Source organism: Columba livia, chromosome Z (assembly GCF_036013475.1).
Source record: "Columba livia isolate bColLiv1 breed racing homer chromosome Z, bColLiv1.pat.W.v2, whole genome shotgun sequence".
Taxonomy (NCBI): Eukaryota; Metazoa; Chordata; class Aves; order Columbiformes; family Columbidae; genus Columba; species Columba livia.
In genome coordinates, this window is record NC_088642.1 from 47150509 (window position 1) to 47222597 (window position 72089).

The 72089-nt window shown below is 37.5% G+C and overlaps 2 protein-coding genes across 2 annotated transcripts in view; both read left to right on the forward strand.

The window, feature by feature from the left end:
* Nucleotides 1-15088: 15088 nt before the first annotated feature.
* Nucleotides 15089-54234, forward strand: SLC27A6 (solute carrier family 27 member 6). Its single transcript, XM_065045712.1, has 10 exons — nt 15089-16452; nt 25357-25563; nt 27032-27190; nt 27840-27964; nt 38743-38937; nt 47437-47527; nt 49269-49467; nt 50043-50140; nt 50966-51096; nt 53134-54234. Exons 1-10 carry the CDS (start codon nt 15939-15941, stop codon nt 53308-53310), a joined length of 1896 nt encoding a protein of 631 aa, XP_064901784.1. The 5' UTR covers nt 15089-15938; the 3' UTR covers nt 53311-54234.
* A 16670-nt stretch (nt 54235-70904) lies between these two features.
* The window catches only part of ISOC1 (isochorismatase domain containing 1), a 14692-nt gene continuing 13507 nt past the window's right edge, over nt 70905-72089 (forward strand). The window contains exon 1 of the mRNA XM_065045713.1: nt 70905-71301. Coding sequence (XP_064901785.1) covers nt 71002-71301 — 300 coding nt within the window. The 5' untranslated portion in view covers nt 70905-71001. The remainder of the gene's footprint in view (nt 71302-72089) is intronic.

Here is a 72089-nt window from a genome sequence, read left to right on the forward strand (position 1 = left end):
CCTCTGGGAAGAAGCTAAAAAAATGTGTTTATATATCAATAAATGTGCTACAGCTGCATTTATACAGAAGTGTACATACATACTACAAATTATTACATTTGTATAGCGTTGATGCTGCCTATTAAGCTTATGTATCTGTAAAATGGACAGGAAGAGATATCTACTATTTGTATGCAAGCAAACTATTTGGCAAAGACATGCCTTTTGTCATTTTTATTAAAAAACTTCTGAGGTTTGTACTTTTGAAACTTAAAGCTTGTCATTGTCACTGATCATTTCTTCCAATGTAACATGTGAGTGCCGATCAGATTCTGCAGTCTGTTCAACACAGCAGCTAAATACGTTTTGTGCCATCAAGGCTTGACCATGTCAGGTTCATGCATATAACAACCCCGGAGCCTCCAGAAAATGCTTCTGTCAGGGCTGATGTGCATCATCACAGATTCATCACTCTGCTGTTCCTGTACATGATTTAACTTGTGCAAGACCCATCCTTACGTATGAATAAATGGGTTTTTTTTTAGTTGAAAAGCAAGTTAAATATTCAAAGTACTCCCCAGGAGACCAACATGGTGAGAATACATAAGAGGGAAGGCATTAAAAAGAAAAATCAACTCTCCCACTGCTTCTTTTGGAAGAAATAAAACCAGAAGTTTATTAATACCTAGCCATAAATTTTTGGAGTCTTGACAGCTAAGAACAGACACCTGGAAATCTCATACATCCAGACACCTGGAAAGTTTTTAACCCTGTGTAGATATTAGGCAGTGCAGGAGCTCCAAGCCTCAGGCAGGCAGGACAACAAACTACCAGAAAGCAGGCTAACACTATCAAAAGTTCAGGGCCAACTGAAATGTTGCATGACATTTTAATTCATGTTCTACACGCTGATTTTAAAATATCCCAATGGTTTTATGTAGCAGTGCAAATTTTATCTGACATTGCTAGTATTCTTCTAGTTTTAAAAGCACTTGTTTCTCTATTTTCTTTGATAGGACCAGATTAAAAATATTGATATGTCAAACAAGTTTGACATCTTCCAACATTTTCTATAAACAGGGGTTTTAATTAAAGGAACACTTACAGAAATCAAATGAGAGAACGCTGTAACTGTTGGTATGTTACACAAAATAGAAGTTACTAAATTCTTTCAAAATGACTAAGTTAATCTCAGTTTTTGTCTTGTCCATTATAATAACAATTGCTGTATGAAGTTATGGGCCCCTTTAATAACAGATGCTGGTACTGTCTTTTATATTGCCTGCATCTTGGAGATCATTCATTCCTGCATATGGTAATGTCTGTAGCTCTTGAAGTAAAAGCACTGAAGAAATCTAGATTATGTTCTAAAATAATCTCCAATGTAGTCTGCTTCTTGCTCTAAGACATGTAATATGCTATGGTCTACAAATGAACTTCAAATAAGAAATGGAATCACAAGAATTAGCAGTCCAAAATTCCCTACATTTTAAACAAAATAAATTATTTACTTGTACAAAGTAGGTGATATAAAATTTTCACTTATTCTCCTTCTGTATGTATGCTTATTATTTTTACACTCACTTTTCTTTCTGTTAAGTGAACATCTACACTGACACATCACTACTAACAATACACATGTATTTTATGTGAACTACAATATAGAGAATCCTTATACAAAATTCTTTGTACTTTTACTTCAGGACCTAAAGAGAAAGCTAAAACCATAGGATTCATGTACATACCTCAATAAGAAAATCAGGAAAATAAAATAATAATGCAGGAAAAATGTCAATATCAATAAATTAGGATTCTCAGTCACCTCTCCCAAAAGTGAAAAATATATGGTATTGACAAGGACACAGTAAAAATAGAGTTAGATAATATTAACACAAGTACCACTTCCTTTGTAAAAAACCCTCAACAGTCTATAGTATTCCTTCAGGTGCGAGCCTTTTCTCCAGCAGAAAAAAAAAAAAACAAAAAAAACAAAAACAAAAACAAAAACAAAAACAAACAAACAAACAAACAAACAAAAAAACACAAAACCAAAAAAAACAATAATATGCAAACGCATTAAGGACTTTCAGAGACAGAGATACTTATGCAGCCTTACAGCGGGGTTTGTGAGAGAACCAAAAGAGAAGATATGTGGGATATTGTGCTTCTGAATGTTACAGACAGCAAATGAACATTTGGAGTCTGCTTATTGAGAGGAGGAATAGAAAAAGGTGTTGTGTAGTAACAGGTCTTTATATTAATTATTTCCTGCCAGCTCTGTCAGATGGGTTTTCTATACGTACAGTAGCAGTATTTAGCAATTTTGACTGACAACACTTTAAAAAATGTTCTGTGTTGAAAAACAGTTTAAAAGTAACAGAATTCCTGATTGTGGAACCCTTAATAAAGAAGTCTACTAAATGCTTGTTCTTTTACCTAGATTATATTTAGCAATACCTTTCATATAACTTTTCTGATCTGTTTTTGAAACTGCAAGGTGATGATTCTTTAATTTTTACTCAAAATCAACTATGGCAGCCTTTCTCAAAGTAGTTCACTAACCAGTAATTTCTGAATATGGCATTTGCAAGACATGCAAATTCAGTAATTTTTTAATTAAATAAACACAAATAAGTAAGGACTAACCAGATCATAAGTACACTGAGCACCCATTCAGAAAAGGATTTTTAGCAAGTTCCAGTTTGTCCCCTTATCACTTTCCAAGACAAAAGCCCCAAATGAGTAATAAGGCTCTAAAATCCCCCAGAAAAAACTGATATGAACATAGATTGTATTTCTGAAATATATAGGCACAGCAAAGAATTCTGAACTTTAACTTCAGAAAAACAAATAATCAGTACTAAAAGTCAGAGTAACTATTGGTTCTTATGACAGATAACTGTGACATTTTGCTTTTCTCCTTACCACCACTGTGCTTTCTTGATCTCTGATGATGCAAAGAGCATCATATAACCAAACTTTGGAAGGCAAGGTAGTGTGATGGGCATGTGACAGGAAGGGGACAGGACAAGGTGCAGCATGTTATTATCCTACCTTTACTTCCTTCTGCCCCTTCCCCCATGTCTGTCTTCATCCTTTCTTGCCCCCATTTTCAGAAGAAGTCTAAGCCAAACAAACCGTAACCCTTGCTATTTTACTGGGGTGAGAGACCTTGACTAAGCTACTTGAAGAGTGTGCATGAAGAGAAATGCCACACCTGAGCCTGTGCTGTCTAGGTACTCTGTTTCCCCAAAAATAAGACAGGGTCTTACATTAATTTTTGCTCCAAAACTTGTTACTTTTTTACATGTACAGCTGCCTGGACACTATTTAAATTGACTTTTTTAAAATAAACTGTAACTAGGGCTTATTTTTGGAGTAGGGCTTATATTTTGAACATCCTCAAAAACCCTGAAAAATCATGCTAGGGCTTATTTTTGGGATAGGTCTTGTTTTTGGGGAAACAGGGTAGGCTGCTGCAGTCACTGCTATTACAGATGTGAAACTTTCCTCCAGTCTATATTTTTTATTCCTCCAGCTAGGCAGTTCTCCGTTTTGCATATTCCACAGGCAAATCAGGCACAAACTTTCCTGCTTTGGCATTCTGTAGCAACTGCAAAAGCAACTCTTAAGCTCATTTCCCCAAGCTGTTATTTTTCAGCTATCGTGATGTAAAGACAGACAGAAATGCAGGAGGACATACTGACCACAAATTACTCCAGTCAGATCATGTTGGCTGGTCATCTTTGTATATCTTTGCATGGTCAGCTGAACTTTTGAAAGATTCCAGAATTCCTCTTGTTTTCAGTCGTAAGTGGAGCTGACTACCTCATGTTAAAGCAAGACTCAGTGCTGTCAACACAGTGGCACCTGAGCAGACAGTATACCAGCTGAGAAAATACAAAAAGGGATTAGTGTAGCATGCATTAGTACTTCACTGACCACTAACACTCATGCTGTTAACACTGTTGAGACAGGACTATGAAGCTGTGATTAACCAACAGGCCACTCATTAAATAGTTAATAGACTAGTGTACAATATAGGTTACTAATGTTCATTACAGTAAGGTCTTTAAAAAAAAAATTGGCCACTGCACACAGACACATCCTTGAAAATCACTTTTTCAGCACCCTGGCATGATGGTTACATTTTGCAACAAGATCATTCATGTAGATATAAAAAAGTTATTAAACTGCATCCAGCTGAATTTTTTGGCAAGAAAATCCTTTTCAGAAACAAAAGTATAGTTATTTGCTCACATAATGCTGTTTTTTTTGTAAGTGTCTATACTTGCCTTGTTGTTACCGCTTTTTTTTTTCTTTTATTACTAGGCTGCCATTTGAAGGTAGCTACATATTTACCTCCTCATTTTTAAGATAACCACTTAGTGACATAGACACACCCCAGGCAGTCAGAAACTAAGAAAATGGCCAATTTGTCTGAAATGTTCATGGCTTACAGCTTTGAAACACCATAAAATGACACATACAAAAAATATTTTCTGTGCAATTGTTAATAGTACTGACTAGATGAAATAAATGCAAAGTTAATGACATCAAAATACCTGATTAAATCACTTTATTTGTTCCTCATTAACTTCATGAGGTTTATCAATCAAGTTGTTTGAATATGACAGATCTCATCTACATTTGATATGACAAGTTACCTGAATGAAGATGAATTATTTTTTCTTTCAGACATATTTTTCAGAAACCTGCTAAAGACATGAGGCTTCAGCTGGAACCAGAGGGCATTGCAGTTTCTTAGAACATGTGAGAATCAAGCCCCAGGCATCGTCTGCATGGGCAAGTGGCACTATTGGCATTAATGGTCCTAACTAACAGTCACCTTCAATCTCGTCCCCTCCACCGCAAGAGCTCTCTATGAGCTCAGGCCTGGGCAGCCATGCCTACCTTAACGACATTGTCCTCTCTGGAGGATGGAACTTGCTGTATCCTTGTCTCTAGTCCTCCCTCTGGCCTCATCTCCTGTCTGGACTCAGTGGATGGACCCTGGACCTGATTGATCCCTGTGCCCTGTCTGGAACTGCTGACAGCTCCTATTTTGAAGTTCCCCAGACCCAGTGTGTTCTGGTGCAGCAGCACTACCCTCCGGTCAGGAAGGGCACTACTGCCTGTTTTGTGGGTATCCTCACCATGTTTTGTCCCCTAGCTTGTTGAGTAGCCCTGCTGTTGCTGCTGATTGGTGACACTGACTGTGTCAAATGGTAACATGAAGTGGGAGTTTTCTCTTCAGTCATCTCTCAGAGAAAGCTGCCTTGTAAAGGGGGAAAGGAGAATATCAGGAAAAAATAAAGGGAATACAGAAAGCATGTCAAACATTGCTTCAAGCAAGACTGAAATCCATGTGTGCCAGGAACTTATTAGCTGTAAAAAAACACACCAACTCAATTCAGAAGACTTAATACAAGAACAATTTGCTTTACAATCACGTTTACCAGAATCCAGGTAGACGATGCTTGAGGAATGAGTCTCTTGCACCACAAAATGACTGTGGTTTCAGGATTCAGAAGAAATGGTCCAAACATGTGCAGAGAAGTACAAGTACCTGTAACTCTTAAGCATCTACAATTCTTTTCTCCCTTGTCTATTGTAAGTTAGTTCTTGGGCTTTCAAGAGAGTGGTTTCCCCTCTTCATTTCCACACAACAGAAAAGGAGTATGTGAGGAGAAAACTAAGAAAATGAGCAAATGTTTTTGCTATTAAATTTGAAGCAATTACTGTACCAGATGACAGTATTTCTGAAAGTGGTGTTCCATACAGAAGACACTATTTTTTAAAACATAGGGACGGATTCAGAAATAGGAGTACAAGTACAGAGGAGTGATGCTAGCAAGAAGAGGCCACAGTAATGAACTGTCGTATCAGCTAACATTGACAATACTATCTTCAGAGTCATTAAGTAAAATTTCTAATGCAATCAAAGTACAAAATAACGGAAGCACAAATAAGGGATGGATGTTCTCTGGCATACTGTTTAGCTCTGTGGTGGAAACTTGAAAGCTCAGAACACAGAGGCAAGTTGAAAACTATCTTAGGCATGCCTGAAGGCACAGAAGGCAAACACCCTGTTCTAATCCTTTGAAGGATGACTCCAGAAGCCCTTTCACCTCAAAATTCAACAGGATAATAAAAAGACTGAATACTTTGAGATGGTAGCTATTCAAAACACCCTGACCAGATTTTTTTTTTTTTTTTAATTAACTTTGGTCTCCCTGGCACATACACACAAAGCAGAAGCAAACCAAATGGAAATGCCAGACATCTAGTTCAGACATCATCTCTTAGAGCCAGTTTGTCACAGTTACTCATTGCTGCAGTTTTGCTCACGATCTTCATGCCTCAGATACGCTCTGCACTGTTTTGACACAGGCCAACGTGCCAGAAGATTTCCCTGGCAGTCACTGGAGGACTTTCTGCTAGACTCCTATGTTATCCTATTCCAAGCCAAGATAAGTTTACACCGAAGTATATTTTTCTTATTTGACATGTCTTAAAAAGGAATTTGGATACTATGTTCTCCATTAGTAGTCTAGCACAACAAGAAGAATAACAAAAATTAAGGCATGGAATGCCTACGTTTTAGGTACTTTCAAATAACCTACAACTTATGTTAAATTAAATTAGCAGTCAATAAAATACTTATTTAATATATGTGAACATGATGGCACTTCGTACTAAGAAGACGTTTGTTTCCATATCCATTCAGTTCATGTCCTGTCTTGGTTTCCCAATGCTTTAGTCTTCTTGCATACCTTACACTTGAAACTGCACCCGAATATCCTTTCTAAAGACTTATATTCAGATTCAAATCTTCATGGGACTCTTATTTAACAGGTGCTTTTGATGTTTCTCTAGAAATGATCAGTTGTCCCCAAGTGTCAAGGAAGGCAAGAGTCCCTTTGACATTTCCTGTACTTCCTATACTTAACTAGCAAGGCAAGAGCTGTGTAAGGAGTTAAATCAAAAATATTAGCTTGAGTCTATCAAAGTAAAATGTGAAACTCTTCCACATCATTTTTATATTTCAACTCAAATGCATAAACTGGCAACCAAATAATTTTTTTTAAAGAAATAAAAATTTTGGTTTGTATTTGCAGGTTGCTATTGGTTCTTAATTCAAATAACTTCTGGATGTCAGTGAGACTGAACCCCGACTCCATCTTTGTGGGATCCAAAAAGCTCATTGCTGTGAGCTTACTCCAGCAGCAGACAACAACCTTGTTCATGGAGTGAGAAAATCAGAATATTTCAATCTACTTCTCTGGAGTTTATGGCTAAATATCACCGAGTACTAATACACTGGCATAATATATAGGCAAATGGCTCCTAGTATGAACACAGTTTAATGAATACAGGCAAATATACAGATTTAGCCATAGAGCTTATTCAAAGCACTTAACAGATAACAATAAAGTTGGGCTTTTTTTTTTTTTCCTTTTTTTTTTCTTTGTTAATGGTCTACTACATTAACAGTAAAGCTTTCTGTTAATTAAATAACATCTACCAGAAATGATATTTCTCTACATCCTTGATAGGCTGACACAAATCTGTAGTGTTGACATGCTATAATGAATGAATTGAACCAAGACATTTCATGTAATGTATTTTAAATTAATGTCTTCACAAAACTACAGAAGAAGCATTACAAAATATTATAAAAACTGTGTGGGTTTTTTTTTTTAAATTTGCCATGGATTTGAGTCCTAAATGCTTTCCAGTTATCATAAACTTCCATAATAACCTGTTCCTGCCACCACAATACTGTTAGTTGTTATCTCCTCATGTCCCTGCAATAACTCCAGTATGACACCATTCTTTCCCTGAACCCTCATGTGACATTATTAGTCAAGAGTTACTTTTGTTTGGCTGTTTCAGTGCTATAATTAATGGACTGGCCACTCAGCCATCCATTCCCGGTTTGCCTATGACTTGCCATGTTTTAGATTTAAGATTTTAGGCTTTGCTAGACATAAGTTGTATATTTAAACTGTGGAAATTAATAGACACTATTATTTAGATATTGTACATTAACAGGAATGTAGTTGAACGGCGAGTTGTGAAGAGCTGCGAACTGTATTTTCAAGGCACATGTATTGTTATATAGATTTTCCAGATTATATCTTGCTAATTTTTTTTTTAAATATAGAAAAAGATTCAAATAAAGAAGAATTCAATCTGCAAGATAATCTTCAGACTGTGAAGCTGTGCTCTTCCTTTTCCTCACTAGAGCATTCTCTGACAATCTGAAAAGCTAGCTGCCTATTTTTAGGTCATAGACATTCACTCTTTTATTCTAGGAATTTCTATTTCACTTTTTTCTACTGTAAAATCCAAAACTTCTATTCCAGCAGAAAAGTCACTACTTTAAAATTACTTAAATAAAAAATTGAAATACATTGCTGACAGTTCAAAATTTATGGTACTACGTTCACTGGAAAAATGAAGTATTTCACTTTGTTTATGGTTATGCGTCTAAAACAGGACGAGCTAATCACCTTAGGCATATTAGCCATGTTCAGAGTTAACGCAAATATACATGCAGCATTATGTTGTGTAACCTGGATATAAAAAGATATAATGTGTCAAAACGAAAACATTTAAACAACTTGTTTTCTACACTACAAAGTCATTTCAGTAATTTGTGTATACTTTCTTGCTACAATGAGATGTTACAAGGAAATGTTTCAGTTTTATCTAATCACATATTTCAAAATGAATTTTTTCTTCCAAATTGCAACAGAAGACAATTAAACTCCTCTATATTTCATTATTGGGTCATACCATACTTCCAGACATCAAAATGTTTTCTTTTGAAGGGAAATTGAGCAGAATAATTACAGCACACTAAATAATTCAGGGCTCAGTGCTTTGTCTGTGTTAAGAATCTATGAGTTCTACATAACGTCAAGAGCAAAATAGATTCCAGCTCATGGCATGTAACAAGAAGTCGATTAACGGATAAATTTCTTGCTATATTTTGGGACTTCTGTTTACTTAAATATCACCACTTTTAAAATATAAGTTTATAAAGTTAATCTGTGGTGTAGTCTTAACTAAGGTTTATTCACAGTATGAATTAACCCCTTGCGAGTATGTGTTATGTTAGTAAATTTTAATCTTATAATAACATGCAGTTTTCCCAGAGAAATACTGCTTTCTTCAATGCACACAGAAGCTTGTATTTACTTAACACCAGTTCAGTAATTTGTGTTACACTCATTGTCCCATGCATGCATGAATTTCAACAAGGGCAAGTGCTGGATTTTGTACCTGGGACATGGCAACCCTGGCTGTACCTACAGACTGGGGGACGAGATGCTGGAGAGCAGCTCTGCAGAGAGGGATCTGGGGTTTCTGGTTGATGGCAAGTTGAACATGAGCCAACGGTGTCCCTGGCAGCCAAGAGGGCCACCTGTGTCCTGGGGTGCAACCAGCACAGCATTGCCAGCCGGGTGAGGGGGGTGACTGTCCCGCTCTGCTCTGCACTGGTGCGGCCTCACCTGGAGCACTGTGTGCAGTTCTGGGCAACACAGGATAAAAAAGGATACAAAGCTACTGGAGAGTGTCCAGAAGAGGGATACAAAGTTGGTGAAGGGTTTGGAGGGGAAGCCGTATAAAGAGCAGGTGATGTCACTTGGTTTGTTGGTTTGTTCAGCCTGGAGGAGACTGAGGGGAGACCTCATGGCAGCTACAGCTTCCTCACAAGGGGAGGAGGAGGGGCAGGTGCTGATCTCTTCTCTCTGGTGACCAATGACAGAATCCAAGGGAATGTCAGGAAGGTGCCAGGGGAGGTTTAGGTTGGACATTAGGAAAAGGTTCTTCACCCAGAGGGTGGTGGAGCACTGGAACAGGCTCCCAGGGAGGTTTCACAGCTCCAAGCCTGACAGTGTTCAAGAAGACACTGGACAACACCCTCAGACACATGGGGTGAACTGTGGGGTTGTCATATGCAGGGACAGGAGCTGGACTCGATGATCCTTGTGGGTCCCTTCCAACTCAGGACATTCTGTGATTATATATATTATATATTATATAATATTACTATTATAATATAATTATTATAATAGTATCATATATATTATAATATTATTATATATTATATACATATATATATATATACTGTGCCCTTGTGGCCAGGAAGGCCAATGGCATCCTGGGGTGTATTACAAGGGGGGTGGTTAGTAGATCGAGAGAGGTTCTCCTTCCCCTCTACTCCACCCTGGTGAGACCACATCTGGAATATTGTGTCCAGTTCTGGGCCCCTCAGTTCAAGAAGGACAGGGAACTGCTGGAGAGGGTCCAGCATAGGGCAACGACAATGATTAAGGGATTGGAGCACCTCCCTTATGAAGAAAGGCTGAGGGAGCTGGGTCTCTTTAGTTTGGAGAAGATGAGACTAAGAGGGGACCTTATTAATGTTTATTAATATATAAAGGGTGAGTGCCATGAGGATGGAGCCAGGCTCTTCTCGGTGGCAAACAATGACAGGACAAGGGGTAATGGGATCAAGCTGGAACACAAGAGGTTCCACTTAAATTTGAGAAAAAACTTCTTCTCAGTAAGGGTGACAGAGCACTGGAACAGGCTGCCCAGGGAGGTTGTGGAGTCTCCTTCTCTGGAGACATTCAAAACCTGCCTGGACATGTTCCTGTGCGACCTCACCTAGGCGTTCCTGCTCCAGCAGGGGGATTGGACTAGATGATCTTTTGAGGTCCCTTCCAATCCGAAAACATACTGTGATACTGTGATATGATTCTATGCAGAAACCTTTTTCTTCATTATTTATATTAACTAGTAAATATGAAATAAAATTATTACTTTCTTTGTAAGCTTTTCAAATCCTATGCTATTTACTTCAAAAATAGTAATAAATGTGCATCTATCTCCATTGGATAAAAAGTTAAAACTGCAGAGAGTAAAAACAGTAAAGGTGAATTTAGCTCTCCTAACTTTAAGGGCTAGACCAGCTACTTCAGCTGAGCCATGTAAGTGCCACTTGGGGTGCACGAGACTGGCAACCATGACTCAGAAGTCAGCACCTTCTGTATAAGCAGATAAAAGTCAGTTTTTATGCCCAAGGAACCTAGAATACCACTAGATATCTAGTCATGGGCAACTGACTCAGGCCCAAGGCACAGACAATGCCTGTTACAGTTGAGACCTTGCCAGCATAGTCAAGCAAGTACTCAAATTCATCCCAAATTACACATCACCATTTGGTCAGACAAGTGACTCTAAATTCTGTTAATCATATTCAGTCTTTTTTGGTCCAAGATCACACTATAACCAATGCTCACATGTAGACACCCATCTAACTCACAGATACCTATGAGCTGAATCCAACTTAGAAAAGTTAGTCAAACATGTCTGATAACTTTTAAGGGTTCCATTTTTCACCATTCCACTTAGCACAGTATACAAAGCATGGTTCCCCATGTCTTAATCTCTAGTTGTTTGAGTAAGCACCAAATCAAGAGTCTAAGAGGGTCTTAATGCCTAAGGTTAGGCACGTAGCGTGACAAAATCACCCCATTTGGGCAAGGCATAAGTGATTAATCCAGTATTACACAGGAATTCTGGCACAGATGGATCAAATCCAATTCACCTGAATTCTGTGACTTTCATTTGGCCTACTGAAATTTCTTGGCTCAGCTTATCCATTTTTGTAACGAATGAGAAAAATACTGAAAACCAGCTCATACACTACAGAAATTGCCTTCCTCCCTTGTGGAGGATGACAAGAAGCAAAGTAATGTTAGCTTTACAAAGAAACTTGTATAACGAGTACAGAGGATTTACACAATTTCTGTGCATCCTTGATAGGAACAGGTACAATTCAGAGATTACAAACCCACAATTTTCCTTTGAAATTAAGTATTTTAGAGTATCAGTCTTTAGGGTAGGTCTTGTTCTGTTATTTGGGACTAGCAGCACTGACAACATCTAAAGCACAAAATTCTTCTTCTTTGTTCTTATGACTAATGTATTTGGTGATGTACTAACCATTAGTAACCTTAGTAAAAGCAATTTCCTGCTCACTTGCCTGTCTGATTTTCAGCTCACAGAAAAGTACATTTAAAAGCCATTCTGCATTTATCTTCCTTTCGTGCTCTGCCAATTACCTATCACTTTTTGCTTTTCTTTTCAGTCTCTTCACTATTGCCAGAGCTTTTCATAGATCTGACTCTTCAAGTATTTTTGTTCTCATTTCTTGTCATCACTGCACTACGCGGCAGAATGCCTCCTCTTTTTCTTTCTTTCTGTCACCTTCTTTCTGCCTCCTTGCAATAAAGAGTATCTTTCAACTGCCCTCTATCTTCTTTCAAACCAACATGTAAGTGTACATCTTCCTTAAAGCTCACAGTCTTTCTCTTTGTTCATTATTTATGCACATTTATGCAGTAGTTAACCACACCAAACTGTGGCCAACCAAATAACTGTACAGTAGGGTGTTTCTTTGCATTACTTTAAGCATAAGTAATGTAGCATTTGATTTACTCATAATTAAAAAAAAAAAAAAAAAAAAAAAAAAAGGAACATAGGCCCTTTAAGTTATTTTCACATAAGAAAAGCAAGCTAAAATTCTATCTCCTCACAAATGTCCTTCTGGAAGAAGTGATGCTTCCCAGCAGAAAAACTAAATACTTTTGTCTTCCTGTAAATGTACACCTATATGGGATACAACATATGCAGATCTTAAAAGTAAGCAACACTACCATATCAATAGCCTACTGCTACTATCACTTTTAAAGAGCTATGAAATCTATTTGTCATCTAGTTTTGCACTATTTAATTTGCTTGAATTATAATAGCTTCCAATGGATGTCCAGACAGCCCTCATACAACAAAGCTGTCTGTATATTCTTAACCTAATCAAGCCTTGGTCCTAGTGGAGAACCAGATGCTAACAGTACTAGAGCCAGCTGAGAAGACAGCTCAACTCTTCAGGTGTCTGTTCTACTCCATTTTTTTGGAGCAAAGCCAAATGAGTTAGCATAGATTTAAAATTTTATAACAAAAATTAGTCAAAACCATAGAATTAGAGGTAAAATGATTGTCTCTCCAGTTGGAACTGACAAAGACCACACATGATTTACCATAGTTTGACTGCACAATGACCTAAAGAAGAGACGTTCCAAGTAGTGAGCAGCATTCTTAGGACTGAAGAGCAGCATAAGAGGCTGTTGCCTGCCACTTCTCAATGGGTTTTTTGCTGCCTCAGCCCATCTTTTTCCCTGATCCTCTCATTCAATTGTCAATGCACAGGAGATCACAGAAAAGACAGTTCATATGATTCCCAGGGTTCTAAGGCAAGAGCTAAAAACCTTCTCAAATAACATGACAAAATGAGCATGAAGCTGAGCCCTGGTCAAATGGCCAGAATTAAACTTCCATTATTCCTTGTGTTCCTGAGTTTCAAGGTTGGGGAACAAACAAACAAACAAACAACATCCCAAAAATCAACAAAAACACAAACAAAACAAACAAACAAAAAACAAACAAAACCCCCAGCCAACTAAGCAACCAGACAAACCAAAACAGACTAAACTGAAATTTTCCTGTGAAGATTAGTTGAGGATTGGTACAAAATCTACCTGCAAGAGCTCTGTGAACCAAGTCTTTTCTCTCTGACTGCATGATGTGGAACATATGCCCAAAACTCTAAGAAATCAATGATCTATTGTTTCTGTTATGTGTCTGCAATCATTTTTTCAAACACTGAGGAAGGCAGTGTGTACTTTGATTTAGAGTAATCTACAAATTTTTGAGGTTTTTGAACAGAAATCTGTGACACATTCATTGTGGAGGAAAAAGTCTTCTTGTAATGACAAGGCAATTTAAGGAATCTATTTGTAGCATCTGAATTACGTCTTGAGTTCTTTAGTAGTTCCTTGTTTTCCCACCACCTATTGGGGAACAGGAAAGCAACAGCATATGTGATCTGCTGCAGCCTTGTTGTCATCCTCCTTTGTGAGAGGGCAGGTTTGTCCCTTAACTTGTTGTGGTTTAATCAGAAGGCAAGCTGCCTGGGTTTGCCAGAAACAATACAATCCTGAATTTGGTTACCTGGAAAATCTGTTCTTCATTATCAGTATAGGTCACCCTTTCAGGTCTTTTGCAGCTGTTGCTTCCTCATCCATAAACATTTCCATTCACACTTCAGTGACAGTAATTTTTTTGCTTTTGTCACAAGGCTAAAAAGTGGCTAAGGAGATCCTTAGACAAAAAGAGGAAGACTAGGGCAAAAGAGAGGAAGAAGCTGACAGGACTTTCTTGCTGAGGTGACCTTGGTTAGCCAAGAAATAAACCAAAGTTATACAAAGCAAGCTTTGCAGGAAATATGCCATGGTTCAGAGTAAGCCTAAGTTTTGTAAGGAGGACTCTGGACATATTTAGGTCATTTGCTTAATTTATGAAATGTTTAAACCAAAACTCTCACACGTATTTGCAATAATTAAACATTCTAAATTGCCATATGCAAACTGCCTCTGTCCTAGGAAGAAAAGCTGTATAGTACAGATAGTATAGAAGGGAAGGGATGGGAAGGGAGGGGAGGGGAGAAAGAGGAGAAGAGGAGAGAAGGAGGAGAAATATCAGAATTGTTTCAAAGCACACTTACATGCTGTAAAAAAAACGTATTTACTATAGCTTGCAGTTTTAAAAGAAGTAAGTACCTTCTGACTTTTTGTCACAATGCACTGGAGTTATGAGTTCAAATTGTTTGTGGCCAACACAAAGGCAGAAAATGTGTCACTCACAAAATTACCTCAGCTTCTCATGGCCCACATAATTCCACACTCAGCCACACTAAAACACATGGACACTGTGACAGCAGTCTTTAGATGGCAGGGAGCCATCAGTGTGTTGAAGTGCTTGGCGTGACAGACCTCAGCAGCAGCAGGGTCACCACCGTCCCCTGGTGTGACTGCTGCTTTCCAGCAGCATCCCTTCAGCACAAGGAAGACACATTTGCATGGTACACTGACTCGTGGCTTTGACCCAGCCGCCAGCCTCCAGGAGGACTGAACCACTCCTGAAGGTATTTCCTGTAGCTGGGCTTGTTGCAACGCTGGTCTCCTCGGCCTGAAAGTGCTCCAGAGGCGCCGGTGGTGTGTGAGCGTGGGCAGCAGGCTGGCCTGAGCCCCTCTGGTGACGGGCTGGAGGCTGAACCCGCTCGACGCCTTGCACGGAGCCGAGCCCCAGGCACCCGCGCCGGTAACTGACATTCCGGGGCCGAAATGCTACAGGTAGCGAGGGCACAGCCCGAGGGCATCTGCCCTCCCGGTGCGTCCCCGCCGCCCTCCCAGGGACCGGGTCCCCGGCCCTCGCTCTGCTGCCGCTCGCCGCGGCGGGGGCCATGCCGGGGCCACACTTCCTGCGCTCGGCCACCGCCTTAGGCAGGATCCAAAGTCCCGGGCTACCGCGGCCGGGGGCGGGGGTGAGGAAGCGGATCGCGCCTTATGCAACAGGCTCAGAGAGCAGCCGCGCCGCCCCGCCAGGAGCTCGGTGCCGTCCGTGAGTCCCGGGGGCGGGGAGCTCACGCCGCAGCCGTGAGCGGTGAGGTCCGGAGCTCCGGCCCTGCCTGCCCTCTCGCAGGTGCCGTCCCGCAGGTGCGGGGCCCGCTGCAGTCGGGGGAGCCTGAGGCGCACGGGCGGCTCCGGGCAGCGGCCGTGGCGGGACTGAGGCGGGCGGCGGGGCTGAGGCGGGCGGCGGGGCTGGGGTGCTCGCCCGGCGGTCGCCGTCTGCTGCTTGGCTCCCCGTGCTCTGCCTGAGCGGGGTATGGTGCGGGCTTCCCAGGGGCGGTGGACCCCTCTGGAGCAGGAGACGGCGGGAAAAGCATCAGCCCTCACCTGCCTGCTCCTCAGGCTCCGCACCGTGCCCGGCTGCTCCCTGCGTTCCGACTACCGTGTTTCAAGCTGCCTGGCTGCGGTGATATGAGCAGCTGGGACGACCTTTATCCACTCGCAATGCCGCCCTCCTGGGTACCGGGCGCTGCCGCCGGGATTGTCTCCTTGCACCTCATTCAGAAACTCTTCTTCCCCTACTTCTGGGCTGACCTCAGATACCTGCTGAAAGTATTGATGTATGGGCTGAAAGTGGAGATGTACCGGTTGCAAGGGAAGATTGTCACCATCCTGGACAAGTTTGTGAAGCTGGCTGAGAAGCAGCCCCACAAGCCGTTCCTCATCTATGAGGGGAAGGTGCACACCTACCGGGATGTGGACAGGAGGAGTAACAGGATAGCGCAGGTCTTCCTGCACCATGGGGCTCTGAAGAAGGGTGACACAGTGGCCTTGCTGATGGGCAACGAGCCAGACTTCATCCATGTGTGGTTCGGACTGGCCAAGCTGGGCTGTGTCGTCGCTTTCCTCAACTTCAATGTTCGCTCCAGATCTCTTCTGCACTGTATCAGTAGCTGTGAGCCCAAGATGCTGGTTGTGGGAGGAGGTAAAGTATATGCCAGATTCATACATCCAAAACTTTTAATGTCACTTCTCCCAGGTGTATGTCTCTCTAACTCCGTTATTGAAAGCCTGATTTTCAGATGTTCACAGAATGAAGGAAATCTAGGACTAAAGAGGTTCAAGAGATCATAAAGCTTAAGCCTCTCAGGCAGAATCAAGTCTATCCATGCTTTAGAGACATCCATTTAACCTTTTATTGAAAAGTGTACACTGCAGGAAAGTACATCTAAGTACAGCCTGTTCCAAACATTTAATCACTTCAGTAGCTGCTTAATGTGTCTCAGAAAAAATTAAAATGATCTATTAAGAATAATTTCCCATCCATTTTTAAATAGTCCGTTTTATTCTTATTTAAGTCAGTACTTTATTCTCCTGTGCTATCCCCGTGTCTTTCTAGTGATCAAAACCACTGCAAAGCAGAAGTTCTAAGCTCAGACTGTACAGCCTCTGCTGCCCAACTATTTGCAGAGGTATGGTAGTCTTCCAGGAACTAAAATTCAAGAGGGTTTTTTTTACAGTTGTAGCACATAGGAGTTTGGTTTGTAATAACCACCTTACTGTTGGTGTTTGATTATAGAAGATGTTGCTGTATTTGAATTGGAGATAATTGTGCAAGTTTACAAAGTATTGCGTTTTTATTAAGTGTTTCAAAATAATTTAAAATCTTGATGTAGGCATACTGTGCGTTATATATTCTAATTGGGCTTCATTTATAGAGATGTAGAAACTGAAGACAGAGCCAAAACCTAAACTAGGCACAGCCTTTATGATCAAGTGCAAGTGAACCTTTAATGGTAAAAGATCACACTCAACCTTGACATTTTGGTGGAGGAGGATATTTCAAAATATAAAATATTAATCTTGTTCTGCCTCGCTATTATTTCAAGTCTACTCTGCCTTATTTCTATTTCAGAAGTTCTTGTCTTATTCTGATTACACAGGTTGTGGGGTTTTGTATCCATGACACCTAAACGTGGATTTCCTTCCCCATATTCTCTGCTGCTGCATAATTTATGCTTTCAAAAATGTATTTAATATTTTTCCTTGCATATTTTTAATTATAAATTTTGTCATTCTGATTGTATATGGTATGCTGGTTTAAGAGTGCCTGATAATTAAAACAAGCTAATGAAACAAAAGCCAATGTAAATATAATCCCAAAACACGTGATAACAATGCTTCTGAACTGACAATTTTATAATTTTGCCTTCATATAATAATAATAATAATAATAATAATAATAATAATAATAATAATAATAATAATACACTCATTTAACACCCACTCAGGAATATGTGCTTTTGATTAAATGGATTGAGGAATGAAATTAATGTTCAGGAAATTCTTGCTCATTGACTTTGATGGAGGAGAACTTTGGATCAAAACTTTTATCTATGAATAATCTTTATTAAAATGAGAGATAAACTAATGAATGAAAAAAGCATTTGCAAAGCATGATCAGGGTCCATGTTTCTCCGCTCTTAATTTGTTAGCAGCAACTAATGGCAAGAACAACTATGTTAAACTGACTTCTTCCAGGACTCTGCTGCTGCTCACAAAAGAAGAGTGATGTGCAGACAGATAATACAACAGAGATACAAACAAAGTAGTCTCTGAGCTGTACTTTTATGTATTGATGTTATTTTATTCATTGGTTTTAGTCTCTGCATTAAGTTTTTCAGTCCCTTGAGCCTGCGAGGCTTCACAGTATTCTTTTTCAGGACCTAGAGGCTCTTTTTAAACTGTATCTGTGAAAGAAGTTGAAATTCTGTTAATGTCCTTGTTTATTGGCTCCAAAAGGAGACTCCAAAGCAGTCCAGGTTTCACAACTGAAGTCTCATATACTGTTAAGTGACTGTGAAGACTAATTCATACCACTCTTGAAACAAAAACATATTTTGCATAATTATTGTACATAATAATTTCCCCCTAATGTTTATGAAAATTTCAGAGCAGTATTTAACACTGAGATTACACAGTCAGATAATTCTCAGAGGTGTGTTTAACATTTTTTTGTCCAGCGTTAGTGTGTGTTTCAAGGGATTCTTCCTTATCAGTAGGCGTGAGTTCAGCTTTCTTGTGTGTTTTGCTCTTGTGGCACCATTTTTTCAGAGGACTGTGCACATGTTGAACATAGTCTATTTTTTGGAAAAATTTTTACCCTAAGAACAATTAACCTGGGGTCCAATATCTGTTATTGTCATAATCAAGCATCATGTTTGGCAACTAAGATTGTGTTTTTTAAATCAGAGATTAGTATGTAATGGTATTATTTCTGGATAGTGGAAATTCTGATTTTCAAAAATATGTAGGTTTTTTACCCTCCATAAACAAATATAGGCTTGACTTAGCAATTCCATTTTTTGTAACAGTTACAAAACTATCTTTTAAATATTTTGGATGGCCTTCAGTCTTGTTAATATACTGCAGCACAGCAGAAATCATCCCCTTACCCTTAACAATTTGATCATTAACTGACTGTGCCCAGCAACAACAAATTTGCTCTCAAAATTCTTGTCTGTAATGGCACATGAAATCAAGAACCTGTATTCAAATCCATTTAATTTTAAGGTTTTGTTTGTGCTGAAGGGAACCTTCCACCTTTTACTGATATCTGGGACAGTGCCCACAGATAACTCTCCATTGCAAAATCTTCCCTGTTAAGAATGGTGGCGTAGCATTCCCCTGCCTGACACAATTGTATATTGCAACTTCTTCTGGTGCTTCTGGTCGTTTTTCCAAAAAGCTTTTATTTTTTACATATGTGATACCTCTATCCAAATAGGCTGAGTACTGTTTATGTTTGCATTTTCTTCGATGCTTTGTTCAGCCTTTCATACTACCTCTTGCAAGATCACTCTAATTTGTGGAATTTGTAGTCTTTAGTTTTGTGCTTGCGTATTTTAGAGGTTGTGGTTGGATAACCTGGTCCAATTAGTATCATCTTGTCTTTCCTTCAGCACTTGCAATCACACTGTCTTCTGGCCTGACAATTCTCTGCTATTTAGATTGGGTATTTTCTAACTTTAGATGGAAGTCTTCCAACAGTACCTGAGTTTGGGGGGTTTGGTTTTGACTTATATATTCTATGAACTCTCTGCAATTGAATGTTTTACTCTGAAGCCTCAGATATTATTATAAAAAGTCAAGATTTCTCCCTCATGTTGGTTTCTTATATGAAATTGATATCTCTAAATGACTGGGGTTTTTTTGTTTTTGTTTTTTTCTGTGACAGCAATGTTCTTTTAATTCGTTGAGCACAATCTAGTAACTTGGGTTTTTCCTTCTCATCCAACCACAGGCTGAAAGGCAAATACAGATTCTCTCATTTGCCAGTATTTAGACTTTGTGTTCCTTTCCAGTATTTCCTCTTACCATGGTGGCAGAGCTTTTGCTTTAGCTACTTTCGTCTGCTGTGTTCCCAGAGCATTTAGCTTTTTCTTTCATTTGTTGTGTAACATTCTCACACTTCCATTCCCAGCAGCAGTGTCTACCACCACACCCATTCTGGGAGATGTTTGTTGAAAGAGATTCAGAAGTTGGAGTCTAAAACTGCATTTTTAATAAAACAGCAGTTAACTAACATATAAATAAATTAGGAATTTGTAAAGGAGAAAAAAACAAAGTCGTATGCCTCTTGGTCAGACTGCCAGCATTAACTTACTCGAAGAGCAATCTGACTGGTTAAAAAGATATTTGCCCTTACTACCTTTGTTACCAGACTATGCTACCTTTATTCATTTAAAAACTACTGGTTAAACAGAGGAATAAGGTACTGCTTAAAATGGAGGCACCTTTTAAGGCACTGTGTCCTTTCTAGGGAATATTTCTACTCATTGGAGTCTTGCTTTAACAAGGGATTAGATTTTACCTTTGGACAGTACCTGTGTAACAGCTAGTAAACAGCACTTACAATCTAGTGACCCACCAGAAAGATTCAAATGGAATTTTCCAGTGCATTTATAGTATGTTGCTACTCGAAAGAGTTCAGCTCTTAGTAGCACATCCCAGATCAGCGTTATGATTTCTGATGCAAGGATTCAACTATGAAAGGATTGCATTACTAAACTCCGTGAGCTAGGTTTACATCAGTCTTGGCAGAAAAGACTGTACATGGACACTTGTGGGCAGCCTGCTCTATGTGGCCCTGCTTGAGCAGGGGTGTGGGACCAAGGTGACCTCCCAAGGTCCCTTCCAACCACAGCCACTCTGTGATTCTTTGATTCTGTACAGAATTGCATCTCCCAGCTGTGCACGTATAGCATTTTCCTGGCCAGGATTATTTACTCTTGAGGCAACAGCAGTGCTTTCTCTTGCTGCAGAGTGTTTTCTGAACTCCTCACCATCTGAACTCAGAATGAGGGTTTATGCTGGCAGGAATAAAGAGAGTAAACAAAGCCTTTTTTAGTATTTCTTAATTAAGGTCACATGGTATTATATAAAAGTATTTTATAAAAACCATTTTTTAAAGCTATTTGGAATAAAAAGCTATTTAGACCTAAACATTTAGGACAAGGAAACCACAGATGACTTGCAGAAGACATCCACTCTGTTACACACCGTAACTCCTTGATTACTTGCTTTTACTTACTCTGTGCCTCTGTTCCAGGTGGCCTTGGAGTGAAAAACAGTGATTCCCAAGCTGATATTTGTTTTACTACCTTTACTGTCTTCAGTGATGTTTCAAAATACCAGCACTGATCGTGAGCCACAACTGACTTGTAATTTCTGTTATTATTGCTTAGTGAGAATAAGTGCTCAGTGTAAAGAGCCACTTGGGGGATCAAGTACAAGTAACAATTATTTTTTGAGGCCAAACAGTGTGGAGAAGAGTTTGGACTTGCCATAGCTTACTGAGCATATCGACCAGGGTACATATCAAAATGTAAGAACCGTTTCATACAGCTTTCCTTCGGAGTAACTTTCTGTTCAGTACAAGTTGATCTCATAATCTGATTTATTCCTTTCATCAGTGTAGGACTATGTCCTTGCCAACAGGCTGCATTGTTTCTTTGCCAGAAAATAACATAAAAACCTTTTATGCAACTTGAAGGCTAGGACAATAGTTCAAAACCAAAACATATTTTCCCTGCTTTCTCAAAAGATGTAACAATTATGTATTCATGTGAATTTCATGTAACAGTTTCATACTTTTTTATTGAATAATGAAATGCTTTAAAAGCAAGAGGGAAAAAAACCAAAGAAGTGGAGAAGTATGTTCATCTTGATCAGTTGTAGAGGTTTTGTTTTTCCCAGTAGAGGCCAAATGGTTAGCAAATGGTGAATATTTGTATACAAACTGTGTAAACAATGCACATGGAACTGCTGAGTACACTGCCAAACTTTAGATTAGCAGTCTTTTATTCCAAAACAAATAAACCAAAACTTAAATATACTTGTGTAAAAAACAAACAAGTACTTGAGAGAAAGAACAAGCTTAAATAGACAAATTGCTTTTCTATATGATTCTATGTTAAAGTACACATACCAGATACCTCTAGAAATAATCAAACTGTAGTTCCTCCAAGAGGGATGTTTTTTCCTAACAGTTCGACAACGTGATATGTAAGACCAGTGAGCCCTACACGAAGTCTGGCACACAAGTTCTTTGTTCGTGGAACAGAACATTAGTTGACTATCATCAGAATTGTTCTTTAGAAATATATTAGTACAACTGAGACTTATCTTCAAAAGGCCCATGCTCCTGTGTGTTCCAGAAGTAATTTTCAGTTTCTAGCACTTTGAATACAGCTGTTTTAAATTATCCTTTCATATTCAGGAAATTGCTTCTGCTGTTTTCTGCTATCTAGCTAGAAATTTCTTTCAAGATAATGTATAATTACAAGCTGCTCACATATTGTTCCAAGTACTAGATTCCTGAGCACAGAAGAAAAATTCTATTTTATAGTCAATTCATAGTCCGATAGTAGTTAAAAAAAAAAAACAAACAAGCAAGCCTCTGTGCAACAACAATACCTGTAGGCTTTATGAGCATTTAAAGAAACAATAAACAATGTATATGTTTAATCAGAAGATTGATCTTAATTATTTACAGTAAATATCTTTCAGTCTACTAAAAGGCAGCTATGTCCTCCTGACATTCTTGAATCTTAAATGATTGTGTCTGTAGAGTTGAAATAATAGTTGCCATCTTTCTTCCTTTGAAGGAAGGAGAGAAAACGAAAAAAAAGTCCTCTTATTTTTTACAACTTGTACTTCATGTTACTCAAATACACAAAAAACTTGGTGCACATCTTATCTAGAACTTTTGAATACTAAAGAATTAGTAATACTTGTGAATTTCTTCATGTCCTGCAGTCCTAAACAACAATATGTTCTGTAGAGAAGTTAAAAGTTGGTAAGTAATACAACTTCACCTTCATCACATTCAGAAATGTAAAAAGCAAAATAATACAAGGAAATTCAAGAAGGAATGAATTTATCTATGGAAAATAAGGAAATCATTTTGGTATCTACAGTACTTTAAAAGGGTGATACTCATGGAGTTGGGTTTTTTTGATTGTTTTGTTGTTGTTGTTGTGTGGTTGGTTTTTCTGTGTGTGTTTGGGGTTTTTTGGTTGTTGGTTTGGTTTGTTTTTTTGTGTGTTTGTTTTGTCTTCCAGGCCTTTTGCAGGAAGATAGTTTTCAGTTAAAAAATAGGTGAAATATCATTTACAATTATGCTTTAGTTACACAGAGTCATTTTGCACAACAACTTTTATTCGGCATTTTTTCTCAATATTTCTACATCACATTTTTTATCAGATAAGAACACTACACAGGATAGACAGCTGAGTCTGATTCAAATGTCTACTGGAAGCGGGACGAGCCTATAAATTAATAAAAATTCTTAACAATTAACAATCTTTAACATCTTTGCTGGCACTGTAGTTGTAGCCAGTGTGCTATACTATTTTACTGTTATTCAGAACAGAAATGGAGTGCCAGCCACTGTGTTTCTTTTCCTATGTTCTCAGCCTAACTTATGCCTACACAAACTACCATTAGCATATTTAGGAGACCATGTATCTCTATATATGTATAATAGTAAGACAGAAGTCAGTATTTGAAGGTAATAAGTATACAGTTATTCTGTCACACTTGGTTTATTAATAGGTGTTTCTCATTAGAAATAATACTGTTGTATTTTCATATTTATTACTTGAAAAATATACCCTCATTTTACAATACAACAGCAAAACAGAATTAATATGCCAATGAACCTTGATTTCAGGGCATTCAGTTTCCTGCAGTTAACACTATTGTCCTTAACTTTTTTTTTTTTTAAATTCACATTTTTTTCATTCTGTTGCTATGTGTAGTGGAAGGGGACTGTAGTCCAACGATGCAAACAGGAGGCTGTCTTTTAGATTTTCATAATTATTTGGGTGATTCTTTCCTGATACCGTTCTGCAGTGCAAAGAAATTAGAACACATAAAACTGAATGTCACACTCCATCAGATCTATTTGTTAAACATTCATAAAATATATAGAACTTGTATTCTGTAGGCTTTAGGTTTGTAAGACATATGTTTAGTTGGCAACAGTAGGCTATACCTCTGTTACAGTAACAGAGATTAGTATGTCATTCATTAAAATATATACAACAGTCTGTCATTAGGAAAGTAGTTTTCCGAAGGATTAAAAATCTTCAATTATTTTGGTGTAAAATCTATACAAGAAGGTTCTATTAATGGTATCCATATTTAATGTTTGTGAAATAAGCTTGGAGTTGACATCAGGATTTCAAATGCTGGCTGTTGCAATGCCTCATTATGAAGTTCTTGGTGAGTCATGTCAACTTTGTTTACTCATCTATAAAAACTGAAAAAATAACATAAATTTATACCCACAGGGATATTTGCAAGATTAATTACATAGGCTGAGCTCCAGCAAAGCACTTAAGTGTAAATGAGTCTTTAAGTATATGCGTAGTTCTATTGAAAGCAGTATTATTCCTATTCTTGAGAATTTTCCTGGATTAGTATTTTAATGCCTGTGCAGTTTTCTGAGAAAATGATAGATGGTAAAAATGTTTAGAAATATAAATGTAATTACAAAATGTATTACTTGGTTGGCCTCTATTTGTATTTTTTCTTTTTGTTTAATCTAGAACTCTCTCTCATGGTTTCTTTCCTGATTATGCAACCAAATAGATCTTAGTTATGCTGCAGTTTTTATTTAATAAAAGTGAGGTTTTGTTTTTAGTCACATGAAAGCCAATAGAAGGAATGGCTTTCAGTGGATGAACATGTGATTGTAAGAAAATAAAATTGTATGCTGTGCCTAAAATCAGATTCATTAAGGTATCTAATGCACGTAAAGCACTACATAAATGGACACATTGTTCCCTGGCAGTCTCTGAATAAACCATGGCCTGTATCATATTTCTGTTCTGTGAAATTCAGATACGTGCATACATGATATATTTTTATGTGGATTTTTAAATGAGTCACTTCTGTGCTTTTGCAAAAAATACTGCTTGAGGAGGTTGCCATTAAGGGCACTTGCCTTGCATCTTAAACATCATTCTTCAGGATTTAGTTGAAGCTTAACTGCACTTCATTTTGATCTTCGCAGTGACAAAGGGTTATTCAAAATGAGGTGGGAAGCAGGAGCTAGTCATTAAGGCTCACCATTTTGCCCTGAGGGCTAGTTAAGAATTAGACCGTGTGAGGTCAGCACCATTATTACCACATTATGTCCTGTTTTCAGTGAATTTTCATTCTAATTTGTCATTATTGTATTGAATTTATTGATGTCTGTCATGGTTACTTTCATTCCTCCTTATATTACAAAAAGTGAAATGTTTAGAGGACAAATACTTTATTCACTAGTTTTGTGAAGACATAATGTAAGTAACATTATTTTACATTCATTTTCAAGATTTGCTTGGGACACTGGAAGAAATTCTTCCTAATCTCGAAAAAGATGTCAGTGTTTGGGTAATGACCAAAGACACCACTTTTCCAAGCGTGCATACCCTTTTAGACAAAATAGAGGCTGCATCTGAAGACCCTGTTCCAGTTAAGCGACAGTCTGCCAACAACCTCAAGTCATCTGTTTTATATATATTTACTTCAGGAACAACAGGTACAGGTCTCCTAAAGAGTCTGTATTTTCCTTCAGCTTTCATTGACTTGATTTTCTGAAACTGTCATTTTTGCAGAATATCACCTTTCTTATGTAGAAGCATTATGGTAGAAAATAAGCATGTTTCTTGCCAATAACTATTAAAATTCAGTGGTTTATGGGCTTCTTTTAGTTTTTTTTTTACTGCCATATTGTGCAATTACTATGAGAAGCTTTGCCTCTTATTACTTCAAAGCTAAGACATTTATAAAACATTTTTCTTTTTTGGTGGGTTTACAATGATAATAAACATTTCTTTTGTGATCACACACCACTGCCTAGCTAATAGGGCTAACATTGTATCTAGAACTTCAAAAACCAAGCAAGTAGACATTTGGGTTTTCTTCTTAAGTCATGTTCTGTGCAGGTCACCGTAGAGAAAGAAAATAGGATTAAGTTACTAGCCTTTTAGTTTAGAAACAGATGGCTGAATTTATTACCAGTGCTCCAGCAGCTAAGAAGCTAAGACTTTAAAAAAACTGTTCATGATCATGACATGAAAAGCAGCATGATGTTGTTAAGATAAGCAGATTGGCATTCTCATTCAGCCGAACACAACAGTTTTAGCCATTAAAAGATTTAACATTAAGATGTGTTTTATGTGTTCGTTCCCTCATACAAATAATTATTTGATTTATTTGCCTTGGGTTCTGAGGAAAAATTAGAAAATAATACTGTCAGTCTAGAATAAAAAAAATTAGGCAATCATAAATATTGTCATGAGGTCAGCTATGTTTGTAATAGTAATAATCTGAATACAGTTGAGTTGGCTGGTTAAAAGTAAGGAGTTTTAGCTGAAAACTGCTATAGAATTCTCCAGGTAGGAGGATTTCGTTCTAGTAACAGCATTCAGAATATCTGTGTGAAGTCTCAAATTTTAGTTATGTAGAATTAAAAAATTATTTGAATGCTTGTATGTATTACATTAATTTACAAATAAGTGGATGCAGATGTACACATCCACCCACTACATGATCTACTTTCTGTAGATCTCATACCCTTCTTAACTACATTACAGTCACAGTGACTCTCGCCTGAAAGAGATCTAGTGTGGTGTCTCTTTATGTTGAAGGAAGTCCGTGTGTACAGGCCCCTTGTTGGCTCTACATAATTTGATAGCGTGCTAACCATGGAGTTTATTCATGTTTCCACCCCGTGAATTGACTTGGTATCAGATTAAATAAATAACAGATAATGTTATAAAGTGGCCTGTGTATCTTTATGTGTATAGAACAAACATGCTATAGTGCACTAAACAGCCAGTTGTCTAATAATGGGCATCTAAACAGATCACTGAAAATTTAGTTATGGAATAAATAATTGATCCTTTTATGATTTTAGAGATTTTATGATTATGTTTAAAAACGGGGAAAAAAGAAGTACTATTTTTAGGAGAAGCTTTATGCATTGTTTTGTGTTTTCATTACAGGTCTTCCAAAGGCCGCAGTCATCAGTCACATGCAGGTTCTTAAAGGAGCTGCTGGACTGTGGGCTTTTGGTGCTACCGCAGAAGACATAATTTATATTACTCTGCCTCTTTATCACAGTTCAGCATCTCTTCTCGGCATCGGTGGATGCATTGAATTGGGTAGGGCTCATTTAATTTGTGTTGTTAATAAAAAATTAATGATTATGAAAATTTATGAAACACACTAAAGTTCACTGCTATTAGGAGAACTGATGCTTTGCTGAAACCAAATGAATAGTCTCTTTGGAATAGCTTTATATTCTGTATTTTGGAATGGGGACTGTTGTAAATAGCTAAGGATTTCTTCCAAGGTATTTTTGCAGTACTGGAGAAGAATTAGTTATAGACATTTGTGTCACAGATGTTTTTAGTTTCTTTTATATTTAGGTGAAAAGGAACTTAAGGACATATGTAATATTTTGTCTGTGTGTATAGTGTGTTAGTGTATGTACAGACTGAGCATGGTAATTTTCATTTAAATGCTTTTGAGTGATGTTACAACACTAACAAAGAGAAGCTGTCTTCTAGCTTTCAGTCTCTTATCTATTGGTGTACTGTCTCACCAAGGAGGAGACTGGGCTCATCTCCCTTCTTTGTCTACCAGGTTTGAACATGTCTTCTAACAAAACAGCTTAAACACCATATGGTTCTGTGAACAAGGCTGCTCTTAGTTCCTCTTATGTTCTGTTTGGTGGAAAGAGTGAACACAGCTAGCAAAACTGCCATGCAGAGAAAATGCTTAATTTCTTTCTCTGCTGTTTCCACAAAGGTGCAACCTGTGTGTTAAAAAAGAAGTTCTCAGCTAGTCAATTTTGGAGTGACTGCAAAAAGTACAATGTGACTGTCATCCAGTATATTGGAGAACTTTGCCGTTACCTTTGCAGCCAGCCAGTGGTAAGTGGAACCAAAATGATGACTGTTCATCTCCATCTGATATGTACATTTATTGTTCTTACTGTGGTTATGTTAAAAGGGAAAGCAAACTGTACTGAACCTGTCCCTCTGTTCTTCTTTTTTTATGTGAGGTTCTTCCAATATTTGGTGATCACTAGGCTGTAAAAGAAACAAATGGCGTGAATCAGATGTTGAAATGTTAAAAGATTTCAGGACTGAAAAACTGATTCAGCATCATTTGGTGAAAAAGTATTATTTCACAGAGTTTCACAATGTAATCTTAGAAAACCAAGGTTACTGTTCAAGGTATTTTCAGAATTTTCAGAACTTTGTTTCTTGGTACGTAAGTATATCAGAGATCTCAAGTTGTGTAGGTCATGTTTGAGCACTATTTTGGCTTGTGGAATGTGCTTGTTTTGAGAACAACTAAACCGCATTTTTAAGTTTGGAATGGTTTTGATCTAGGTTAGCAGCTCAAAGGCAGAATGCCTTTTGCTCCAATTAGAGAACTGTTCCAGACAACAAAGTGACTTTTGTAAAAGTGACATTCCTCTCTGAAACTGCCTTAGCCACATCTTGAAAATACTTCTTTTGCCTTGGCGGTCCGTGGTGTCTCCCTGCATGGTATCAAGTACGATATATGCTGAACCTGCTGTAATTACCCAGTATAGCTGACTCTGGTTACCTAAATTAACTTCTTATCTGGCTGGTTTTGCTGTTTCTGTATTTACCCATTGATGACAGTGAGAACTCGAGATGATGCATGAAATTTGTTGGAATAAATTGAAGTTCTATAGAATAAAATAGACAGAATGGATATAACCTGTTGCATAGTAAAACAAACTGCCTTTCTGTCCTCAAATGCTTGTGCTAACTGTGTCAAAATTAATATGAAATGAACATTCATAGTCCAGTAAAAACTAAAATTCATCTTGCTAATGCTGGCAACTTCCATCCATTTATGAGCTGTAGGTTGTCCTATTTTGTTTCAATAGTAAATCCTAAAGATTACATGACACATTATCTCTCCTGGTTAAGCATTTTAATAAATGACTTTACACAGCCAGTTATTATTAGAAACAGCTTTTATTTTGAATGCTAAATTAAAAAAAAAAGATAACAGATTCCAAGTACGTGTACAACATTAAGCAAAAAGAACTGTATCCTCTTTTAATTTAAGAAAATGTTTGGAACGCAAAGAGATGTGTGAAAAAGTACGGAAGTTGGATGCAATGCAACTGTTATCTTTTTAAACATTCTTCCTTTGCGTCTATGATAATTTCATTTTGTGATTTAAAAAAAACCCACAAGAATCAGTGATTTATTTCTATTTCCTTTTCATTGAATTTTATTGAAATTAGTCATCTCTTAGGAAACAATGCCAATAATTCAAATTAATTAATCTGAAAATTCTTTTCTAATCCAACTCTTAATTTTATTATTTTCTAGAATAACCTCTTCCTTAAGCAGTGTTCTAATAATTCAAAGAGAATGCAAATCAGCCTTGTTTTCCAGCGGAATAACAATTTTTATTAATATCTCAAGTTGCTGACCAAAGAATGGGAAAGGTCCGTGTTCATAAGACGTTGGATTTTTTTTTTCTCCTGAAAAAAAGGGATGTTTAAGTAATGTATCAGTGAGTCATAGGTCATACAGCACTATCTATGCATGCCTCATAAGGAGAATATTCTTCAGTTAAAGAGGGCGTGGCTGATGTCCCAGTGACCACCACTGGCTGTGGTGTGAAACCAGAATAATGATCCCTTTCTGTCTCTGTTTCTTTTTTATTTGGTGTTTTTTATTTGTTGGTTTGGTTTTGTTTGTTTGATTTTATTTGTTTCCTTTTTATCATACAATGAACAAAAGGTTACAGGATAAGGAAAAGTCAAGTTAAAGACTACAAAGAAAAACAAAACAAATGAAGGGCCTAGGTTTTATATTATACATTTTTATTTTTCTTCATTGTAGGCTAACGTGATTTCCCCAAAGTTATCTCCCTTCTCTCCAACACTTGACAACTTTTGTGGTGTCTGAAGCCTCAGATATTAATTGTTCTGCTTTCTGTACTTTAACAACTGTGCAGTTAAAGCATGGCATTTTCTTTTACTATTTTATTCCATTCAGTATCTTAAAGCAAAAATTATAGATTAATATTCTTCACTTTGTAAAACAAACTTATTTTTAAATTCTTACCAAGCCATCATAAAGTTAAAGAAGTTTTAAGTTTTCCAAATAAAGTTACTTATGTCATCATTAACTGTTTATATACTATGCTTATACCATTATTAACTATTTATTAACTATATAACCTTTCTGTTTATTAATTTAAGTGCCTACTTTCTAGGAGCTGGCATGTCCAAACTCTTTGCCTGGTGAGGCTTCAGGTTTTTGTGGTTTTTTTTGGCTTTTTTTTTGCTAGCTGGCTAAAGACAAACCTCATGTAACTTATCAACAAAAATTGATATTATGAAATGGATCAGTTTGACAGTTAGGTACTTGAAGAAAAATAGTAATTATTTGTCATGTTAAAACTGGAAAATAAACATGTTCACATAAATAAATGGAAGGCTTTAAAATATGTTATGCAATCCATTATTTTTCAAGTTCGTAAAGTAATTTGCCAAGTTGTTATCTATCTTTCATTAACTTATTACTACTATATATACTGACAGCATGAGAAAGATATGGCTAATACAAGTTTTAAAGGTCTGTGTAGGTATTATGATGGCAGTGTTCTCAAGGCTAGAGTGCTATTAAGCCCTTCTAATGAACACATTTTAAAACCATAGCAATTATCTTAAGTGCTTCATGTTTCTTTAACACTAAACTTGAAATAAATTGTATGTTTCTAATAGTTGAAAGGTGCATTGATATATTCTATGTCATAGCTTTTGAACAGAACTTTTGGCAAGTCTCTGTGGTAGCATAGACTCTTGGCTTAACTTTCTTTATTAGCTTTGTCTTGTTTGATCATTTTGCCTTCCACTGACATCTGCAAGAGCTCTCGAAGACTCTTTTACAGTAGAATTTTTCTGAAGCCTGTTCTCCATCCAGTTTGGTTTAGTAATCCATTGTCTGGAAGTAACATTTGTTAGAAAAGGAAGTTGTCTTTTTTTGCTTAAGTATGAGTGCAAAGACCTTGCATTATGTGATGTTCATAGATTTTGCTGGGTTCCTAAATAAATGAGTAATCCTCATGCCTGTCCTCTTCCAAGCCCTTTTTCTGCATTCTTTTAATCATAGTGAAAGTACAAGAGACAGCATGGATGGCTAGCCGCAATCAGTAACTACAAAATGGATCCTGCTCTAAAATACTAGCATGACTGCTCCAGTGACAGAGAATATTAAACAAATTAATAATTTATTCTTGCTGGCTGACATTGCTCGAAGTCTCTGTTAACAGTGATCTGTGACGTTTCAGAAGTATGGCTTAGCATAACTACCTATTTCCTCTCTAAGCAAAGGCCCTGGAAATACTTCTCTACTAATCTGTGGATATATTTTCCTTGGAGGTTGCAACACATTTAAAATTTAACATATAAAGTGTATACAAAATCTTCATAATGCAATTGCAGATTTATTTCAAATTTGAACAAATCACAGAATCACAGAATCACAGAATCGACTGGGTTGGAAAAGACCTCAGAGATCATCGAGTCCAACCCTTGGTCCAACTAATTACCAAAATGACAATGAACTATTTAAAAATATCTGTTGCGTTCTGAAGCTTTTGGAAAGATATGAATGGTTATACGGCATCTCTTTCCTGCTTTCATGTAAAGGAGACCTGGATACTGAAGTGGTTTACAAACAGGGGCTAGAAATGTTTTCTTGATCATTGTGTCTTGTATTCTACTCTCATAAGCTGTCATGCATTATGACATTAATTGTCTGAACTTTGCATGAACTTGGTGACATCTCTATTAAACCGGAGTTCATGTCTACTTGTATTCAAAGTCTTTCACAATTACTTATATAATTGCTTAGAAATTTTCTTTCAATATCTGTCCTGTTGTATGTCCATTTGGCTTTGAGACAATGTTATCCTTTGGCATAAGTGACATTTCCTCTTTCCTTGAGGGTATTAAGGGTACCCTTACTTGGGTGTAAGTAAGGTATACCTTATACTTGGGTATAAGACCATGTATATCAGCTTTCAGACTTTATTTTGTTAAACTGAAGCAAGCTGATCTCTCTACTAGATCTAGTTTGGCCCAGGCTTCTTTGGATGGGATTAAGCTCTCTGAAGGAGAGCTTAAGGATTTATTTTATTAAAACTTTTCTGTGTCAGAACAATAAAAGTTTAGAAGGAGAAAACAAGGAGGTCAGTGCTGCTGGGATGAGAAAACCGAATGAACCGTTCTTTCCGAGCTGCTCACTGAAGTGTTGTGTGAAGGGTGTAAGAACATGGTTTATATGTGTCCCACTGTCTCCCACCTAGAAACAGATTTTGGTAGTCAGGTAAGGAAGGAAAACAGAATCAGGAGGCATTTATTTGCAGTGCAGGTTTTACTTGACATTACATTTTATTATCCTTAAAGTTTAGCTCAATTCATGTTCAGTAATGGAAATTGTTTACTAATGGAAATTTATCAAGACCCTTCTAGGTTTTCAGCATAAACATTGTATTAAATACCGTAAACCAGTAAATGTGTCACAGTTACAGACAACCACATCTGTACCTTCCATTAGAACTCTCTGAAAAATCTCTGTATGTCATTGAAATTTTATTTACTGAGGGGAATTTAGCAACTTATTTATTCTTTTAGTAACCTGTTTAAAAAAAAAGTGACCATCCGTGTATGTTGTAAGCAGATATTATTCTTAACCCAAGTTGTTGCTGATTTACTACAGTATCAACAGTGTCTAAAAGGAGAATTAAACACTGTACGTGCAGTTAGAGAAAATAGAATTTTTAGACTAATAATGTATTCAGCACATCTGGAATGAAGCTTAAAAATGGACCTGGGATTTCAAAGCTTGTATTTTTAACTCCCATCTTTATCAGTTGATCTAATTAAAATGTTTCACAATAAACTTTGTGCTTTAAACTGCCATGACTATGAAAACAGCACTATTTTTAAAAATTAGGTTTAAGAACAGATTATAATCCTATCCATTTTTGCTACTACTTTCTGATATTTAAAGGTACTGGCATACCTCTCTAGGACTCCATCTACAGAATGATTCTGTGCCTGTTTCCTCATTCTGCCCGGGAATAATGGTAAAGGTTTCCAGGTTTTCTTACTGAAGAAGTCTTCTATAATGTTTATAGGGTTCCTTTGGCCTTGGGAAGCATTGGTTTTCCATACCGAAAACAGCACTGAATACTAGTTGCAATGTCACCTACTGGTTGTAGCATGATGGCTCAAAACATTTCTGAGTCTTTAAGAGGTCATATAACTTGATCAATTTCCTTCATTCCGACTTCATTTCTTAGATACTCATCTTCTGAGTTAAGATAGTGGAGCAATGCAACAAATGTCCTGATAGTGAAACCTACAGATCGCAATCGTACTTTTACAAAGGAAAGCATCATATTGCTTACAGAATACTGTGTGCAATAATGAGTGCAAGAAATTACCTGTGCGTGCCTTAATTTAATTCTCTGAATTGACCTTTAGAAAGTTTTCCGTAATTCTTTTTGACTTGTGGGCTCTTGGGGCAATCACCAAAAATACAGGTATCTAAATAAAACTATCTACTTCATGTTACTAGATGGAACTCAGACAAAAATGACTTCTTTTTCTTCTTTTTTTTTTTTTTTTTTAGATATTTTCTGAGGAAGTAGAAGTACAGCTAAACAAAATATTTCCTATTAGAAGAGCTAAAGGAAGAAAACTCCTTTTAGAATCTAATCCTATTAGATTATCAGGAGCTTGATTAATGAAAGTGTGGTGAGAGTGATGTATACTAAATAGTAAACAACCAGTTCCAGAATCGGAAGAAAGTTCCTAGAATTTCTGTTCCTTTCTTACGGTGGACCTCTTCAGTACTCTTCCTGTTTTCTTTACTTGTATTTTTAAATTGGTGTATGTATTTTGCTCAAAAAAATCTATTAACGATTTATAATTAGGCATTACTAAAAAGTAAACATAAGCATGTGTCTTGAATAATTAATTATTTCTGTCATCATCATGGCAGTAGGATATCTCTCATCTTATAGTCTGTCTACTAACTACTAACTACCTTACGTCCTTCTTTTCAGGGCTAATAGAGACCTGGTGAATGTGTTGTTACACATATGCCTTGTAAATACATCAATGTAAATCCTGTGTGTCCATTATATTTTATATTTATATTGCATTTCTCAAGTCCTGAGATTGCTTTTAGTTTCATCAAGGCCGTAATGCAAGAAACACTTTGTGCCTCCTTTGCTTGGGGTTGCCTTTATTTCTCTCTATTTGGCTTTTCCTGCTGCAGAAATGGTGAAAGTGGGACAAAGAACAGGGCGGGGGGTTTATTCTTTTAAAGCAGCTGCTAAGTAAATTTTTATATAGCCCCAGTCATGAATCCTTCCCGCACCAACTAATATACTGTTGATGGCACTTTAAAAGGCATTTCTTTTATCAACAACTTAATCAAGTAGATAATCCACATAGTTTCCAAAGAACACTTAAGGAGAAAAGGCTGGCAGATGAAGAATCCCAAGTATGTGGTATTCAGTGTAATAAGGCAGATCTTGACTTGTCAACTTATTACTATACAAATGAAGAAAGCACTCAAAATGAAGAAATAGTGTGCCAGAAATTGATTTATGAAGTATGCAGATATTTGGTATACAGTTCAAAGATCTTGGCAGAATGAACTGAAGAAAAGTCCAGGTGTGAGGTAAAAACAGTTCTTGTTAATGCTTCAAAAAGCATTGAAAAAAATGTTTCAACTTTACTATGTGTATACAGATTCAATTTCCATTTTATTTCAGAATCACTCTCTAAGAAAAGAAAACCGCAGTTCAGGAAAATGAATAAATAGACATTTTTTTTAAATCTTGGAAAAGTGTTCTAACAGTCTGCTATCTAAAATCTGTCCTTCTAATTATCTATAGAAAACTATTAATCACATTCAGAAACATAAAACCAAGCAAATTATCACAGAACACACATTATTTGCACTTATTTGTGATAGTTGAGTAGGGCAAAGTGCTGAGTCCTTCATAAATGAGATACTCTGAGGAAATACAGCTTTTAGTGAAGGAAGTGTTAACTAGGAAATATGCTGTCAAAGCAGACTAAGAATACACATGCAGGCAACTGTTCCAATGCCTGACAACCACTTCTGGGAAGAATTTTTTCCTAATATCCAATCTCAACCTCCCCTGGAGCAACTCGAGGCCATTTTCTCTCTTCCTATCACTTGCTACTTGGGAAAAGAGACCAACACCCTCCATGCTATAACCTTCTTTCAGGTAGCTATAGAGAGCGATAATGTCTCTCCTCAGCCTCCTTCTCCTCAGGCTAAACAGCCCCAGTTCCCTCAGCTGCTCCTTGTTAGACTTGTGCACCAGGCCCCTCACCAGCTTCATTGCCCTTCCCTGAGCTCTCTCTAGTATTTCAAAGTCCTTCTTATGATGAGGGGTCCCAAACTGAACACAGTATTCAAGGTCCGACTGCACCAGTGCTGAGTACAGCGGCACAATCACTTGCCTAGTCCTGCTGGCCACACTATTCCTGATACAAACCGGGCTGCTGTTGGCCTTTTTGGCCACCTGGGCACACTGCTGGCTCATGTTCAACTGGCTGTCAGTCAGCACCCCCAGATCCCTCTCTGCCAGGCAGCTTTGCAGCCACTCTTCCCTGAGCCTGTAGCGCTACCTGGGGTTGTTGTGACCCAAGTGCAGGACCCAGCACTTGGCCTTGTTGAACCTTATACAATTGGCCTCAGCCCAATGATCCAGCCTGTCCAGATCCCTCTGTAGAGCCTTCCTGCCCGCCAACAGATCAACACTCCCACCCAATTTTATGTCATCTTCAGACTTACTGAGGGTGTACTCAATCCCCTCATCCAGATCATTGATAAAGAGATTAAACAGAACTGGCCCCAATACTGAGCCTGGGGAACACCACTCATGACTGGCCACCAACTGGATCTGACTCCATTCACCACAACTCTTTGGGCCCACCCATCCAGCCAGTTCTTTATCCATCCAGGCCATGAGCTGCCAGCTGCCATCTTTTCCACTAGAGAAACAACTTTGTGCTGTAGTAGTATAAATCAGCCAAAATAACATGAGTGATTGAAGGTAGTGAAGTAGCTATATTTGTCATTTTGGAAAACAAAACAAAACAACAACAAAAACAACAAACAAGAAAACCCCATAATATATGTAGGTCATTGTTTCCTAGTTTCTGTCTTTTCAGCAAACAGCCATCAATGCTTTTATCTTTCTTAAAATATAAATAATGGAAACAAACTTGCCTGTTTATTAACTTGGATCTCTAGAGATTTTGTATGTTCCCATTCTGATGAATGACCCATTTAGTGTTTGCATATATACACACACGTATTTATCTCTTCCGTTCGTTGTGGAACAAAGGATTTCTGTGAAAGAATCTTGTATGCTATTTTTCGTCTTAGCAGAGGCAGTATATTTGAATAATTCAGCGGTGTCAGCAAGGGGTGACTGCAGTTCAGTTACTGACATGTTAATTTCAGTTTAGCAATGAAACTGTAAGCAAAATAACCCACTTTGAAAAGTTTTAAGTTGAGCTGACTGAAGATGGAGGACAATTTTCTAGGGGAGAAAAAGAGTTGAAATCTTTCCTGATGAAGTTCAAAGTAGCACTGAAACACTTTCTCTTAAAAAAGGAATACTTTTGTTGTTTTTGACAGTATAATGATTTTGAATTTCTAGTATAACAGACATTATTATTTCAGTTATATGAAAATCTGCACTGTTGCATTGCGACATTGCATCTGAAATTGAAAAAAGAAACCACTCCAAAAATTACACCTATGGGTAATTTTTATGCACTTTGTTCCAGGCTATGTCCACAGTCAGTTTTGTTGTACTATGTAATGCAGTACTTGTTACTAATGATTTATCATTAAATCAGTAAAGTATGTGCTTGTGTGTTCCAAAGTGATTTTTGCATCCAAAGTAAGATCGGAGAGGAGAAGTGAAAAGCAAAGAATTGGATTATTGCAGAAACAGAATGGTTAGTGACCAAGGGAGGATGGTCAGTGATGTAGTTTTGACGTAAAATAGCAGACTGATGCCTCATACTGTAAGACCTATCTGCATCTAGTGAAATAGGTGAGTTCCTTGCTGAATCGTTTCAGCAAAAGAAGTTGATATCCAGCAGAAAGAATCTGAGGCTCAATAAAGGAATTTTTTATCATTCTATGAGTTACCGGTTTTGAAGAGGGAAGAAAAAAGACTGGTCCTTCTTTGTGATGTAGAGGAGGAGCTTAACATTTCACTGTGTTTGCAGTTTTTGTTATAGAAATGAGATTTCATGATCCACATGAAAAGTTGAATTTCACCATGACATAAGCCTCTGAGGAACACTCCCGTCTATGTATTCAGTAGAAGGTTAAATGTTTTTAACATACAAAATATTTAAAGATTCTTGTTTCAGTTGGCTGACCAGATCTCTTCGCAGAAATAACTTGCTATACTTTTAAGCCAGATTAAAGGTGGTAAAATGTATTTTCACTATAAAGACATACCTAATTCATACTGGATTAGCGTTGGGAGGGGAAAAGGAAACAAGGATAGAAGAGCAGAAAATAAGGACTATCTGCTTTCTTTGGTATATATATATGGATGTGTATATCTATGCACACACACACACATATATATGGTGTGAATATGTGTATATGTATATGTAGAGGTGTTTGTATACATTTGTCTAAGTGCACATATAAAGGTATATACAGTGTTGCGATACCAGAGTGCTATGGGGTTCTAAATGTATGTGGTAACAAACTGTACCTTTGTTAATTTTGTGCTGTCTCACTTCTAAGACATTCTGTATTGCCACTTGCAATGATTAGAAAGGAAGTGTATTTTAAAATAGGTGAAATTAAAAAACTAAACAACATTTCGGATCTTCTGCTTTCTGATACTTAAATAATTGTATTTTAAAGGTGCTCCATGCAATCGCAAGGTTTGAGAACAGATTCATAAAATTGGTCTCACTGAACTGGGTCAACACATACTATTGTGTTTCTTGTAATAAAACATGGGAGTTGACAACAGTTAAGACTCAAGATCACAAAGGAATAATGTATTCCAAGTAACAATGAACAAAATTGGAAAAGTCTTAATATTGAAAGAAATACAAAAGGTAACTCATACGTAATGTGTGGGATGGAACAGATATTACGAGTGTGTGAAATCTGATTGTTTCTTATAATCAATCTGAAGACACAAGAAAGTAACCATTAGTCTATGTTGACATTAATACCTTGCAGACATAATTCCTGTCTTTCAGTTTTCTAATTTCTCTGAGTGGAAAAAAACTGAGATGATACAACTTTTACAATTTGGAAGCATTTATATAAATTAATTTAGTCATTATTTAGGAAATAATTTGCTTGCTCAACGAGATAGTAAGGTTTTGTTTGCAGTTTGCTGCAGTGTAGCTGTAGGCACCTCTGCCAGCTTTCTTTAACTTCTTAATTGTTGTTGTTGTTGGTGGTGGTTTGTTGTTTCTGTTGTTTATGCTTGATATATTTGAAGAAAGTACATTTTTCCCACAGTAGATGCAACAATCAAATGAGGTTATCAGTAGATTATACTTTAAACTATTATTTTCTTTTTTTTTTAACAGAAGGAAGGAGAAAAGAACCACAAAGTCCGACTGGCGGTTGGAAATGGAGTAAGAAATGATGTGTGGAGAGAATTTTTAGACAGATTTGGTGCTATTAAGATCTGTGAGTTTTATGGTGCTACTGAAGGAAACATTTGTTTCATGAACCACACAGGAAAAATTGGATCTGTTGGACGCACCAATTTCTTTTATAAGGTGACTATTTATTTACATTGTACTTTGTAAAGGAAGTGCCAAATGTAAAGGTGTTTTTCAGTTTGACCACAGGACGTGGGGCTGCAGTCATAAGTCCACGGCAAATTTTCTAACTTAGCTACTGCAAGTTTAATTGACCCTCTGTAAAATCTTGGCTGCCAAAGTATTGCAGTTTGTGCTTAGCACTGAACCCAGTTATGTTTTCAGCAGTAGCACACAGATTTTTCTTAAAATACACAAGAGTCAAAAAGGCCTTGCCTTTCTTCTGACAGTTTTGAGGAGGTTCCAAGTATTACTTCGGTTTGTTTTAATACTTCAGAACTCATTGTCATGAAATAAACATACACGTGTCTTGTTCTGACAGTGTTCTACAGTTTATATTTAGAGCTTTTTTTAATACAGTGTATTTATATTGCATTTTACTATGTAAATATTTGACACAAATGGGAATTAATGGTAAATAAAATAACATATAGGCAGATATAACTGTAAGAGATATTTTATACCTAGCTGCAACTAAACATAATTAACTCAAATGACTTTACACCTAGTCTGTATCGTTATTCACAAATTTCAAAGATAAAACAATAGAAATATAATCACTGTTGAGTAATTGTGACGGACAATACTTGCCAAGGGTATTAATTTAAAAATTCTGTGCCCCTTTTCTACTAAGTCGACTGTATTTATTTGGTTTGTTCTAAGTTATTGAAACTAGAAAAACCAAAAGTTTTTTTCACTGCTTATATGATTGTGTTGTATTTAATCAGCTTTGACACTGTTGACAAAGTTGAGGAAGAGGAATACATATTATTTATATTACACAGGGTGGCTGTGTGACATCCTTCTGAGTAAATGAAGAAGAAATTATCTCACCTCAAAATTCACAGATAGATTTTTTTCTCTTTGTGACATATTAATACCATCTCCTAAATGGGTTGAGAAGTCAGTAATCAACGTGTTGCAAGCTTTAGCTAATAATATGAAAGATTATTTAGCTAGGCTTTCCAGCAAGGAGACTAGATATTCAAGACGTTTACACCAATTTTTACTGTTCTTGAAATAAAGAGGACTATGTGCATTGCCTAGAATTTGCAAATTAATTGAGATACCTATCTATACTGAGATATCTGTCTGTATATATAAATCCTGCTGACTTAAGTGTAATTTGTTCTTCTGAGGAGAACTGATACTAAAATGTCCTGACAAAACTTTTTTTCAGGGAATAACGTTAAAATATTGTTTGGAAATACATCAGAGGTATCTTCTGGTGAAGTGCAAATAGGTTTATAGGCAGTGTATGTTCCAAGGTCCACAACTTTGACACACCATCACCACGTTACAATCACCACAGACCCATGTTACACTCTTCACTTCTGGGATAGGAACCCAGACTTCAGGAAGGGGATGGAAACACTCAAAAAAACACCACAAAAGCTAGTGTCTTTTTCAGAAACTGTTGAGAGCTCAGGAATTCAACCAGACCGACTCTGCTGATTCTCTGTTCTGCATGACTGATGCATGGTGGACATCTGGCGCTGGTGGATGTCTCTAGAAGGATAAAGATCCACTACAGGAAATCGAGAATCTGGAATTTAGGGAGCAGTATGTGCACAGGAGCCTTAAGAGTTAATGTTAATTTTTGTTTCAGACTTTTTAAAGCTACATGCCTTTTGTTTGTTTGTTTGTTTTTGGTTTTTGTTTTTTGTTTTTTGTTTTTTTTCTTAATAATTATATATTTATTCCAAATCTGAAAAACAAGTTTCAGTATTTCAGAACTTTTGACAGAGTGTTGTCATAAGTCATTAACCTTTTGGAAATACCATGTAAAGGTTACAGCAGATAAAGGATTAGACTTGAAATTACCTATTTATTGGTTTAATTATCTTTATTTTTAATTAAGTAGTGTGGGGGTTTTGCGTGTATTAATAGCACTTCGGCACTTCGTATGTCATTAACATATTCTGTTTGCGTTTCCAAGATGAATTAGAATTTGGGGTTTTTTTGCACATGAAACATGCTACCTTTTCCTCTTTAAGAACTGGATTCATTATTTGACTCAGTCACTGCAGACTGAGAGAAAAAATAGCTCATGCAAACTGCAATTAAAAAATAAATGGAGCTGTAACTGAATACTTGATCTCCCTAGACATCTTTTCTGTAATTTATATACTCTTCCAAGTTGGAACTGTTAGAGTCAATGGAAACATCAGTATAGTCTGCTAAGATAATTATGGATTGTCCCGTTGCTTACTGAGTATGAATATGGAAAGACCATAAGATATTTTATGAACCAGAAAAAGCTATTCATTCCATTTGGCTCAGCTTGAAATCAATTTTATTCTGTCTTTTTCAGTACTCTCTTTCCCTAGAAATAAATCTATAGTAAGTCTTCAGTTATTTCCTTAGTTTCTGTCATAAGGAAAGTAGCTAAAGCACGTTATTTGTAAGCAGCCTCAATATTTAGCTACTGCCATTCTTCAAGGGGCCTGGGGCGTACTGACGCCCAGACCATCCCCCAGGGTATATACATTTGGCATTCTATCAGTGTGAAGTCTGAGGAAAAAATGAAGGTTGTCACCAAAAACCAAATTCAGTGCAGTGACAAACTGCCTCACCTTTGTTCCACAGGCATGGTTTGTCTAGCCAGGTCGGTGGGTAGATTATGTGACCCATTTTATGTGGAAATAGAACTGCCCCAAATCTCTTCCAAATCAAGGAGGTTTCAGAGGCTACTCCAAAGCTCCATCGGGAACTTTTTAATAAATAGTATGTTTTGATCCATAGCATTTTTGGTTGTGCAACATACACAGTCTCTCTCTGAAAGAATTTGTGTCCATGGAACTACATGGCATATTAATGATATTACCATAGTTACATGTCTCAGGTTAACAGTTCTGCAATCTGGTGGCTGCTGGAGCTCTGCTTCTGTCACCAGTGCAGCTCCTCGGGCTGGCAGTTCCCTCAGTCTGCTTCACGGCGCATGTTTGCAGGAGCAGCTAGCTCCCTCGTATGCTGAAGCAGAGTAGTGTTGACATGAACAAGGATTTAGATAAAGTGCAGTTTCAGAAACGTCTGTAAGAGTTTAAGAGAGAGAAAGAGTGTTAAAAATACCACAAGACACACTTTGTTATTTTTGCTTTTTAAAAAAAGTATATATATAAAATATGCATTTGTTCCAACCAAAATTGTTCTATGTTTCTATGAAATGCTTAAGTTTGGGGACCTTTTATTGGTATTTTTGATTACTCTGAAATCTGTAAGTACCATGAAACTATTTTAATGCAATAGAAAAGTTCATTTTTACTTATTTCAGGCATTTGTTTTGCATTTTTTTAAATACATTTTATAGGTTACAGATTATTAAACAATGCATTCTAAAGTGTAGCTGTTGTGCTTGGTTTACTGCAGTCTGAATGGCACCCACTGGATATCTAGCAAAATGTAAAGGAGAGCAGCTTTGTTTCTGATTTGCTGACCCACGAATAATCTGAAATTGGAAAGGGAGACTGTATCCTGCTGGAAAGCAGAGGATGGCACAGGCAAAGCCCAGCCATACAATTCCCATTTTTTTTCTTTCTTTACGGAAATGCTACAACTTTTCAAATATTGTTCTTTTGGCATATGGGACGATATGAGGAGATACCTTTAGACATACTCTCCAGGGATTTCCTAAACACTTATTTAGTAAACTGGTAATAGAGAAAGGAGAAGAGTCCTGTGTGTTCATGCGTGTGGTACAGTGAAGGACAAAGAAGAAACTTACTCTCTACTGGCATATTTGCACAGTCAGAAGGAAGCAAATGCAGTATAAAACCCATGCATACAGGCATTAGGCAGGTAGGTTCAAAGTATATTTTTAGCAGGGAAAAAGGAAAACAAATAGGAAGGCATATCTATTGTAGGTAATGGCAATGGCACAGTTTCTAAAGGTGAAATGCAGACAAAGGTTACAACTTTAAATGACAAATTAAGCTCTCAGAATGAGCAAAGTAACTTTTCTGACAGTAATTGCCAATGTTTGGGCACAAATACTTGTTATCAATATTGAAGTTCTACATAACACATTTATTTTCATAAGTAATTTGGAAGACACAAGTTAAGAGGAAGAAACAGATGAATGTTATAGCAGTTCCCAGACATCCAAGAAGCCACTGTGTGTGATATGTTAACTCAAGGCAGTGCTCTTTTTTGCACGTCTTCATTTTCACACTATACTCATGTATTAGAAAGCATGGCTGTGGTATATGAATAAATCTTTCAATAATAATATTCATGTAAAGCAAATGAACAGAAAAGTAGAAGCCTCTGAATAGCTTTATAGATGGTAAAACTTAAAATGTTTTAAAAATAAGGTAGTGTATCAATTAACATAGTAATATAATAAATTGCTGCTTAATATTTTCATCTGGCATACATATGTAGTTAATATTAACGATTAGTTTTATTTTATATGATATATATATATATATATAGTGTGTATTTATGTAAATGGGAAAAATCTGTGAGAGTCTCAGTCATGTCTATGAAATGTATATATAAATCTCGTTTCTTACACTGCAATAAATTCTGAGTGATGCCAGAGAACTTGCAGTGGGAGAGACTAATGAGATCCAAGGAAGGTTGTAAGAAGGGCTAAAAATAACCCATAGCAAGTACACCTACAAAACCCTAGCATGTAGAAAAAATATTCCAAAATTAATTTATAAATGTAATTTTATTATTTTAAGCATAAGTGTTCCAACTATTACTTATTTTCTTCTATTACAATCTTACGTTATGATCTTACAATCTATCTTACTCAAAACTGTATGGATCAAAATCAGCTTTGAGGTGAGAAATATTTAAATCTTAGAACAAATCATAAATAATTTCAACATATAAAAAGTTTTGTCTTTCACACAGCAACACAGAATTACTATTGTGCATTTTTTTCACACAGTCATAGAGCTTAAGTGGCAGAAGAGATATTTCTAAGTTTCAAAGTAAATAAAGTTAGGTTTAAGCAAATCTTAAAACCCTGAAAGAGTGTATTCACAGGAAGAACATTGGCTTGTGTTGATCCAAGCAGTGGAAGCTCTTAAGTTAATTAAGTTAATTAATGTTGTTTCTGCTCTTCTGACTAGTTTTGAGGTAAAATAATCTAAGGTCCTTCAACTGTATTTGATACTATTTTTTTTTACATATGTGGTGATTCAGTTAATATCAAGCATAGCTTTAAAAGGTTTTTTTTTTATTGGTTTTGTTTACTTTGGCTAATAAAACTATTCAGAGGACCTATACGTCTCTTCTTTACAGGATAAGTAAAACATTGCAAGTAAAACATTTGTAAACTATGATGATAGTATGCTCCAGACCTTTTTTCTTACATTTCACTTTTTAAGATGTTTGGGACTAAATCTACTGAATGTAATGCTGTGTTTTATAAACAGATCTGCTCTTAGAGAATTCAGCAATATCTCATCTCTAAAACAAATAACTAAATAAAAAGCAATAGCTTCTTATCTTTGTTCTCTGATGAAGGTTCTGTGAGCATTCACTTTAAGCTGAAACTTAAGGAATTTCAAAACTGTTTTCAAAACAGTATTTAAACTTGCATATTTCCAGTCAATTAAAAAAGGAGAGGGAGTGGGGGGGTGCTGTTATTAAATAACATTCAGGCAGCATAGTAACAGGCAGTAATGTTACAGGTCAACTCATTTTAAGTTTCAACCAGATGAATTATGCTTTTTGTTCAGTACATTTATGAGGTTCTTTAGGCAGTAAATTGTAGATTAAAATGTTGAATGCTGCATGCAGTACTATGTAAAAATAATATGGTAATGCTTCAATAGCTCAGGCCCTCTTTTCCAATAAATTTTAAATAATGAGATAAAACAAATGTACCCAGACTACATGTTTTGCATGGAGACAGCTTTTTGCACTATTGGCATAGTTTCACTATGCATGCCTAAGGCAATATGTGGTGATTTCTCCTTTTAATTATGTATTAGCATGACTATTATTTCAAAAAACTAACTGGAATAGGCATAGTAAATATTCTAAAGTTGCAGGTACTGAAACATGTATGCAGCAAAATGATAGTAAAGGTCTTAACAGTTTTTAAATTATCTCAGATACTAATTTAAAATTTCTGAGTATTTATAACAGCATAAAATAATGCATTGTACAGACTAATATTTGGAAAAGATACAGCTATTGTCCTCTGAAGGAATGAACAGATGGAAATGGAATGGAACGGGGCACACTGCTGTTCTAATCAAACACAAGGGTATCAGAATGTTTCGTTTTATGTAATTTCATTCTTTATATTATTCACTGTGTTGGGTCTGTCATGTGAAGCCTATTAAAGTATTAAATATCAATGTAAAAAAGCAGGTGAAAAAGAACAGCAATTAAACATAGACAGCCGAAAGAAAAGACTAAGAAAAAATGAATTCTGTTTATTATTAATACCTCCCTTTCTCTTCATCAATAATAATACAATTATTTTCTAACTAAGGTGAACTTTCTGTCTCTCAAATTCTTGACTTTGTTAAATGCTATAGTCTGTAATTCTTAAAAAAAATTTACCCTTCACTTTATTCAAAAAGTGTCCAATGCTTGGATCATTACTTTATTTTGAATGTTACGACCTTGTCTCTTTGCTAAAAATACCTTTTTGTTTCAGACTTAGAGTAGAAGAAAAATGCAGTAGTGGACACTGAAAAGACTCAGTGAAACAAGTTTGTCCATATGAGCCTGAAATTGTGCGCTTGTTGTTTTATTCCAGTTGCTATTTATTCAGACTTCCTTGGAAATAAAATGTCATGATATTACTACAGAAGCGTTTCAAATAAGTTTCAGAAAAGCAAATGGGTTTATGTTTTAGCATTCTACCCTTTACTTCAATCACTTTCATAACACTATCCTTAAATTATATTGTATTTCTTTATTGTGAAGAATGGCTGGTATGTATTAATATTTTTTAAAATTGTTTTCTCTATGTGCTGTGAAGATAATTCTATATCCTTGGTTTGACTAATTCTTAAATAGATTGCTCATATACTTCTATAAGAAAAGGAAAATCAGAATCCCAAGCTGGGCAAGCTTGGGATAAAAACTGCAAACACAATGGTCCGTGTAGTGTCAGGCATATGATAAGACATCAGTGTCCCTCAAAGGCCTAATTTGGATTTATATCACAGCAGAAAAATGAAGTAAGAATTAGACCCTGGATATTGGAGGAAAAAAGTACTGCGGTTTCTGATGTTGACAAGAACATCTTGCTCTCTTCTTCACCTTACTCAGAGCCACATTCTCTGTGATCCTTATATAAGAGGAAGGTTAGCTGTAAAACATAACTGGCAGGTCAGTTAGGTCAGAAGTGTCAGAACTCCAGGGCAAATGGTATTTCAGAGAAATGCAGAACTAACCCTGACATAACTATGGAGCATGGACAACTACATAACCATGTCAAACAACATGAAAGTACATATTCTGCTGGTGCTCACGCCAAGACTTTTCACCATAAACCAGCCTGTGAAAGCTTGAGGGAAGAACTGAAGCTAGGTAAGCAAGACTGAAGCCCTAGATGAAGCAGATTTCCCTTTGTAAGTAGATCATAGAATTAGAGAATCATTTGGTTGGAAGAGACCCTTGAGGTCATTTAATCCAACCATACCTACATCTAACACTGAATCTTGTCCCTAAGAGCCTCACCTACACATCTTTTAAGCACCTCCAGGGACAGTGACTCCACCACTTACCTGGGCAGCCTGTTGCAGTGCTATGGAACCCCTTCTGTAAATAAGTTTTTCCTAATCTCGAATCTGAACCTTCCATGCTGCAACTTGACACCATTTCCTCTTGTCCTATCACTTGCTACCTGGGAGAAGAGACCAACATCCTCAACACTGCAACCTCCTTTCGGGAGTCTAAGTACACAACATCCATAGCCTTCTCCTCTTCCCCTAAGCGGGTCACTTTGTCATTGAACAAGATCAGGTTGGTCAAGCAGGACCTGCCTTTCGTAAACCCATGCTGACTGGGCCCTATCACTTGTTTGTCTTGTGCGTGCCGTGTGGTGGCACTCAAGTTGATCTGACTTAGGCCTTTGTTTTTGCCAGTTGTTTCAGGTGCCAGAAGACCCCAAGAGCACTTTTCATATCAGCCACCATCATTAAATGTCAATTAAATTCCAGATATACTTCTATTATTCTGACTTGTGTAGGCTGTTCCACTTATATATGGATCCTGTAACTTATTTGTAAGAAAATTAACAAAATTACAGTTCTATGTCTTCACAAAGGACTTTTGAAAGTTACAAGATTATAAAAATGTTTTGGTGTTTCTTACCTCTAGGAAATTATGTAAGTTTACATACAGAGTATTTTTAGTTTTAAATGACACTACATGCAGATGAGCAAGACTGGAGTAAAGATTTTTGTGCTTATATTTGCTGCCACCAGATGTCACTGTGTAGATGAATAACTGATGATCTTTTTTTCCCTTTTTTAGCTTTTTTTCCCATTTGATTTAATCAAGTATGATTTTGAAAAAGATGAACCAATTAGAAATAAGCATGGATGGTGTGAAAAAGTTAAGAAAGGTAAGTATGTATTTTAATAGACTATAGTAGTCTTTTGACTGTAATATAAATACTCCAGAGAATTTTTAAGGAGCCTTGCTATTCTGTTACGGTACTATGCCAACATCAACTATTACTCTTCGCTCTAACAAAAGCAGTATGATTTTTGATCTAAGACAGCACATTCTTAAACATACCAGTGCCGACACCAGAAGAACTTAGGAGATCCCTGGACATATGCACAGAAGAGCAATGTTCAGATGTGATGATGTGATATTATCTCTGAATCTGTAGATAATGACCTCTGTGTTTTTTTTAAGGAAGCTAACATTGTGAGATGGTTGCCTATGGGATCTACAAAACTGGTGGAGTAGAGCAATGCATTTCGTTGAGAGATTAAGTGTTCCTGACTGAGTTGATAAAGCTTATATTTTTTCTTTTTCTTTTCTTTTTTCCTTTTTTTTTTTTGTTTTGTTTGTTTGTTTGTGTTTGTTTGTGGTTTTTTGTTTGTTTTTGTTTTTTATTTTGTTTTGAATAAATGGGTTGCTTGCTTATAGCTTTCTTCAAAATGCTTATCAAATACCTGGTATCTCTTGATTATACCTATTTTCAAAGTGTTTATCAGGTGCTGAAGCATCTCTGCTATACTTTAGGAAGGTAACAGCTGTAATTAATGCCTGGAAAGTGAAGCAAAAATATCTCATATTAAAGATCACATAGACAGCTTTACCAAGGAGCTGAAGCAGACTTTTCAAAGGAGTTAAGAGATTCTTTAACAGGTCTTAATCAAGGATGGTCACTTTCAGGAAGATACTGTCCCAAAACCATGAAATTTTATAGAAAATTATCTGTAGGGATGTTGGATCAACCTGTGATGGGTGCATGTACTCTAATTAGACACTTGGTCTAATTTTTTTCCAGTTACACTGGTCAGTCTCTTAAAAAGTATTATCTTTATCTGTAGACGTTCTCTTACCTGTGCCCTGTGTCTTCAGAGCACTACCAGTGAACAAAACGCTTTCACCTTAGACCCTACCTATTTATGGAAAGAAGGCACAACTCTTATGAGGAGGCAGTCTTAAATTAAAAATTGTGCATACCCTTTGGACACATTTTTTAGTGTTATATATTTTTATTTTAAAAATTTTTATCTCTGATGCAAAGTAACGTAACTCTTAAGCTTTATTGTTCAGAATGTGCTTCCAAAAAGGTTAGTTCATATCACTACTCCACTTTCAGCAAACTACCACCCTGATACTTTGCATGCATAAGAGGATAATCGTATCCCCATCTCTTCCTATTTTTTTAGAAAAAAAAAATATTAAATTTTTTATATTCCACTGCAAAGAGAAAGCAATGAGGCTATATCACATTAATAAAAATTCTTAAGGTATAGGGAGTGAGACATAATATCCACTTGAAGTGTTCACTTTGAGAGTATAATAGACCTGCTGGTGAACTCACAACTGAAAGGTGGCAGTTCTGGGAGAAAATTGTTTGATAAGTCATCAGAAAGAAATACAAAAGGCTGATAATTTCAGTTGTACTGTGTCTCTGTGGTCACTTTGCATGTAGAGGTGACCACAAGAATCACAAAGCAGTAGAAACAGGTAAGTTTTTATTATTGAGTCTCATGTACTGAAGCCTGCCAAACTTGATTCCTGGTCCTGTAAAATCATATGTACCAAATGACTATTAATGTAAAGTACAGGAAATGTGAAATGATACCTTAGGTTTACATTCTTTCAACTTCTCTGTATAGGTGAGGCTGGTCTTCTCATTTCCAAAGTCAATGCGAAGAACCCCTTCTTTGGTTACGCTGGTAATAAGAGACATACAGAAAAGAAATTACTCTGTGAGGTATTTAAGAAGGGAGATGTTTATTTTAATACTGGAGACCTAATGGTTCAAGACCATGAGAATTTTCTTTATTTTTGGGACAGGATTGGAGATACCTTCAGGTATAATAATTGTTTCTTTTCACATTTCTTCAATAAAAACATGAACTTGCAGAATAGAATACTGTTCTATAGTATTTGTTCTCAACCAAAATTGTTCAGTTTATTACTACTGTGATGTAATTTATAATGATATTGAAGTGTATGATAGGGGCTTAATTTTGTAAAAAGTGTTTCCATACAGCTGATTAGCTAATTTCCAGAATATTTTATAGAAACTGAAGCTCCTAGAACAGTCCTTCCAATAAGCACAGTGACTAGTGATGGTTTTGCTTTGAGCAAGGACATTACATACTGAAGTGAAGAAAAATGTATCAAATAGTAAAGACTGTTTTTAAAAAACACTTTCTCAGATTATGATAAGCTTTCATTGTGGTTTATACTGATAGCTAATATCCAGTACCATTTCAATTGTAAGCATTGTCTTCTGGTAATCAGATCAATATACCAGCATGACAAGTGATAACAAATTTGAGGTGTTAGTCTGAAATGAATGGAGTTCCTACTAAAGTTAATGCTTTTTAAAGAGGAGGTTTCCATATATTTTCAAGGTATTAAAGTATTTTTGCATTATTTAGATGGAAAGGGGAGAATGTTGCAACTACAGAAGTTTCTGACGTCATCGTAATGTTGGACTTCATACAAGAAGCAAATGTGTATGGTGTGTCTGTGCCAGGTAAAGTAAGCTTTAGCTGTATGTTTTTCTTCACCTACGTTAACTGTTAACCCTCATAGCTCTTTTATTTCATATTTTAAGCCTATGAATCACTTCTGATTGATTCATCTGATTAATACATAGCTAAAACGTAGATGTAGATAGTGAAAATAACACCAGATTGTGAGTGAGCCAGTGAATCATGCCTTTTTATATGTATGCAGTGATGCATATTTTTGAAAAGTTATCTTTCATGAATTTGTGGTAGCTACATGATCTAAATAAAAGCTTAAAGATTTATTAAATTGGGATTTGTGAAAAATCCACACATCTGTGTGTCAAAATAAAATGTCAATAAGGTAAAGATCAAAATAACTCTAAAGTAAAAAGTATGAAGACATTCTTCTGACTTATTTGCCTTTTCACTTAGCCTCATAAATGACAGATATATAAACTACATATATACTACAAAACCAAGAACAACATGAAGAATCAGAAAATTACAGAATCACAGAATGGTTGGGGTTGGAAGGGACCTCTGGAGATCATCTGGTCCAACCCACCTGCTAAAGCAGGTTCACCCAGAGCAGATCACACAGGAATGTGTCCAGGCGGTTTTGAATGTCTCATTCACTTTCAGCATTATTGCTTAACTGATCACTTGAGTGATCTCCAAATACATGTAATACCATATAAAATGAGAATGTAATCTTCCAGCTTTACTGAAACTCAGAAGATATGACTGTCAGTTTATTAAGGCACTACAGTTCTGTTTTTTAAGGTTTCTCACTAACATGTCAACTTTATTCATGTTTCAAAATTCTCATCTCGCTTCCTTTACCCCAGATCATGAAGGAAAAGCAGGAATGGCCTCTCTTATTTTAAAGAAGAACACATCATTAGACTTGGAGCAAATGTATAAGCAAGTAGTGACCTATCTACCAAGTTATGCTTGTCCTCTTTTTTTAAGAGTCCAGGTAAGCTGAATTATTGCACAGTGCATACAAACATGTATTTGAACATAGAAGGCTAAACAAATAACAGAAAGTGCTTGTTCATGTATAACTTCATTAGTTTTAGAACTAGTCCCATTTGCTGTCTTCATTAATGGGTTCCTGGGAAAGGAATTACACAAAAAGTCAATAAAATGTGCAGATTTTGTTAAAATGGGAGGAATTGTACAAATGAGTAAGGAAAGAGATCATACAAAAGGATTTAAGGAGATTAGTAGCATGAACATGGGAAAACAAAATGATTGAGATAGTAAAATGTGAATAATCACATTTGGAGAAAATAATCTAAAATCCATTTTATTCAGTGGAAATGAGAGAAGAGAAAAGTAAATCTAAGGCAGGAGACAGTGATTGTGCACAATAAATGAAATGTTATTTGCTATGTAATAGCATGACAGAAGTTAAAGCATTTGAAAAGGTAGTAGGTAAATTGAAACGGTGAATTAAAAATGGACATTATTATTGTCACCACCATAATCACTAAAATGATCCCTGTGTGCTAGTACTCTGCTGTCATAACTGTCCAGTTTGGGAAAAAAATAGTCCCTCCTGCAAAGAGTTAAAATGTAAATGTAATACAATAGACTAAATAGGTGTAGAAAAAAAATAAAGGAGGGTACAGAAAACATACAATACTGATCATCACAATAAGTGAAGTTTGATCAGCATCTTAATTTCTCGTATTTTGAAAACATCATGACAAAGGCAAACAGAAAAATATTTTTTAAGATATTTATGAATGAAGTCTCCTAAGTCGGAGAAGATGAGAAAAAAAAATCATTGTTTGAAAGGAGAAGTTATGAAAGTTCATTCCCTAGGCCAATCAGAGATTGCATACTGATTCAGAACAAAGAGGGGAAAAGAAAAAGACTGTGAAGAACCTTGAAATATATATGCATCTGTCTCATAAGTCCAGGAAGATACCCTTGGCAGCAGCATTCTGATACAAGCAAAATTACACTTGAGAATGTTGCAGTAGTCAGTGTAAGAAATTATGAGAACTGAGTCTACATTTGCTATATAGATGTACCAAAAAATCCTTTATGCTGGGCAGAAGGTATCTGACTCTTGGACGTAGCCTATGTCAAGTATCTGGAACCTTGATTAGAAATTAAATGCCTGCATTACAGATGAATTGCTGTTGGTACTGCTGCTGTTAATCAAGAAAGAAGGTAGTGGGTGAAACTTCAAGGAAAAAAATTTAAAACCTATCAAGCTCATCTGACATGTAATCATACTTTGGAAGATGACAGAATGTTTCTTAGACAAACAAAATCAGGTAGATACAATCAGGAGGTAGATCTGGAGTAGATACAATAGCTCTCTGAGATGTTGGAGATAATACTTCATTTTTTGTTTTGGATTTTTTTTGCATATACATAAAAAAAATACAGAAGAGAAGATAATGGAGAGAGGTCAAAAGGAGGGGCTGATAAGAGGTAGGGAGGATAGAGAAAACAGTCTCACTACAATGCTTCCCACTGCTTTTCCAAAGGACACAGGGACACTGAAAACAAGCTGGGAACATAAAATTTATGCTGAAGGCCAACTTTTATTTGGACCTGGCTGAGTATGAGTATGACTGATTTAGTATGTGTTTCTTTCAGCCCTTTATTAAAGGTGACAAAAATCACAGATATAAAGAATATCCTGAGTGTTATCAGTAAGAAGTTCTTGATAATGACAGCTTTTACTCTCATGTTCTTTAGGATGTGTAGTTTTGTAATGCACACAAATGAAGAAGCTAGATTGTCTGGGGCAGGCTGGGGCTAGAGCAGGTGAGACACTGATAAGACACTGCATAACAATGCAAAAAGCAATGGGCAGTAACTTTTTCCACCATGTGTTGGCCCATAGCAGCACAAAAGTTCTAGTTTTCTAGCATAATAAGAATAAACAGTGTTAAACTTACATCAAGTAAGATTTTCAAAAACTAATGTGAATGTAAGCAAAAGGAAAGAAGTTCTTCTATTGAAAAATAAATCTTTCTTTCTTCTCTAGGAAAAAATGGAAATGACGGGAACATTCAAACAACAGAAAGTTAGACTGGTGGATGAAGGTTTTAATCCATCTACAATTACTGATCCTCTTTATTTTTTAGATAATTCTAAGAAAGCATATGTCTTGTTATCCAAAGAAGTACATGAGATGATCTTATCTGGGAAAATAAAACTGTAATTAACCTATAATAGGCTATTAAGGGACAGTCTATATGAGCTACTGTATGAAAAAACAGTAATATTACCAGTATTTATACATATTTATCCAGAATAATATTTTAAATGCTTGATATTTACATTCAGATATGTCTTGTATCTTTCCTCACTAGATCATTATTGTTCACTAATAAAATTTTACCTCTTGAGACCACTTTCTAAGTAAATGACCTATAAAATGTGACTGAAATCTATTTAAATTTTGGAATCTAAATGCTGAGTCTGATAGTTTTTCTCAGTACTAAATGAACATGAGTGATAGGTGCTATGAAACATAGTAAAAAAAGATAGAACATGTAAACATTGTGACACAAATAGTTTCTTCTAGAGAGAGAAAATATACCAGTAACATATTTTTTTTAAATGTGGTTTATATTTCATATATACTTCTGAATATATATTTTAAGAAATAAAGGCTTGACAGTGGTTGGAAGAAAAGAGAACTCTTCTGCAGAGGACTTTTCTGGTAGAATGTAAGATGAAAGAAAGTAAAGGAGAAGAAAGCCCTCCAAACAAACCCAAACCCAAAAGGTTTATGCCAGTATCAATGCTGAGATTTCTGTTGTTATCCATACTCCTTTGTTTGGAGTGTCTAATTCTGAAGACAGAGCCAACTTGTGTTACATGATTAGCAGCAGATCAACAACAGGTGGAGAAAATCTGTACACTTTATGGGGATAATCACTTATATAGCATAAAAAGAATCATTACAGCACTTTATGTTAGACATATTGACTAAAAGATAGTTTGCTTAATCTTATTAATGATTGCCAGAGATTATTATTTCATGTGTATATATAGCAGCAATCTTAAAACTCTAAATCATATGTTCTAATGCATTGCTTTTGAAATTTTTGAAATAAAGTATCAGATTATTTTAACCAAATTTCATACTGTCTCAGTTTGATTTAAGGCTGATTGCATAAATTCTGTTTTGTAGCCTGTTTTGATACACTACTGGCATGGTGTCCTCCTCTAATGGATCATGATACCAGCTTTGATGATCCCTAAGTAGTATCATAGAATACTGCAAAGGCAACTCTCTTCAACACTGGGCATTGTAAGTCTCACCTGTGTCATAACTGTGGTATGAACCCAAGCTCTTATAAAAGAGTAGGATCCATAAACAACTATATTTTCTTGTTTCTTTCTACTTTGGTCTTCTAACACATGTTCTTCTTTCATGCTCTGTCCATCACGAGGTCAAGTATGTGTTTTGGCGCTCTGTGGTGTATTTCAGCAGTATTTAGCTGGCTTGAGCAGCCTACAGGTGTTTGTTTCCCAGCTGTGCCCACTAAAAATATACAGAATTCCAGCTGCTCCTCCTTATTCCTTAGTGTAACCAAGACAGCCTGGGCAATCTGCCTCTTTTAAAAGGCTAATAAAAGAGTCCTGTCCCATGCAGTATCTCAAGAATTAGGATGCTTATGACATGAAGAAGATAATAAAGCCAGAATCTACAGAACCATAGGCTCTGTATTTCCTAAGAGGAAAACAGTATATTATTTTCAAGCCAGTAGTTTTCTTTCATTTAGCCAGTAGGTTAGGTGCCAGCAGTGGCACCGAAGCGTGTTTCAGCAAAATGTCACATTTCCCATGGATATGTGATTGTTCAACAGGCACTGAAGTTACACTGAATCATAATTATGTCAAATACCAGGAAGGGCTTTCCTTTCAGAATGAGAAAATATTTGGGCTAAGCTCTTCATTTCCTACCCTCACACCCAGATTATCATGTGGAATGGCTAAGGGATGGGGCTTGAGTGTTGCTGCAAAATTATGCCCCAGTATTTGCCTGGGAAGTTTCATTTCATGTAGCAGGGATAAAGCAGCAGCTCAGAGTGGCTGAGTTGTGAATGGAAAACTGGACTGCTAACCTCACATATAAAAAAGGGAGGGAGACTAAAATAAATAAAGCTAATTATTTTTGAGATTTAGCACATATATCTTGACGTTTTCTTCTGCAAATAGGGGTGGTCAATAATGACATAAATGTTTATGCTTAAAAAAACAAGACTGGAACGATCACTTAGGGAAGGTAAAATTCTATGAGGATAAAGACATAACCACTCTCTTGTCCTGGTGAGTCTGGTACAGTTAATACAGTTATAGTCTGGATTAATCTTCATGAATCTTTCCCAGGATCCCCAGGAAACGGTAGAAAAATACGAAGTTTCTAAGGAGATCATGGCCTGAATTATATTCTCCTCACCCAAGTCAGGTAGATGCCGCTTATCAAGAGATGAAGCACCTAAAACGTCCCTCACACTGCCAGCTGCGTTCCAATATGTGTAATCGCCACTGTAAAAAATGTATTTCAGTTGACCTACAAACTCCCTGCAAATGACATACAGAAAATGTCTTTACCATTGACATTTTACTTTTTTTTTTTTTTTCTAGTGGAGGGAAAAAAGAGGTAAAGGGAGGAGCAGTATTGTTTGCTTGTTTAAAATTGAAATATACTGGATGCGTATGGGTGGAAGGCAAAAAAGACCTTCTACTTAAAAAAAAATATTCATCCTCACACACAGCAGAGATTATAAGAGACGTGCTAGTATTTATGAAACTTCATTAAGTCAAAAGTACTTTCAAGCAAATAATGTCCTGTTTAAAATTTGCTATCTCAAAAAATGTTACTTGCAGTAAAATTAGGTGCAAAGATTCATCAGACAGGCAAATAAAGATTCACATGAATAGTAGTAATTTTAGGAATAAATATAGTGTGATGTGTATTATTAGCAGTACTGCCAATAACTGACAGCATAGTTCACAGAATCAGATAGTCTCCTAATTAGTTTCACCATAAGGGTAACAATAGAAGATCATCAGATTGTGTCCTCTTATTCTAGACATAACACCTTACAGAATATCTCAGAATCACATAATCTATTTGTCAAATTAAGGGTATGATGTGTAAGGTACACATGTGTAAGGTGGAAATGCTAATTTTAAATACATTAGATGATTATCAGAGTGACATGAAACTCCAGTATCACTAACAAATCCACAGGTTGTCCACGGCCTGAGAATCTTTTACCAAAACAGCCTTCATTCAATTTCTCCGAAGACTGCATTAGACACAGTCAAATGGTCAGGAATTGCATTTGCAATATAGCAAATACACACTGACCTATTTCCTTCTGGAGCTGTTCCTGGCACAGTGAGGTTTGCATAGTTCCCATTAGAACACTGTCCTGCATTGGAAGTGGGGGGTTTTGCATGATGTCAGCTGTACCATATACAGGGATAATGAAAAGGGCAGTTAGACCTGCAAATCCCCTAGTTTCTTGTTGTTGTTTTTACTGTTGTTGTCTTCTTCAAGTAACTGATAATGCTATGCTCACAAAACCAATTGTGCTTGCAAGTATGTATAGACAGTGTTAGCAGTATAGGACTGGCCAAGATTAGTAAATTGCTCTTTGTGGTGTTTCTGGGTGTAGAACTCAACAAAATAGCTCAGTTCACTTAAAAAAAAAAAAAAAAAAAGAAGAAAATAAAAGGAAAAAAAAGGGCAAAAGGTGTGATGGATGGCAGACAAACTAACTGATGACTTTGTTGTACTGATTAGCCCAATTTCCATTCAGTTTTCTTTTTTTTTCCTTTCTTTTCTCATTCATTCTTTTCTCCTTGTTAATACGAAAATATACTTGCATTCTTAATTTTTTAAAGAAATGGTAATAGTAAGAAGTTAGGAACATAACATAGCAATGTTGAAACTGGTCATGTTACAAGGGAATTCTGTTGGACGCAATAGTACTGACTTCCATAATCTGGACACATTTTTGTACTAGATATGTGAAAATGTACTCAGAGGTTTCTAAAAAAAAAATGGACTAGTTATGTTCGTGGCCTTACTGAAAGTACAGAAATTAAACATGCAGACTTTACCTTTGAAATTCTGGTGAGTTACGTGCATTTTTCTCCAAATGCAGGACATAACAACACTAATTTCAAAAATGATACAGAATGCCAACATAATTAAATAAAATATAGTTAGCTATAAGATCATTAATCACTTGCCTAGCTACCCAGGTATTTAATTTTTTTTTCTGAAGTCATCGCTACTAGGCATCCTAAGTACTTTTCTAACAATGTATTAACACGCCTGTCTTCTATTATATGCTAATAGTTTTTTCTACTGAGCGGACTGCACTTTAATAGTAGAAGACTATACTACTGTTTTGTTTGGGTTTTTTTTTCCCCTAAATATTCTTTTCTACACATATTTTCCAGCTCAGGCAGTAACACCTGTGCTATTCCAGTCCTAGTTCATGAGCAAACTGCGCAGAGGGATTGTATTATTTATGTATGAAGATTCATTTTTAAGAGTATTGTAAAAGCATGAATTTGAACATAGATCTCTGGAGAGGAATGCCTGAGCATTAACTCATTCTATCAGTTTCTTGTCCTAAAACTATGTAGGAACAGGATGCTACACATACACATTTGCATTATTAACTAAGAGCCCTCATAGACCTAGTTTTCAGCTACTTTTGAATGATTATGCTTCTTGGTAAGTTAAGAATATTCATAGACAGCAAAACTGACATTAACATTGAAACTGTCCTCTGACGTTTAACATTTTTATCAAGGAGAACGAGCAGCTATTGTCTTTAGCGGATGCATAAAAAGCTAGTTATGTCATTCATTCAAATGTCAAACTAGAGCTTTAAAATTAAAAGGTATTTATGTCTGTTAGCTTCCAAAAAATAGCATGCATGAACTGTAGATTGTTTTTCACTTCGCTAACATTACAATTAAATTTAATACTTCTAGAGCGTAATTCTGTTGTGGCTCTAATTAAATGAACATCACGTGTGTAGCTGAAAAAAACACCTCTTAAATATCTCCATTAGCTACATTTCATGGTGCAAATTTTTGACACCTTTCCTATATTTTAAAAAATAAAGTTGTTGAAGAAACTGCAAATTGTCAGTAAACATGGTATATCCCAAATTAGCCATTGCAGTTTACAGAACTGGAGGGGATTAAGCCAGTCAGATAGAGTGAGATACAGGAAGGAAAATGAAGGTTTCTAACTCCTTTCCATTTTCTGGTAGAGAGTAGCACTTACTCCTGGCTGTGTAAGGTTTCATAAGAAGATGGGATGAAGTTCTTAACCTGTGAAAATTCTTTAAAACCAAGAGTCAAAACTTTAGCTATGAAAATTTGGACTGTACTCCAGATTTGTAAGTGAATCCTTACCTTTGTAATAATCCAAACCAAGGTCTTGGATACAGACAAAGAGACTATCATTTTGGAAGTGATACCACATTTTGAAGTCCTCCTACTTGGAGCCTTTGTAGTTATAACCTTCTGCATTTTCGACCTTTTTTACTGTTTTAAGCATATCTATATATTTACAAATATATATGTACTTATATATTTATCTATATATCTATATATAACGCAAGGGAGATTTAAGTTCCTGCTCCATTAGAAGCCGTCATGCTTACAAGCAAATGTTGCTCATCTTTGAAGCTGAATAGCTGAGGGAAATAGAGTGGCTACAGGCATTGTTTCAGTGCCTTGCTCAAGAGTTCAAATGCTTCACAGACATTATGTTCAATGATAGTGCCTTAAAAAATGTAAGGGGAGAGTTATATGCCTGAGAATAATATTCGCAAAAGTCAGCTCAAAGAGCAAGAACTGCCTAAATCAACTAGTAGGAAACAGTGAGAGGAGGATTATGTCTTAAATCCGTCTCCTGCCAGCACACAGAAATTTAATTCTCATGTGCTGGGAGCAGAGATATTTGAGGTCTCTCCTGGAATTATACAAAACCATGTTTTTTCCAAATGCTTGTAATTCCACAAATTGCCAGCAAAAAGCCGTATGTATTCAGTACAGTTTCTACCCAAGGATTTAATTAGAAATATAAATTAGATAGGAGAGGAAATTACTTAAAAATTGATGGCATGTAAAAGCACTGTAATCAGTCATATATCACTGCAGTAGCAAAGCCATATTCTGTCATAAGACAAGGAAAACCTCTTTTACAGCATAAGCAGTATGACACAATTTCCATTTTCCTGGCACAAAAATACAATTTTTATGAAGAGAAGCTTTCGTCTACCCAAATACCTGTAATCTGCCATTAACAAACTAGTTTTGCTGGAAAATTCATATTTCAAAACAACATTAAGTATGACTCATCTTTGCCTTAGTCCTTGTTCCTATGGCCTATCTCTGCTACAATGAAGAGTCCCTATGCCATTTGTAAGGTATATCCTGAACTAGTTCAAGGTAGTAAATTTTCTCCAGATGTACAGATTATTTTAAAAAAACCTTTTGGCTTCCTCTTGTTCTATACTAAAACTAAATTTTTAAAAGAGAAATGTGGCATACAAGAAAGCAAAATATTGTCAAATATTTTTGGGATCACTCACTTTGTTCAGCTAGCTCATAACATTAAACAAAAATCTCTCCCTAACTAAATGTTGATCCTATAGTCTGTATTTTTCTTGAACCTCTCCATATGATGTTCAGTATAAGTATTGTTCTTCTTAGACAACAAGTGACCTAGTTAAGATAATCTCTGCCTTGCTTGGGTAGATAAAGGCCGGCATCAGAAATGGAGTTTCTAAAAACAGTTTCTAGAGAAAAACAGTTTCCAGGACTGAATGATGACCATCAGTGATTTACCAATAGCTTTTTCAGATGAGTCTTTGTTTACACAGCCAGGCAATGGATGATAATTACCCTCATAACTGCATTGCACATGTTCTGTTGGCAATTCTGACAATCCTGTTCAAAACCTGTATAATCAGGGATCTGCAGAATTTAAATGGAAATAATTCCTCATACCATAAAACACAGTATCTTGACTAGTGTCACTGCCATCGTGTCTCTGTTTAATAAATAAAGCTGTTATGTATTCTCAGTACAGGAGTCAGCAGGACCTTGAAACTGTATAGTGAAATCAACTGAAGCAATACACCAGATAGCACAGGGCCTACTGCATTTAATAAAATATTTAACCACAGATGTATGACTCATTTTGAGGTCATTCTGCTGAAAAAAATAGTCCTACATAGTTGTTTCTTGAGCTGCAAAAGAACAACATATTTCCTGTGACTTTAAGACTGTAGTCACCCAGAAGCAGTTATTTGAAAAATTTATGTCAAGTTTTGAAAACTGCAGGTTTTTTTCAGCCTTACTACAAGTTTTTCTGAACAGCTAGGATTTGTATTACAGCTGCTAATTCACACATCTAGCAGCTGCTGGTCCTCACAGAGCTTCTCTCACTGTAAATTCTTACAGAGGACAGAGCATCATGCCTAGCAACACAGAAGGTTCAAAGCCACAGTCCTGTGGTCAGCACTGGAGTTTTCCTTTGCCTTTCCTTTTCTAAAGCCCAAATAACACATATAGTCATCACTCTTTGAAGAAAGCCCCAAAGATTATTAGGAAGAAGGGAAAGGATTTCAGCTATTGAACTCTCAGTAACACCACCAGTGCCATTCAGCTGAATGAACTGCAAACACACAGGGAATAATTTTGGTCCTAAATATTCCATTGCATCATTCTTTATTAATAAAAACTTGTTCAGATTGCTGATTTTTTAGCCCTAACTTTCAACAACTGTTAATTCTACAGCCCACCATTGAACAAACAGCCACACAAACCCTACTCCTAGCAGTAGGAATCTCTGAAAAAGACAAAGAACTTCAAGTAAAAAATAAAGCACATTTTTAGTTTTTTTCTTCAGCTATTTTCATCTTTGGCTTTTCTTTGGATGGTACAGCACTGAAGCTTGCCTCAAGAAACAATTTTGTAATTATTAAATGTCTCAGACACATTTATGTTTTTGTTCACAAAATGGGCCAACTGCCATTCAGCTTTGTTGTTATGAAAATAATCTATTAATTGTGCAGGTGTCACTAGACCTGAAGTGATGATGAGGCTATTCATTTTGGTCTCTCAAAGATACTGACAATAGATAATAGCTAAAAATATCTGTGCTCTATACCTCTTCTCTCTCCTATGCTCTGTTATTCTAACTGGGAAAAAAAAAAAAAGAAAAGGTTGTTAATGTTAAGGAAACAGGAAAACAGGAGGCAACTTAATGCAAAATGACTCATGGATTAAGGATTCCTGGAATTAAACCTATGAATCTCCTGAGGAATGAAAACCACATTTCATTCAGTAGCTGCTAATGCAGAAGTTTGTCAGGCAGATGTTCCAAATGACAGTAATCAAGTTAGAAAGCTTTTGAAAGTGCTCTTGAGTTAGTAAATTACATCCTCAAAATAAAATATTTAGAACTGGGAAACTGAGGATTTGGGTTATTAATTTAAAAATAGATACAATGGAGATTAATGCCAACAGTGAAAGAGCAGACAGAAGTTATATTTTGTCCTTAAAAATCTCCAATAGTTTCTTCTGTGTTACAGTTTGCTGACAAACCTCATAAGAGTGTAACTGCACTCTCCAACGTAGGTCAGAAAGCATGTCAAAGAGGAATGCATGTCAAAAGAAAATGCAAAGACAAAAATATGATAGAAGCATCTTGTTGGTTTGGATAGTTATTCACACAGAGAAAGGAACAGAGAGGGCAAGAATTCGATTGTTTTAACACTACGGAGTGTAGCTCTAAACAATCTATTAGTATTTTTAAAAGCTTAAGGCCAACATGTTCCTCTGATGACATATCAGCCAAAGTTAGGTTTCATACTTCATGCTACACAGTCAGGGACCGCATGTCAGAACCCTGCCGGCACCCCCAGGCTCTGGAGGCTGCCCCCACTGCCCAGGGGCTGGCTGCCTGCACCAGGGAGCTGCTTCCAGCCTCAAGCCTTTGAGCTGTGTCACAGGTATCGCTGAGCACAGACAGGTACCTGGCTGATCCCAACCCTCATCTGCTGTACCAGCTTTCCTGGCTTGACCTTAGAGCTGCCTCATCACTCAAGACTCATCTGCTCCTGAACTGCTCCATTTTTCTGGTCTGACTGCTGCAGGACCATGTCCTTGATGGTGAAAGCTTTGCCGCTGGCTGGCCTGCAACCACCCACAGCTCCCAGGCAGTATTTCCCTGGTGAAACAGCCCACTTCTACAGAGGAAATCCTTCAGTTATTTATAGGATGCTGAAACACACAGATCAGAGGATTTTGCAGCTCATAAAGACAGGTGCATTAAGAAAAATAATGCTAGTCACTATTCCTTGAGGCTTCTTTTGATTTAAATATTGTCATTAGCTGAATATAAAGTCTTCAAGGAGCTGACTAAGAACAACTATGCAGCACCCAAGAGAAAAAAGACAGTTACTGAAAGCTTGGTTCCGTTCTCAGAATGTGACAACAGGGATGATTCCAACTTATCTTTGATAGCTGAAGAAGTCTTGTGTTCTCCTGACTATTAAAATGCAACAAACATTTTCCTTTTTTATTAGTAAGTGTAAACTACTGCTTTAGTTATTACAGAAAGGTCATACAGTTTACAATTAGAAGCAAAATAGGTCTTACCATAATAAAACCATAATTGCCTGAGAAAATGAATAGCACCTGTAATTCCATGCACATTAGTTACAAAGAGTAAACCAGAGAGTACTGTTCAAAAAACTGAACTATTCCCATTTGTGGAAGAAGTGTCACATCCTACCAAAAGTCCTTGAGTTCAATACACATCTTCCAGCATGAAAAGGCTACCACAGTGTACTGATGAGGAGAGGCCCATCCTTCTGTTAGGGACCAGGCATCTCACCATAAATCTTCTCTTCCACCCCTAAACGTAACATGCTCTCTCTGAAATTCTTCCTCCTGGCGGGGGAAGCCCTTCTTTCATGGCGATGCTTTAGCACCCCTGTGAGTCACAAGTGAACTTCATCATGCTCACACTCCACACACACAACTGCCCAGAAAATCTTGCCCATGCTACCACAGCTACAATCAATGGCTATGTATATAATATTACATCAAGTGCATAATATTAGATATTAGTATACACATGTATACATTTGTTAAAACCATTGTGCAGAAAAGCAAAAGCCACGGTAGCTGTGGACAGAAACAGGGTGGCAAAGCATGAAGTCAATGAAGTAGAGTGTAACTGCAGAGATGGCAACAAAACTGAGAAGCGAGCTGAACTGGCAGCCACTCATTTGTGAATAAACAGCCCATTTGCAGGAGAAAAAATTTTCGAACTTCGAAAAACCTTTTTACTTGGGAAACCTAGTCTTGTCTGAGAGCTTCCTAGACCTTAATCCAGCCGTTTAGACAAACTGGAAAGGTCCATAACTGCTAACAGTATGAACGAAAAGAAAAAGATGGCACATTATACATGTGACTGCATTAAAAGATATTGCCTGATGGGTAGTGTATGAACTTCCAATTATGAGCACAAAAGGTTTGTTGAGGTTTTGGAAATGCTACAGCTCCCCCAAACACAATTGTTTACAAAAAAATTCTGCCTTATAAACAAAATAAAAACCCAAATGAAGTGGCTTCTGAATATACAACAGGATTACAGGAACTGGGAGAGTTCTGTTCACACTACACAATCCAAAGAAGGACTTGCATAGAGAATTATTTCGAGAGTACCTTGTGACTAATGCTTATTTGATCCAAAAATGTGCGGGTCACCAAAAGTGTAAAAATATACTGTGGCTCAATCAAAAGGCACAGTCAAAACAATCTTCCCTATGGCAACTGGTGTCCCATGGGACCAAATATTATTGAGTCAAAAAGTAAGTAGAAACTTCAAGTAACCCACATAAACTAACGCATATATAGATAATGGAAGAGTGACTGCAAGAGATGCAGATCAATGAAGATGCATAAAGAAAATGCTTTTCAGGCTCATCAACCTTCAGTCAGCATAATGAATTCCACCAGATACAACTTAACATCTCTACCACTGTCATTAGCCAGCCCTCTGCTATGTGGTGAGATTCCATCTGACTGCCCAAGCATATGTGTGTACATTTACATAAACATTGAAAAAAAAAAAAATTGTCTCAAAAAGGAAACTTAACTGAAATTTTCATCAGCTGGTATAATTCCAAGTAATTCTGTACCCTGAGAAGATAAGGTGGCAATACTTGATCTTGAAGAAATAATTGCTAAATATTGGCAACATTGTCTGTTGTACTTTGTGATTCAGACAAAGGTAAAAGATAGTCAGATCATTAAGAATGAGCTTTAAGATAATTAAAATACCATACTTAATGCCAGTAATAAAGAAGGATGTCATTATTCATATTGGTAGAAATGTGAGGGCTACCACATCTGAAAAAAAGATCTAAGACATTTATTTTCACATATCACAGTGAAAAAATCATATGATTATTCAGTAAGTAAGCACTTTATTTTTTTGTATTTTGTCTTTTATGTTAACTGAAAAGGAAATGTTTCCAACTGCACACAGCAAATTAACCCATTTTCAGTCACAATGCTAATATATTTTATCAATGCAGTTACTACTATCACATTTTACTATCCTGTCCCAACTTCTGTTATACATGAAACTAATTTAGAAATTCAAAATACAGCCTAAGTGACAGGGCATTTAATCGATTATTAACAGCGGAGCTTTAAAACACCTATCAAGCTGTAAAATCAGACGGTGGACAGAGATTTGTCCCAGTGATGTGTTTTTTACTTTGAAGCATCATTATGCAGTGGGCAATCTTAAAAATAAATAAATAAAATTGTCTGATAATTCTTGACAAAAAGGGGTGACATGGACAGATGACTTAGAAGTAAAACTAAACACATTATCAATATTAACTCGCTTCCAAACCTTGCAAGGAAGCAAAACTGACCAGGTGAAGAGTGCTATTAATCCAGGAGCTCTTTGCCAGTCACACCTGTTTCCATCCATACTGCTGCAAAAAACTCTCTGCCATTCAAACATAAACCATCAACACCATTGTCAGCTAATTAGCTCACATATGGGCAATTCCTGGGTTGTCTGATCTGTTTGACATCCAAAATGACCAAAGACGCCGCTGTTCCATACAGAGATTACCATTATAGGTAGCTGCAGCAGAAATAGAGGCATCTCTTGGAAAGGATTTTGTGTGATGCTAAAAGAACGTTCTTGCAGATGAGATAAATGGAAGTGGCTGTGCCAAGTACGAGGTGTTAGGCAAGTCCACATTGTGGTTGTCACAACTCTGAAGTGCAAAGTACGCACCTGTAAAGTCCTCCCCCACCAGCAGCATTACTACAAAGCTGGTGCAAGGGACACTATCTCGGGTATGGAGCATAGATAACAAGTAAATCTGGCTATAAGCCCAGTGTCAAGGGCAGTTTAAAAATACAATGCAGATCCAGCCAGATATATTAAAGTCAAGAGAGAGTTCAGCTGGGACTGCAAAGCCAGAACTGCAAAACTAAGGTATTTGTGCTGAGCTGCATGATAATACAGTTATATAGCTACAATGGAGTAGCTTAATACAGGTTTACAGGACAAGATGTGAGATCTACAATCACTTTTTTGGCAACACTATTGCTTTAACAGTGACATACCCTCATAGGAAATAAAAGCTATAATTTGGACATCCGATGAAAATAATTCTAAAATATCACAGAGGAACTGAGTAACACTGAAATAATAGAAAATCGATGAAACTGCACAGAAAGGCTGTGTATTTATATATGTCAGTTTATGAAGTATAGTAATACGGCTGTACCCATTTCCTTGACTTTCTTTCTGTTCCAGCTGGCTAAATTTCAGGCAGTTGCTATGCCAAGGAGGATTTTCAACTATAAGAAATACAACAGTCCTCCCTGATTTTAAAGCTACCTGCTTACTTAGGACTTTCAAAGCACAAAACTGTTAACTGTAGGGCATACCTCACCACACATATTTTTATCACTGATAGAGAGGGCATCACCAGAGCAGTAAACATTTTTCTCCAAGGCTTACTCTATACACTATTTTACTGTACTTTTCAACAAAGTACTTTGCTGAGTGTATAATTTTAGTACATTCACTTCAACATTGTGTTTTGTTCTACGGAAAATGACTGCATAATAGGCTTTCAGGCAGATTGAAATAAACAAATGAAATGAATGAGGCAGAAAATATGCCTTTGAGGTTTTGAACTGAGAAACTGATAAACCCTCATCCAAAAGTTAGAATACTGAACTGGTTGTGTCTTTCAAAAATGTAAATTCTTTTCTCTTTACATACTAAGAAGTTTGCATTTTAATGCCCCATATTCCAACCTTAGATCTGAAACCTAGCACATGACTCTATTTTAAAAGTGGACACAGCATGACCTTCACCTTCCTCACCTTAGTCATTCTAGCTCTTTATGGAAGTGCTCTTAAACTGCCAAAAACAAACAAACAAACAAAAAAAATGCTTTCCTGAGGCTACAGATGACCAGATGACCTTCTTCAGTTCTGCTGCAGGAAATAAGGGTCCCATGTGGCAGGCAAAGCCTTGTGTCTGAGCAGAATACCAATGGACTTGTTAGAAGGAAGGCATGATGCAGAGAGAAATGTTTCAGAATTGGTCTGAGAAATTTCAACCTTCACTTAAAATCTTTGATACTTTAGTAGTTTTCAACAATTTTTTTATAGTGTGATGCTGTATGTACCACCCAAGAGGCATATTTGCTGTGATTATACCACCTTCTTTGTGACTTTGTCATATCCAGAGCTTGTAAGTGTGAGATTGACAGCATCTTAAAAAAATGGGGTTGGAGATCAGTAACACTGAATTTCTAGTAGAAGTTATAGTTTTCTTTAGTGTGCATGAGCACCGATCACGTGTTACTGGGATGTGGGGTTTCTGGTTGATGACAAGTTGAACATGAGCCAACAGTGTGCCCTGTCAGCCAAGAGGGCCACCCATGTCCTGGGGTGCATCCAGCACAGCATTGCCAGCCGGGTGAGGGAGGTGATTGTCCCGCTCTGCTCCACACTGGTGCGGCCTCACCTGGAGCACTGTGTGCAGTTCTGGGCAACACAGGATAAAAAGGATATAAAGCTACTGGAGAGTGTCCAGAAGAGGGCCACAAAGTTGGTGAAGGGTATATAGAGGGGAGACTGTATGAGGAGCGGCTAAAGTCACTTGGTTTGTTCAGCTTGGAGGAGACTGAGGGGAGACCTCATGGTGGCTACAGCTTCCTCACAGTGGGAGGAGGAGGCGCAGGCGCTGATCTCTTCTCTCTGGTGACCAATGACAGAACTCACGGGAATGTCAGGAAGATGTGCCAGGGGAGGTTTAGGTTGGACATTAGGAAAAGGTTCTTCACCCAGAGGGTGGTGGAGCACTGGAACAGGCTCCCAGGGATTTTTCATGGTTCCAAGCCTGACAGTGTTCAAGAAGACACTGGACAACATCGTCAGACACATGGTGTGAACTGTGGGGTCGTCATACACAAGGACAGGAGTTGGACTCGATGATCCTTGTGGGTCCCTTCCAACTCAGGACTTTCTATGATTCTATGATACTTGCAATGTGAAGTACCAAAGAGATGATGTGTTACTAATGAACTTACACACTTCTATAATTCAAATTAGGTCAAAAATACAACCTTTTTTTAGGCCAACGTAATGTGGATCACTGGACATTCTCCCTGTATTGCACATGATACCCTTATCTTTCTGTGAACATGCTATGCTGGGTTTTCTAGATGGGCTACATCCTCATATTTGTCATGGTGCCATATCTCTGCAACTTAATTAAAAGAAGTCTGATCTGTCACTGCCACAGGAGCTGTGTGATTAAAAAACACATGAAAGGTCAGTGAATCTAACCTACACCCAGCTGATGAGTCTTGGCCAGTGTTCCTTGCTAAGTTTGCGTTTCAGGATAATACTTTTAAAATTGAAGATGACCACAGTTGAGAGAGGAAAAATTCACAATTGGAGTTCTGCTTCCATCAGAAGTGTCTTCCTCTGTGGGACAGTACCATCCAAGCACAGGCAGCTACTCAAAAAGACTTCAGTGCTTTCAGAAGAAAAAATAAACTATGCATGAGAAGACTGACTGTGGGTTTGCTGAGAGGAGAGAATTCAAAATGCAAAAGGTCCAAGGTGGTAAAGTATGATACGAGTGGAGTGAACATGCAGATAAAGGCCAAGGTTAGATGTCACTTTGTAAGGACAGATGGGTTGTATTTTGTACGGTAAAGAAAGCAGCTATCAACCTTCACCTTCAGATATGCACAGGAATCTGGTGGTTGTGCTCTTCTGTCTGTGAGACCTGGGACAGAGAGGAATGGAAGAGTGGACCCTGCTCTGCATGTCCATCTCCCTGCTTCTTCCTTGACCTGAGACAGAGGGCGTCACTCATCAGCTGCAGGAGAGGCCCCTGACCCCCCACCCAGTCCAGATTTCGGATGATTCTGGGTACTGCTTCCTTGCCATTGCATAAATCTAACCCTGTTAGGAAAAAGTTTTAGGTTATTTAAATAAGCTTGAATCTGGACAGCTTACCAAAATACCAGTTATGTATTCTGCATAATAACCAAGTAATTTGTATTCAAATATATTCATTGTAGACAGCAATTGTAGAAAGGTAAATACTTGCTATGGCATATTTTGCTAATACAGGTAGCCTTATCTTGCTATAATGGAAAAAGGAAGCCCATTTAAGACACCATTAATCAACAAAACCACTATCCATGCTACATTTGAAAAATATTTTGAATTTTAGAACTGCACTCAATTAGAAAAAAGTACAAATTAAGAACTGGAAAGCAATTCAAGTAAGAGAAAATAAATAGAATTTACTGAGTATTTAATTTGTCACCTCTTCTTTTGGAAAATTGGAACTGATTCAAGTCAGCTAATGAGTGGCCCATAAAATTGTTCATCCTGTATGTCTCTACTGTAACGGCATTAATGACCGGCTGTATTCATAAATTAAATCTGCAGAACAGTAAGCATGGATAATTAAAATAAAGCCTGAACGCTGGCTGCTGGATATTTTTTATACTTGGCAGGTGGAATAGAGTTGCATATACTTCACTAAACACTCTATGTGTTTCTAGAGGTGAAAATTGCTTTTTTTCCCAGCTAAATATTGTCACACATGGGACAGGATCAAAAGTTTAAACAGAAACCAGATGGAAAGGGCCTCTAGTGTTTTCACTCTTTAAAAAGTATTCTTTAATCACAGAGATGTGTTCAGTTAGGCTGAATATGATCAGATTGACACTACCTCCTTCGGAAAGAGGGTGCAAACTCTGTATGAATATGCAGAAGCCACTACACATTTCCTTCTTGGGTAGTGTACAAAATAATCACTTAAGGCTGCTTCAGTGCCTAGTGAGTATACAACTGTGTAAATATATATTAATAACAGTAGAAAGACTCCTTACGCTTGCAATTTTAAAATCAATTCATATAAGCAATGTGCTTTCTGAAAAAAAAAAAAAACAACACAACAAAACAAACTCACAACCATCTAGTGGAAATATAACTTTGCCATTTAATGTAACAGCTACAGGTTTCTGACTTCAGTAAAATATGAGAACAACTTTGAGCTTCAGCTTGGTGTTATTTAGCCAGGCAGACATGCATTTACCTTGACGGTGGTGCCACTGCATTGGATAGCATGTGAAAACATCCACCTGGTTTTAACAGAGCATATTTTCTTTCCACGAGTGTAACACACTGCTCACACCGTTTCCCCCCCAGCACACTGAAGCACAACAGGAAATCTGATAATTATGGCAAAAATACGGGCAACATTTCCAGCTGCCAGTCACTCCTGGAAACAAACAAACAAATAAGCAGTTAATGAATCTGGAAATGTTAGAGAGAACACGAAGTCGAAAAGGCTAAATTGTGGGGATGCATTGCATCCTCCTCACTTCTTTTCATCTGCGGATGCAATTGCAGGTTCAGAGCCTCGGCGTGCAGCAGCTCAGGTACCTCCCGCCGTTGAGAAACTGACATTTCTGAAGAAAACTCAGCAACGGGTTTCAGTAGCGGGAGAATGAACGACTGTTTCCCATCTAGATCTAAGAACGGGCTGAATCGGGCGTGAAAGAACCCGGGCATTTTTCAGGCTCTATCAAGGCGTTCCTCCCCAGCTCCCGCGGGGCGCGGCCGCGCCCGACCCCACTGCCTACCGGCCCTGCCCCGGGCAGCTCCCCCACCCCTCCCTGCCAGCCCTGCCCGCCCCTGCCGCTCGGCACAGCGCTGCCCGCCGCTGCCTCCGCCGCGCTCGCCCGACGGGGCGCCGCAGCTCCCGCCCCCACGCCCCTTCAGGGCAGCGGGCTCTGCCGCCAGCCTGGTGGCGCTGGGGTGCGCCCCGGCGAGGGAAGAGCTGCCCGCCGGCCGCGCCGAGGCCACGACGGGGCCGCTCCAGTGGGAGGTGCCTTGGCTCCTGCCCCTCTCCGGAGCACTCGGGCTCTCCCCGTCGGCCCGGACGAGGGCAGACGTTTGGGTGAGGGGCTGCTCCTCCCGCCGCCCGCTGAGCGGGTGGCATCCGCCCTCGAGGAGGAGCGGCGGCGGCGGACGAGCCGGCACCCGCCCGGCCGAGGCGCCCCGGCGACGCACCCACCCCCGAGGGCTCGCGGGGCCGGGCCGGGCCCCATGGCGAGGAGGAGGAGCAGGAGCAGCCGCGGTCGGGATTGGGGGCCGCCGGCGCCGCCCGCCCGGCCGAGGGGAGGAGGCGGCAGGAGGAGGAGCGGCGGCGCGGGCCGCAGCGAGCTGGCTGGGTTCGCAGCGGCTGCCCCTGAAGATGGCGGCGGCGGAGGCGGCCGCTGCTCCGGGCAGCGGGGGCTGCTCGCCGGCGGGCGGCGGCTCGGTGCCCGTCCTGTTCTGCTTCTCCGTCTTCGCGCGGCCCTCCAGCGTGCCCCACGGCGCCGGCTACGAGCTGCTGATCCAGAAGTTCCTCAGCCTCTACGGGGACCAAATAGACATGCACCGCAAGTTCGTGGTACAGCTCTTCGCCGAGGAGTGGAGCCAGTACATAGACCTGCCCAAGGGCTTCGTGGTCAGCGAGCGCTGCAAGGTGCGCCTGGTGCCACTGCAGATACAGGTGAGACTCGACGGCGAGGCAGTGCCGGCGGCCACAGGTGTGTGCGTGGTTGTGGGCGGGCAGCCCCGTCCAGCCGGCGGCTGCGGCTGCCCGGCCTCCCCCGGACCCTTGCGGGGAGAGGTGGCAGCGAGCTGGGACAGCAGCGGCGGCGGCCGGGGAGCCCGGGGCGGGCTGGAGCTGTGGGCAGAGCCTCGCCAAGCCCGCGTGGACTTGTTTTTCTGTGGAAACTTTTGTTTTGCTAAGAAAGGTGTGCTTTGTGCCAGATGCGTTTGACAACCGGGCTTTGCCTTCAGTGAGTCAGAACTTACTTGCCCCCATGAATGGGAAAATAACCTGGTGGCTGAAATAATCTGTACTGCTCCATTAAAACAGGTGGCTGGTGCTATCCAGCCTTGACCGGAGTTAATGCTGCTAGGTGGAAACTCAAAGGGTGCTGGTAAAGTGGGCTCTGCCAAAATTCAGTCTTATGTCTCCTAGGACCCTGGGATTTCTGTATCACTTTTCTGTATCCCTTTTGCCCTAAAAAGCTCTTTCTGATACAAAGGTTCATAACTCAGTAGTTTTGTGGCTGTAAACCAGGAAACCAGACTGCCAGACAGATATAGTACGTGTGTTTCATACTAAGATATCTTTATGCACACTGGAGATTTGTACCAGTCATGCTGTAATAGTTGCACTTGAAGCAAAATTGCTTTTTCCTTTTTCCAGCCCCAAAGAAGTCAACTGAAAAACAACAAAAAAAAGCAACAACAACAAAAAAACCCAAACAAAAACCAGTTAAACGAAAA

Coding starts and splice junctions, on each gene's coding strand:
- SLC27A6 (XM_065045712.1), top strand. CDS start 15,939: ATGAGCAGCTGGGACGACCTTTATCCACTCGCAATGCCGCCCTCCTGG. Junction 16,453..25,356: donor GATGCTGGTTGTGGGAGGAG/GTAAAGTATATG, acceptor TTCATTTTCAAG/ATTTGCTTGGGACACTGGAA. Junction 27,965..38,742: donor ACCTTTGCAGCCAGCCAGTG/GTAAGTGGAACC, acceptor TTTTTTTAACAG/AAGGAAGGAGAAAAGAACCA.